Source organism: Heterodontus francisci, chromosome 23 (assembly GCF_036365525.1).
Source record: "Heterodontus francisci isolate sHetFra1 chromosome 23, sHetFra1.hap1, whole genome shotgun sequence".
Lineage (NCBI taxonomy): Eukaryota > Metazoa > Chordata > Chondrichthyes > Heterodontiformes > Heterodontidae > Heterodontus > Heterodontus francisci.
In genome coordinates, this window is record NC_090393.1 from 45,220,340 (window position 1) to 45,292,428 (window position 72,089).

Here is a 72,089-nt window from a genome sequence, read left to right on the forward strand (position 1 = left end):
ACTGTTCAAAAAAAATTGCCAGGAGTCCTCCAGCCCTGAAGATCTTCTTGATCTGCAAAAGTGGGCACTTAACTTTTGGTGGGCTGTAATAGGTGGCTCCCGGGCCATATTCCAACCTCCTCCGGTCAACAACCCTCTGAGATCTCTATGCTCCTCCAATTTTGGCCTTTTGCCACCATTGGTAGCTGTGCTTTCAGCTGCCTTGGCTCTAAGCTCTGGAATTCCCTCCCTAGACCTCTATATCTTTTACCCCTCTCTCTCTCTCTCTCCTCTTTTAAAATGCTCCTTAAATCCTCCCTCTTTGGCTGACCTAGTGGGCTGAGTTTTCAAAGGGCCACGGGGTCAGGAACCGGAGTGGGCGCAATTTGCAGATAATGGTCCCGGAGGTCATCTCCAGAATCCGACGCCTCCCAGACAGTCTGCAATTTTCAATATCAGGGCGACCGGGGGGGGCGGGGGGTGGGCGGCGGGGTGGGTAGGGAATGGGGAAGCCACTCGTCAGCAATTAAGGGCCCAGTAAGCTCTTTTAAGGAGCTTGTTAAGGGGCCAGGGAGGTCAGCACCACAATTTTGGAAGGGGATTCCAGCAAAACCAAACAGTCCAGTGTATGTTAGTGCACAGCTGTTGGGTTCACTGTGGGGCACAGGGAAAGCGTCTTTTAAAAAGTTTAATATTATCGGGAGCCCTGGTATCCTGCGCGGGACGTGCGTGTTACCGTTGTTTTGGCCATTTCGCCTCCACTCCGTTTATTATTTGGTGCTGTTCCTCTGAGGAGCTGCCTTCTTTCCTCAGCAAGGCTGCAGCAGACCCCATCTGACTGCTGCTTGCCTTTGCAACTCCCACCTCTAATTGGGTGCTGAGATTGCCTCCTGCCCAATCAGGATATTAGCATTTAAAAACAGCATTAAGTGAGCGATGCATTTGAGGTGTGGGGTCAGGACACGGAAATTACCCAGGCATCGGGTTCTCGACCCTGGATTGAAAATCAAGCCCAATATCTCCTTATGTGGATCGGTGTCAAATTTTGTTTCAGAACGCTCCTGTGACGCGCCTTGGAATGTTTTACTATATTAAAGGAATATAGGAACATAGGAGCAGGAATAGGCCAATCAGCCCTTTGAGCCTACTCTGCCATTCTAGATCATGGCTGATCATCTACCTCAATGCCATATTCCCGCATGATCCCCATATCCCTTGATGTCTTCAGCAACTAGAAATCTATTGATCGCTGTCTTGAACTTACTCAGTGACTGAGTTTCCATCACCCTCTGGGGCAGAGAATTCCAAAGATTCACTACCCTCTGAGTGAAGAAGTTCCACCTCATCTCAGTCCTAAATGTTCTTTATTCTGAGCTTGTGTCCCCTGGTTCTAGACCCCACAAGTAGTGGAAACATTATTTCACATCTACCCTGTTTACCCCTTTAAGAATTTTGTAAGTTTCTCTGATACCACCTCTCATTCTTCTAAACTCCAGTGAATACAGGCCCAGTCTCCTCAATCTCTCCTCATAGGACAATCCCACCATCCCAGGAATCAGTCTGGTGAACCTCCGCTGCACTCCTTCTATGGCAAGTATGTCTTTCCTCAGGCAAGGGGACCAGAACTGCACACAATATTCCAGATGCAGCCTCACCAATGCTCTATACAACTGAAGCAAGACTTCTTTGCTCCTGTACTCAAATCCTCTTGCGATAAAGGCTAACATACCTTTTGCCTTCCTTATTGCTTGCTGCACCTGCATGCTAGTTTTCAGTGACTTATGAACAAAGACACCTAGGTCCCTTTGGACATCAACACTTTCCAACTTCTCATCATTTACGATATACTCTGCACTTCTGTTCCTCCTTCCAAAGTGGATAACCTCACACTTATCCACACTATATTCCATCTTCCATATTCTCACCCACTCACTCAGCCTGTCCAAATCCTCTTGAAGCCTCTTTGCATCCTCCTCGCAACTCACATTCCCACCAAGTTTTGTGTCATCTGCAAACTTGGAAAAATTACAATTGGTCCCCACATCCAAATGAATGTGAACAACTCGGGTCCCAGCACTGATACTTGTGATACACCACTGGTCACAGCCTGCCAAAGGCACTTTGTTGTTGTTCATTGTTCAGATATTCCAGTCTGAGTCAGCTTGGTGGAAGGTTTAAAGCATGTTTCTTCTGGGGCCCTTCCGATGGGTGTCCGCTTGTTCCTTAGAAGGAAATGGGGAAGGTGGAATATTTTAGGCCCCTCCACCTTCATCTTCACCAGCTTGCCTTAGAGAAGGTACTCATTATTGTTTGTATCTGGGTTAGTACAAAAATATAATTTAAAGTTTCATGCCTACAAAATCCTGAGGTGGCAATGCAGCAGAATGGGTATTTGCCCTTTTCTCCTCTGCTTTGCACCTTGGAACTGAATGTCACCTGGGTACAAAGGAGAGTAAAATCTTCCCATATGTTTTTTGCTTGTTTGTCAAGGAGAGAGATATTATTGTAACAGGGGTCCTTGCAGCCTCTCGCTTCACCTTCTGCCAGGTAACATGCCCATTATACGGCAGTTTGGGATATTGTCCTCTTCTGTGATTTTCCTTAGGACAATCCTGAAGGGTCTGTCCTCAGTGTGGCAACTATTCATGGTCTGGTGTTATTTCCTTCTCACATTGGCTGCAGTATAACTACAGCCAGTGCAATGCCCACAGATTTGATGGCTCAAAGCATTTGAAATAGCTCTTTCAAAGAGCTGGCACAGGCACGATAGACTGAATGACTTCCATTTTGCTATATCATTCTATGATTCTAGGAAACTTCATGCAGCTGCCTGCATTATTGTTCATCGGTTCACTCGTTTTAAAATTCTCATCCTTGTTTTCAAATCCTTCCATGTTTTGCCCCTCCCTATCCCCGTGATCTCCTCCAGCCTTACAGCCTCCCGGGATATATGAACATATGAATAGGAGCAGGAGTAGGCCACTCGGCCCTTCGAGCCTGCTCCGCCATTCAGAAAGTTTATGGCTGAACTGATTAATTTACATTTCCACCTATCCTCGATAACCTTCCACCCCCCTTGCTTATCAAGAATCTATCTACCTCTGTCTTAAAAATATTCAAAAACTCTGCTTCCATCGCCTTTTGAGGAAGAGAATTCCAAACAGTCATGACCCTCTGAGAGAATAAATTTCTCCTCATCTCTGTCTTAAATGGGTGACCCCTTATTTTTGAACAGTGACCCCTAGTCGAGATTCTCCTACAAGGGGAAACATCCTTTCCACATTCACCCTGTCAACACCTCTCAGGATCTTATAAGTTTCAATCAAGTGACCTCTTATCTTTCTAAATTCTAGCGGATTCAAGCCTAGCCTGTTCAATCTTTCCTCGTAAGACAGTCCATCCATTCCAGGTATTAGTCTAGTAAACTTTCTCTGTACTGCTCTGTACTGTACACAGTACTCCAGATGTGGTCTCATCAATGCCCTGTATAGCTGAAGCATAACCTCCCTACTTTTGTATTCAATTCCCCTCGCGATAAACGATAACATTCTATTAGCTTTCCTAATTACGTGCTGTACCTGCTTACTAATATTTTGCTCTTCATGTACTAGGACACCCAGATCCCTCTGCATCTCAGAGCTCTGCAATCTCTCTCATTTAGATAATCTGCTTTTTTATTCTTCTGCCAAAGTGGACAATTTCCCACTTTCCCACATTATACTCCATTTGCCAAGTCTTTGCTTATTCACTTAACCTATCTAAAACCCTTGGTAGTCCCCTTATGTCCTCTTCACAAGTTACTTTCCTACCTATCTTTGTGTCTTCAGCAAATTTAGCAAACATAGCTTCGGTCCCTTCATCGAAGTCATTTATATAAATTGTAAAAAGTTAAGGCCCCAGTATAGATCCATGTGGGACACCACTCATTACATCTTGCCAACCAGAAAATGACCTATTTATGCCTAGTGTCTGTTTCCTTTTAGTTAGCCAATCTTCCATCCATGTCAATATGTTACCCACTACACCATGAGCTTTTATTTTCTGCAATAACCTTTGATATGGCACCTTATTAAATGCCTCTGGAAATCTAAGCACAATACATCCACTGTTTCCCCTTTATCCAAAGCACATGTAACTCCCTCAAAGAACTCCAACAAATTGGTTAAACATGATTTCTGTTTCACAAAACAATGTTGACTCTGCCTGATTACCTTCAATATTTCTAAATGCCCTGCTATAACGTCTTTGTTAATAGCTTCTAACATTTTCACTCAGACAGATGCTAAGATAACTGGCCTGTAGTTTCCTGCTTTCTGTCTCCCTCCCTTTTTGAATAAAGGAATTACATTCACTATTTTCTAATCTGACGGAACCTTCCCCCGAATCTCGGGAATTTTGGAAAATTAGAACTAACGCATCAATTATTTCACTAGCCACTCTTTTAAGATCCTAGGATGAAGTCCATCAGGACACAGAGACTTGTCAGCCCACAGCTCCAACAATTTGTTCAGTACCACTTCCCTGGGGATTGTAATTTTCTTGAGTTCCTCCCTCCCTTCCATTTCCTGACTTACAGCTAATACTGGGATGTTACTTGTATCCTCAATTGTGAAGACTGATGCAAAATATCTGTTCGATTCATCTACCATCTCCTTATTATCCATTATTAATTCCCCAGACTCACTCTCTATAGGACCAATGCTCACTTTGTTAACTCTTTTCATTTTTAAATATCTATAGAAACTTTAGATTTTTCGCTAGCTTTCTCTCATACTCTAATTTTACCTTCCTTATCAACCTTTTAATTATTCTATGCTGTTTTTTATATTCTGTCCAATCTTACGACCTGCCTCCCATCTTTGCACAATTATATGCTTTTTCTTTAAGTTTGATACTATCTTTAACTGTTTTAGTTAACCACAGATGGCGGGTCCCACCCTTGGAATTTTTCTTTCTCTTTGAAATGTATGTTATCTGTGTATTCTGAAATATTCCCTTAAATGTTTGCCACTGCATCTCTATTGACCTATTCCTTAACCTGATTTGCCAATTTACTTTAGCTACCTCTGTTTTCATGCCCTCATAATTGCCCTTATTTAAGTTTAAAATACTGGTCTTGGACCCACTCTTCTCTCCCTCAAACTGAATGTAAAATTCAATCATATTATGATTGCTGCTACCTAGGGGCCCCTATGAGGTCATTAATTAATCTTATCTCATTGCACAATACCAGGTCTAGTATAACCTGTTCTCTGGTTGGCTCTGGAAGAAATTATCCCAAAAACATTCTATGTACTCCTCATCTAGGCTACCTCTGCCCATCTGATTTTTCCAGTCTATATATAGGTTAAAATCCTCCATAATTATCGCTAAACCTTTCTGACAAGCTGCCATAATTTCTTCCTTTGTATCCCGCCCTACAGTGTGGTTCATGTTAGGTGGCCTGGACACCACTCCCACAAGTGACTTCTTGCATTTATGATTTCTCATCTCTATCCAAACTGCTTCTACATCTTGGTCTCCTGAACTTAGGTCATCTCTCTCTATTGTGCTAATACCATCATTAGTTAACAGAGCTACCCCTCCACCTTTTCCTCGCTTCCTGTCCTTCCTAAATGCCATGTACCCTTCAATATTCAGGTCCCAATCTATGTCGTCCTGCAGCCATGTCTCTGTAATGGCTATCCGATCGTACTTATTTATTTCTATTTGCGCTCTCAGTTCATCTGTTTTGTTTCAAATGCTACATACATTCAGATACAAAGCCTTTAGTTTTGTCCTTTTATCATTTTTGTAATCTCTAGCATTATCTGTTGATTTACTCTTAGATGTGTATGCTCTGTCCCTTCCTGTCACAATCTGTTTATCATTTCCTGTATTAATACCTCTCTCTCTTGCCTTGTCTCTACTCCTTGATTTACCATATCTGCCCAAATTTGATCCCTTGCCCCTACTATTCAGTTTAAAACCCTCTCTACTTCCCTAGCTATGCAGCTCGCTAGAAGACCAGCCCCAGCATGATTCAGGTGTAGACTGTCCCAACGGTACAGCCAGCACTTTCCCCAGTACTGGTGCCAGTGCCTCATGAACTGGAACCCACTTCAACCACACCAGTCTTTGAACCATGCATTAATTTCTCTAATCTTATTTGCTCTATGCCAATTTTGCACGTGGCTCAGGTAATAATCCAGAGATTATTACCTTTGAGGTTCTGTTTCTTAATTTGGCACCTAATTCCTCATACTGACTATGCAGAACCTCTTTCCTTGTCCTATCTATGTCATTGGTCACTACATGGACCATGCTGACTGGATCCTTCCCCTCCCACTGTAAGTTCCTCTCCAGATCTGAGCAGATGTCCCGAATACTGGCACCGGGCAGGCAGCACAGCAGTCTGGACTCTCACTCTTTGCTGCAGAGAACAGTGTCAATCCCCCTAACTATACTGTCCCCTACTACCACTACATTCCTTTTTTCTCCCTCCACTTGAATGGCTTCCTGTACTATGCTGCCATGGTCAGATTGCTCATCCACCCTGCAGCCCCACTCGTATCCAAACAAGCTAAAAGAATCTCAAACCTGATGGCAATTGCAAAGGCTGAGGCTCTTGCACCCCTGCCCTCTGGGTCCCCTTACCTGCCTCAGCTGCAGCCACACTCTCCTGTCCCTGACCATTGACCAAATCAGAAGACCCTATCAAAATGTCCAGGTAACTTTCCCCCTCCCTGATGTGTCGCAGAGTCTGCAGCTCGGACTGCAGTTCAATGACTCTGAGCCGAAGCTCTTCGAGCCGCAAACACTTTTGCAGATGTGTTTGCCCTGGATCACACTGGCATTCAGGAGCTCCCACATGCAGCAGCCATGACACATCACTAGTCCTGCCATCCTTAATGTGCTTTAATTAACTACTTAATTTTATTCAATTATTTATTTTATTTTCCTTTTTTTAATATATTTTATTAAGCTCACCACTAGTTCCTTTACTATTTTAAATGTTAGGATTCGAACGACCTTAATCACTTACCTCATCTGCCTGTTCCATTGGTTCGGGTGTATTTAAAAGATCCTACAGCATTAATCAAAGAACTGCAGAGAGCTTTCCTGGTGTCCAGGCCAACAATCCTCCTTTTACCTTCATCACTAAAATAGAGATTAACTAGTCATTCATTCTCAGTTGCTGCTTGTGAGATCTTGCTATGCAAAGATTAATGCATTTTCCCACATAACAATAGTGAATGCGTTTCACTAACTAATTCGTTGGGTATGTAGCACTTTGGGAAACATTGAATGATGTGATAAGGCACCATAAAAAAAGAACGAATTGCATTTATATAGCACTTTTTATGGCTTGAGGTCATCTCAAAGCATCTTACAGCCAATGAAATACTTATGAAATATAGGCACTGTTGTGATGTAGGAAACGCAGCAGCCGATTTGTGCACAGCAAGCTCCCACACACCGCAATGTGATAATCAGATAACCTGTTTTAGTGATGCTAATGTTCTTTCTTTAATACAGTAATTAAGCTGTCTGTTTCACAGCACTTAATCACTGCATTTCTTTTTAATTTTCTGCTCATTGAGATGATTGATGTTAGTCCTGGCGTTTCTCTACACTGTCGCTAACGTGAATATTTCCCTTGTTCATTGACAATCACAGCTGGGTACAGTACTCATGGTACAGTTTGATCGAGCATCACACAATATTATTATGGACTTCCTCTGATGGTAATGGCCCTAACACCAATGCCTGGGGCACTCCCACTCAGTACTCACCAACCCCCAACTCCATCCTCCCCGTGCTGCCCAATTGTGCCATTTAGTCTCTAATTACTGCTTTAGAGATGAGAAAAATAAGTAAAAAATATTTATCCCACTTTTATTAGAGGGTGAAGGTTTATTTTTATATGAGAGGGGAGGGAGGAGCAAACTTGTTTTGAAACTCAGAATTTGCGTCACTTGGTACAAACAGCAGCATTTTCTGTTAGAGATCGGAGCCTGTGAGCCTTCTGTATTAAAATTGGTTGAACGACTTAAAGGAGAAGGTAGATCTGGGGCCAAGTGCTTTGTACGTTTACTTATCCTTAGAAAAGTGTCTTAGTCATTACATTTTTTCTGTTCTTAAAATAATTGTCTGTGTCGGTAGTGTCAGACCCACTGATATCGATTACAGGGATCTCTCCATGGACGGTGTCAGATTTCTCAGCCCATCCAATGCATTTAGTAGGAAAAAATAAGGAAAATGAATCCAGGCAACCTTCATAAACCTCTTGCTACTTTCTTAGTTTTCTCTTGGATTCAGTGCCACTGATCACTCCTTTAAATAAGCTCACACTCCCTACAACCTGGAATAAATCTTCACTTGTCTGGATAATGTGACAAGCACAGGGATCAGAGAACTCTTGTCACTGTCTTTCGACATACTGGATATATGCGTTCTTTAACTTGAGAAGGCAGAAAATATATAGTCTATCAGACTATGCCTTAGGCTATAAACTACTAGATAGATTTATTGAACATTATGGAAAAGAACTTACATTTATATAGTTTCTTTCATGTCCTCAGGGCGTCCCAAAGTGCCTGTCAGCCAATAAATTACTTTTGAAGTTAAGTCATGTTATGTCAGGAAACATGGCAATCAATTTGTGCACAGCAAGGCCGCACAAATTGTAGCTATGATAAGTCACCAGTTAATCTGTGGTCTTATAGAGTGACAAATGGGAGAGCTCCCTCCTCCTCTCCACATAGTGTCCTGGGGTCTGTTACATCCATCTGAACATTGTGCTGAGTTTTAGGCGAATGATTCACCTGAAAGTTGCCATTTCTGACAATGTAACACTCCTCAGTCTATGTCGCTGTCAGATTATGTGTTCAGTTCCCGAGCTGGGGTTTAAACCAATTACCTTCTGAATTAGAGACAACAATGCTATCAACTAAGCTAATTTGACACTTATACGGATAAATAAAGAGTATTAAATAGAAATAGGGTATTTATAGTGACTGTAGACCTTCAGAAAATTCAAAACAAGAGTGCTTTTGTTGCATTAACATTAATAAAAAACTTACTTTAGTCTCTAAATTACCAGATAACATTAAGCAGGTAAACGAGCAATATTAAATACAAACAGTAACTACTGATTTTACTGACACGCATCTTGTGTTCCTTGCCTCTGATGTGGTTGTTTTTCACCACGGATTCTCTGACTAGCCCTAATAGCTTCAGACTGACTGTAGAAATGGCATAAACCAGTTCCAGATATCGCTCTAAAGAAAATATGTATCTTCCAAGCACAAGAGAGAGCTGTCAATCCAAAATATTATAAAGAAGACCCACAAAACGTCATATACATTGGATGTTTACTGGTCAGGTTAAACTTGCCCACTGTCATGGTGATAACTGAGTGTTAGGTGGACTTGCATATTAGATACAATATGGTTATCACATATTAGATACAATAGGTACATGCTGTATGAGTTACGAGGTCATCTGACCTGCAGGTTCAAAGATCAGAACATGTTGAAGGACTGCATCTGTAGAGTGAAGATGACTGAATAAAGTCTGTAAAGCAAGTTCAATCTCAGTCTAGCTAAGTGTTATTTCTGGAAGATCCAACAGTGGTGACGAGAACTAAAATATTGAACTGTTGCAGTTGGATATGGCCTTTGACGGATCGGAATCTGCTGGGATTAAAGGTGTAAATCCATTTGATCCCAACAGTGAAGTCAGTGTAGTGAGTGCACGATGGGTCACGTGGCTGAGTGTGATGCTTACACAGACAGCAGGGGCCTGCTTCTCGTTGGGGTGACGTCAACGCAGAAAGCACAATGAGGGCTTTGTAGCTCTAAAATGTTGGGGCATTGGTGAGAGAGACATTCAAAATACTTAATGACACAGGAGAAAGGGATGATTATGACAAAGCCGTGGATGCACTAAACGATCGTTACGTAGTAAAGGTGAATGTAACACTTGACCGACATGTTTTTTGGCAGATGAGGCAGATGGATGGGGAAACTGTTCCACAATTGGTCACTAGATTATGTTCAGCATCTAAGGGATGTTATTATGGAAATGATTTGGATAATCAGCTCAGGGATCAAGTCATAAAAAGTTGCAGATCAAACTTCTCGAGGTGCAAGTTGCATGAAAAAGATGTGTTTACCTTGGCGGAAACATTGAGGATGGCGGCTTTGGTTCAAGCTGTGGAGGCTCAATTCCAGTTGATGAAATTGGATACAGACACTTCATCTTCAGGGTGTCCTGGATCAAACTCAAGCCAAGTGAACAAGCTTAGATTCTGCAGAGGGCAAGGTAGGAGTAGCCCAAGTAAGACTGAGAAAGAGTGCTTCAAGTGTATATTTGGGATATTTCAGAAAGGATTCTTGCTGCCCCGCTAAAGGCAAGACCTGCAGAAATTGTGAGAGAAAAGATCACTTTGCTAGGAAGTGCAGAAGTAAAACTGAGAAGAAAGGAAAGCCTGGAAAGGAAAACAGAGGACAAACGAATGAACAAGACAGAAATGTATGTCAAGTAGAGGATGACAGCAAGAATAATGGTGAATGTGACGAAGGATACATGTTTGCAGTCAATGATGGCAAATATGGAAAGATTCCAGTGCTGATTGTTGGGGTGAAGGTGGACATCATTATGGATTCTGACAGCAATGTGATTGATAGGACATTGAGGAAAGAATCAAAGAAGAAGAGAATTGAATGCACATCACAGAAATGTGTGAAGAATTTGCACCCATATACATCTAAGATACTGCTTCAAACTGTGGGATGTTTCAAGACTGTAGTGCAAGTAGGTGATGACAAGGTAGATGCAGAGTTTGTGGACATCAAAGAGAAAGGGGAATCATGAGCAGAGAGATGACTCAAGCCTTAGGGATATTGCACATTGGATTGAATGTGACCTTGGTGAAGTCATAGGCTGAACTGAAGGAGGAGCTCATACCTGTTTTCCAAGGAATGAGAAAGCTTTGTGATCATCATCAGGTGAAGCTCACCATTGATGACAACATCAAGACAGTAGCTCAGCCTGGACAAAGAACACCTTTTGGATTGAGGAGCAAGCTTGAAGCCAAAATCCAAGAGCTCATTGATCAAGATGTTGTTGAACCAGTTGAAGGACCAACACCTTGGGTGAGTTCAGTAGTGGTAGCAACCAAGCCAAATGGAGACATAAGTCTGTACATCAACATGAGCCAGATGAATGAGGCAGTGGTTAAAGAATACCCATCCTATGCCAACTGTCGATGAGATACTCCAGGAGGCCGACAGGTAAGGTGTTTTAAGTCGGAGTTAAAGTGGAGGTACCACCAGCTAGATCCTAGCTGGTGGTACCCAAATCCTAGGAAGGTGACAATATTTGTCACACACTGTCGACTGTACCAATACAAAAGGCTATTTTGCAAAAACACAGCACCTGAGATTACCAGCATGAGATCCATAAATTAATTTAAGGAGTTCCAAGAGTGGCCAATATTTCTGATGACATCATTGTTTATGGTGCCTCTCGTGAAGAACACGATGAGAGGTTGAGACTCGTGTTGGCAAGGTTGCAAGCAGCGAGTCTAAAGGTGAATGCAGACAAATGTCTATCCGGAGTGTCAGAGTTGATACTTATGGGTCACAAGTTGACAAACCAAGGCATTAATCCAGCAAGAGAGAAAGTTAAGGCCATGGCAGAGGCAAGAGAACCACAAAATGCCAGTGAGGTGAGGAGTTTTCTTGGTCTTGTAAACTATTGTGCAAAATTCATACCAAACTTTGCTATCATGGCTGATCCATTGAGGAGGTTAACAAGGAAGAATGAACAATTTGTGTTTGGCCAAGAGCAGAAGGTTGCATTCAGAGCACTGAAGGAAAGTTTGTTGAGTGCTCATATTATGATCCCCAAGCACCAACAAAGATTATTGTGGATGCCAGTCTAGTGGGGCTAGGAGCAGTGCTGGTGCACACTCATGCTAGAGGACCAAGAGCCGGTCTTTGATGGATGTGGCGAGGTGATAAAAAGGCCTTGGGACTGTTCTGGGCATGTGAAAGACTTCATGCATTCTTGTTTGCCGTTGAATTTGAGTTGCTGACAGACCATAAACCACTGGAGGCAATATACTCTCTGATGTCAAAACCATGTGCTCGATTTGAGAGGTGGGCACTTAGACATCAGCAATACAAGTACAAGGTTAGTCATGTTGCGGAGAAGACAAACATTTCAGATTCACTATCAAGACCCTTTGTGGGCCAAAGAGTTCTCAGAGAAAGGCTGCCACCTCTGGAGCCCGCTGGGAGGCTGCCAGGGTCTCCCCATGCAGCAGAGCACCCACCACCACCACCCACCCCCCCCCCCACCCCACACCCACTGCTGGTAAGATGCCAGTGGAGGTGGGAAAAGGCCCTCAACTGGCGTCTTTAGTGGTTAATGTAATAAACATAGACAAAGAGGGGTCAATTAACTATAGTATAGAAAGGTTCTTCTTTGGCCTCCTTGTCTCGGGAGACAATGGGTAAGTGCCTGGAGGTGGTCAGTGGTTTGTGAAGCAGCGCCAGGAGTGGCTATAAAGGCCAATTCTAGAGTGACAGGCTCTTCCGCAGGTGCTGCAGAAAAATTGGTTGTCAGGGCTGTTACACAATTGGATCTCTCCTTGCGCTTTTGTCTTTTTTCCTGCCAACTGTTATGTCTCTTCGACCTGCCACGCATTAGCCCCGCCTTTATGGTTGCCCGCCAGCTCTGGCGATCGCTGGCAACTGACTCCCACGACTTGTGATCAATGTCACAGGACTTCATGTCGCGTTTGCAGACGTCTTTAAAGCGGAGACATGGACGGCCGGTGGGTCTGGTACCAGTGACGAGCTCGCTGCACAATGTGTCCTTGGGGAACCGACCATCTTCCATGCGGCTCACATGGCCAAGCCATCTCAGGCGCCGCTGGCTTAGTAGGGTGTATATGCTGGGGATGTTGGCTGCCTCGAGGACTTCTGTGTTGGAGATACGGTCCTGCCACCTGATGCCAAGGATTCTCCGGAGGCAGCGAAGATGGAATGAATTGAGACGTCGCTCTTGGCTGACGTACGTTGTCCAGGCCTCGCTGCCATAGAGCAAGGTACTGAGGCCACAGGCTTGATACACTTGGACTTTTGTGTTCTGTGTCAGTGCGCCATTTTCCCACACTCTCTTGGCCAGTCTGGTCATAGCAGAGGAAGCCTTTCTCATGTGCTTGTTTAATTCTGCATTGAGAGACAGGTTACTGGTGATAGTTGAGCCTAGTTAGGTGAACTCTTGAACCACTTTCAGAGTGTGGTCGCCGATATTGATGGATGGAGCATTTCTGACGTCCTGTCCCATGATTTTCGTTTTCTTCAGGCTGATGGTTAGGCCAAATTCATTGCAGGCAGCCGCAAACCTGTCGATGAGTCTCTGCAGACACTCTTCAGTGTGAGATGTTAATGCAGCATCATCAGAAAAGAGGAGTTCCCTGATGAGGACTTTCCGTACTTTGGTCTTCGCTTTTAGACGGGCAAGGTTGAACAACCTGCCATCTGATCTTGTGTGGAGGAAAATTCCTTCTTCTGAAGACTTGAACACATGTGAGAGCAGCAGGGAGAAGAAGATCCCAAACAGTGTAGGTGCGAGAACACAGCCCTGTTTCACGCTACTCAGGATTGGAAAGAGGGGTAAATTAACTATAGTATAGAAAGGTAAGGGTTAATAAACGACTCCTCAATGCATTCGAGAACAGTTAACTCAGGAAGTTTTGTTTGCAAGAAGTATGTTTGAAATAAACAACTATGACTATTTATGTAAATAAACTCTTCTCAAAGCATTCAGGAACAGATAAATCAGGAATTCTTATATCTACGACATGTACCTTTGGGCAGGCACAATAGGGTTTTGTCATGGACATTGGAAGTGCGATGATACAACAAGCATGGGCTAACTCTGAAGAGTTACAAAAAACAGACTTTGTCTTTAAAAAATGAACCTTTATTTTACAAATGGCCCAAAATAGCCACCGAAGACAAAGAGGATTGACCTTTTGTGTATCAAGCAGTCTGACAAAGACAAAGGACAAATCTTCAAAGCCGAAAGGTGTTAATGAAACCCATCTTACACCTTTCCTAAATATATTCTAGAATTGAATATCTTCTTCTGAAACAAAAGAGGTGTGATGTAGCCACGTCCTGGGCCATTGTGCAATCACCACAGGAAAGGCAGGAGAATGTCTCCTACCAGGAGGTGAGCGGTGACACAATTTTACCTTTAAAAAAGACAGCCAGAGATAGAGAGAGACTCATCCAGAAGGTGAAGCTACTTGTAACAGCTTCAGTTCCGGCCGAGCCAGGAAGCACAGTGCCCTCATAAAAAACCCAGCAGTGAGAGCTAGAAGTAACCCAAAATCTTCAACAGAACCTTCAATCAGGAGAGAAATCTACAATCATCTCAGGCCTGCATCCATCTAGAACTTGATTCTCAAGAGAATTCAACAGGTTTATCGTAACATTTTCCCTCCACTAAAAAACACCTTCCTCTTTCCCTTCTCTATCTCTTTCTTCGTGTGTGTGTGTGTGTACGAGCGAATGCATGAGTGAATGTGGTTGTAACAATTTCTGGATAAAGTGTATTGATAAATGGACAATTGACTTTCTGTTTTTTAAACCTACAAGAAAACCTGTTGCTGTCTGTTTATTTGAAAAATAAAACACCAGCGGGCTAAACTCTAATACAAATACACTCGCTGTGGTCGGCTGGGGAGTTGAACAGTGGGAACCAGCCACATCACACCACGTGGCCGTAACTGTTTATAAAGGATGATGGTTTTTAACTGGAGGGCTCAAAAGATAGAAGCAGAAATTGAAAGCTACTGTTTCTATACAGTTGGATTGATCATCTATGGTGTGTATGAATAAAGCCTTTTCCATATACTCTTCCATCAAATTTCTCGTGCTTACTCAAAGTGTATCATAGTCAATCTCCTTCATCTATGGTTTACAAACAGTTGATTCTTAACAATTCACCCTTCCTGAATGTGACCCTCGTGAGATTCCCCGGAACCTGATCCCACCACTTACATTGACCAGGATTTTATCTGGGGGACGGGGGTCTCGATCTCTGACAAAAGCACTGCCGAGAACCCCGTGGTGCCTATTCTGTGGGAGGCCTGCCGAATCAGATGCCAATTAGACACTTAACTGGACAGCAGTGGCTCTCAATGGGCACTCCCTTCCCAAAGCCGGATCTCTCGTTCAGGCACTAAGTGTATTGAAATTGGGCAGGGCATAAATCTGGCAGTGCACTCAATCCTGTGGGTTTCCCATCCAGCAGATTTTGTTAAAACTACCCCTCAAGAGACTGAAAAAGAAGGAAGTGTTAAACACCCAACCAAAAGAAGCATAGAATCGGGAGCAGAATGAATAATTTTAAAAGTATTTTCTCTTCTTGCACCATTGTTATTCCTCCCACTAGAAGGTGTCAATACCTTTGAAAATCTACGAGCAAGGTGATTTGCCATGGTACATGCCTGAGAATTCATGCCTAGATAAAATGTTTTTATAGGTGTCATGTTGATGATTTGTGGAAACTTGCTCTTTTTTCATGTCTGTCACCTCATCATATAAAATTGACAGAGTGTTATAATAATCTCCTTTTAAAAGGTCTTGCAGGAATTGAGGCAACAACTCCTGCTGATCTCCTTGTTGCCTGGAACCACATCTCCTTAGAAAGAGTCGCTTCCCACACTTTTACTCCTGGGTGCGATGTGTGCTTTAGCACAATTTTAGGCAATTGCATAAAGTGTTTATCAAATAAAATTGGTAGATGAAGATACACAAACTAATGGACCAGTGAGCAAAGCAAAGTCTTGAATTTTGAAAACAGTTCCACAATGCATTGTATTTGCTAATGATTCTAATAATTAATCCTGAAGTGTCTATGTTGAAATAAGGTATCGGATAATAAAAGTATGTGAAAGTATGTTCCCTTTTCCTTGTGTTTTATTGAGCTCTAGGTCTCCTGTTTTATCACAGAGTCTGTTGGATTATTCATTATGGCCTTAATAAAACATGCTTTCTCCTCAGCACCACTTTTTTCTTATTAAAAGGAAGTCTTTCCCCTCCTTCAAACATTCTGTTGCAATAACTTCCATTATACAACAAATTAACTAATAAACCCAAAAATTATTGTTAGTATAGGCAAAAGCTTAACACATTTATCTAACAGTCTTCCCACTATTATTTTAACAAAGTTTTAAATCCATTTAAATATCTTAACGTCCTTTAGGGAAGGAAGCCTGCCCTCCTTACCCAGTCTGCCTATTTCTGACTCCAGATTCACAACAATGTGGTTTATCTTTAACTGCTCTCTGAAATGCCACTCAATTGTATCAAACTGGTACAAAAGAAGTATAATAAGAATAAAACCAGATTGATCACTTTGCATTGACATAGGCATTGGATTTGGATATAGCAAAGGCATAACAAGCCAAGTCGACCCTGCTAAGTTCTCCTCACTAGCATCTGGGGCTTGTGCCAAAGTTGGGAGAGCCTGTCCTACAGACTTGGCAAGCAACAGCCTGACATGATTATATGACAGAATAGTATTTGTCAGCCAACGCAACAGTTTCCTCCATCACCGTCCCTGGGTCTGTCCTGTCCCATCAGCAGGACAGACCCACCAGAGTTGAGGCAGAGTGGTATAAAGTGGAGAGGGAGTAGCCCTGGGAGTCCTCCACATTGACTCTGGAACCCATGAAATCTCAAGGCGTCAGGTGAAACATGGGTAAGGAAACTTCCTGCTGATTACCACCTACTGCCCCCCCTCAGCTGATGAATTCAATGTCCATCACCAAGACTGGCTCAGTAGTACTCCCACTGACTGAGTTGACGGAGTATCTGCCAGACTGGGCTTGAGGCAGGTGGTGAGAAAACAAAAACAAGGAAAAAGCTACCTGCAGCAGAGGCATCTGTCCATGACAGTATTGGTAGGACTGTCCACTGTTCAGTCCTTGTGGAGACAAAGTCCTGTCTTCACACTGAGGACACCCTTCACTGTAGTTGTGTGGCACTTCTTCTTCTTCTTCTTCTTTGGCCTCCTTGTCTCGAGAGACAATGGGAAGCGCCTGGAGGTGGTCAGTGGTTTGTGAAGTAGCGCCTGGAGTGGCTCTAAAGGTCAATTCCAGAGTGACAGACTCTTCCACAGGTGCTGCAGATAAAATTGGTTGACAGGGCTGTTACGCAGTTGGATCTCTCCTTGCGCTTCTGACTTTTTTCCTGCCAACTGCTAAGTCACTTCAACTCGCCACGCATTAGCCCCGCCTTTATGGTTGCCCGCCAGCTCTGGTGATCGCTGGCAACTGACTCCCACGACTTGTGATCAATGTCACAGGACTTCGTGTCGCGTTTGCAGACGTCTTTAAAGCGGAGACATGGACGGCCGGTGGGTCTGATACCAGTGACGAGCTCGCTGTACAATGTGTCCTTGGAGATCCTGCCATCTTCCATGCGGCTCACATGGCCAAGCCATCTCCGGCGCCGCTGGCTTAGTAGGGTGTATATGCTGGGGATGTTGGTCGCCTCGAGGACTTCTGTGTTGGAGATACGGTCCTGCCACCTGATGCCAAGGATTCTCCGGAGGCAGCGAAGATGGAATGAATTGAGACGTCGCTCTTGGCTGACATACATTGTTCAGGCCTCACTGCCGTAAGCAAAGGTACTGAGGACACAGGCTTGATACACTTGGACGTTTGTGTTCTGTGTCAGTGCGCCATTTTCCCACACTCTCTTGGCCAGTCTGGACATAGCAGAGGAAGCCTTTCCCACGCGCTTGTTGATTTCTGCATCGAGAGACAGGTTACTGGTGATAGTTGAGCCTCGTTAGGTGAACTCTTGAACCACTTCCAGAGTGTGGTCACCGATATTTATGGATGGAGCATTTGTGACGTCCTGTCCCATGATGTTCGTTTTCTTGAGGCTGATGGTTAGGCCAAATTCGGTGCAGGCAGCCGCAAACCTGTCGATGAATCTCTGCAGACACTCTTCCGTGTGAGATGTTAATGCAGCATCGTCAGCAAAGAGGAGTTCCCTGATGAGGACTTTCCGTACTTTGGTCTTCGCTTTTAGACGGGCAAGGTTGAACAACCTGCCACCTGATCTTGTGTGGAGGAAAATTCCTTCTTCTGAAGACTTGAACGCATGTGAGAGCAGCAGGGAGAAGAAGATCCCAAACACTGCAGGTGCGAGAACACAGCCCTGTTTCACTCCACTCAGGATTGGAAAGGGGTCTGATGAGGCGCCACTATGCTGAATTGTGATTTTCATATTGTCATGGAATGAGGTGATGATACTTAGTAGCTTTGGTGGGCATCCAATCTTTTCTAGTAGTCTGAAGAGACCATGTTTGCTGACGAGGTCAAAGGCTTTGGTGAGATCAATGAAAGCAACGTAGAGGGGCATCTGTTGTTCACGGCACTACTACCCTGCTAAATAGGATAGATTCAGAATTGATCTAGCAGCTCAAAACTGGGTATCCATGAGGTGCTATGAGCCATCAGCAGCAGCAGAATTGTATTCCAATACAATCTTGTGAAATCATCACCTGGCATATCCACCTGTCCACCATTACCATCCACCATTATCATCAAGCCAGATGATCAACTCTGGTTCAATGAGGAGTATAGAAAGACATGCCAGGAGCAGCACTATGTGTACCTAAAAGAGTGGTCAACCGGGTGAAGCTATAACACAGCACTACATGCATGCTAAACAGCTGAAGGCAGAGCTAGGCAATTCCACAACCAATGGATCACATCAAAGCTCTGCAGTCCTGCCACCTCCAGTTGTGAATGGTGGAGGACAATGAAACAAATAATGGGAGGGGGAGGCTCCATGGACATCCCCATCCTCAACGTGATCCCAGCGTGTGAGTGAAAAAGTCAAGGCTGAAGCAAACGTAACCATCTTCAGCCAGAAGTGCTGAGTGGATGATCCATCTTGGTCTCCTCCTGAGGTTACCACCATCACAGATGACAATCTTCAGCCAATTTGATTCACTCCACATGATATCGAGAAATGGCTGAGTGCACTGGATACAGCAAAGTCTAAGGCCCCGACAACATTCCGACTGTAGTGGTGTAGACCTGTCCTCCAGAGCTATCTGTACTTCTAGCCAAGCTGTTCCAGTACAGCGACAGCACTAACATCCACCTGACAAAATGGAAAATTGCCCAAGTATATCATGTAGACAAGTAGCAGGACTGATCCAATTTGCCAATTGTCACCCCATTGGTCTACTTTCAATCATCAGCAAAGCAATGGAAGGTGTCACTGAGAGTGCTATCAAGTGACACTTACTTACCAATAACCTGTTCAATGATATAAATAAAAACAAACTACTGCAGATGCTGGAAATCTGAAACACAAACAAGAAACGCTGGAAATACTCAGCAGGTCTGGCAGCATCTGTGGAGAGAGAAGCAAAGTTAACGCTTCAGCTTAGTGACCCTTCATCAGAACCTGTTCAATGATGCTCAATTTGTGTTCCACCAGGTCAACTTGGTTCCTGACCTCATTACAGCTTTGGTCCAAGTTTGGACAAAAGAACTGAATTCCAGAGGTGAGGTGAGAATGATTAATCTTGACATCAAGGTAGCATTTGACTGAGTGTGGCATCAAGGGGCCATAGAAAAACTCAAGTCAATGGGGATCAGGAGAAAAACTCTCCACTGGTTGGAGTCATACCTAACACAAAGGAAGAGGATTGTGGTTATTGGATGCCAATCATCTCAGTCCCAAGAGTTACTCAGGGTAATGTCCTAGGCCAAACCATCTTCAGTTGCTTCATCAATGACCTTTCCTCAATTATAATTTCAGAAGTGGGGATGTTTACTGATGATTGTACAGTGTTCAGTACCATTCGCAACTCCTCAGATAAGGAAGCAGGCCATGCTTGCATGCAGCAAGACCTGGACAACATTCAGGCTTGGGCTGATAAGTGGCAAATAACATTTGCACCATACAAGTGCCAGGCAAAGACCATCTCCAACAGGAAAGAGGCTAAGCACCTCCCCTTGACATTCAACAGCATCACCAAATACCCTACCAGCAACATCCTGGGGACGTCACTATTGATCAGAAATTTAACATAAATATTGTGGCTACAGATGCTTGATATTCTGTGACAAGAGACTCACCTCCTGACTCCCCAAAGCCTTTCCACCACCTACAAGGTACAAGTTAGAAGTGTGATGGAATACTCTCCACTTGCCTGGATGAGTCAGCTCCAACAGCACTCTTGAAGCTCAACACCATCCAGGACAAAGCAGCCCACTTGATTGGCATCCCATCCACCACCCTAAATATTTACTCAATCCATCACAGGTACACAGAGGCAGCAGTGTGCACCATCCACAAGATGCACTGCAGCCACTCGCCATGCCATCCTCAACAGCATCTACCAAACCTGCAAACTTTAACACCTAGAAGGACAAGGGCAGCAGATATATGGGAACACGCTATCATGACTTGGAACGATATCAAAATACTTCATCGTCATTGGGTAAAAATCCTGGAATTCCCTTCCGAACAGCACTGTGGGTATACCTTCACCATATGGACTGCAGCAGCTCAAGAAGGCGGCTTGCCGTCACCTTCTCAAGGGTATCTAGACATGGACAATAAGTGTTAGCCTTGCCAGTGATGCCCACATACAATGAATAAGTAAAAAATAAACAAGTTAGCACCTCTGTTGAAGCAACAAAATCTGTTTTCACTGTGTTTCAGCTTACTAGATATGGGAATACATTAAATGTGGGTCAGCTAGTATCACTAATGAAAAACAAAAAGTGCACAGAGAATAGAACTTATTTACCAGTGGCAGCCATAAAATCACTTTTTAGTTTTATTTTGCAGAATCTGACAGGGATATAGAATAGATCCATAGTTTTTATTTCTGAACCATATTTTAATGATGTTAACTCTTTGGGTGCCCTGAAATTATCTCATCAATTCCAGAGCTGGGGCCACAGATGAGGTAACAGATGTAGTGGTGGATCTCACTATTGGCCTGGTCATGTCTCTGGCTTTGATCAGCTGGCATTGGAAGCTGGTTTTCAGCCAATTAGAGCTCATTTTTGGATTAAATTCCAACCTCTGGAATGGATGACAGGTCATTGAATATTGAGCATGAATGATAAGCACAGAATTTTAAAATTGCTTTGGTCTTTATAAAAATGATCAGAACAGATAAAATGGGGCATACTACATAGTGATAAAGTAAGCTTTAAATTGAATAAGAAGAGAGAGAATGGAGAGAAATGAGAATGTGGGTAAGCTGAACTACAATGTTTTTATTAAACTTAAGTACCTACAGTGTGGCTAATATAACAATAAAGCCAATCCTGGCATCTGACTGGCTTTCTTGCTGTAATATTTGTATTTGCTGCAGTGTCGTAGTGTATGAGATGAAAATTAAAAACAAACAGCTAGCTCAGGAAGGCTGAAACATCCCTTTTGACAATCTAAAGGCATTGTGTGTATAATAACAGATGCTGATTGAACAAAAAATGACCCAATTCACTAAACTGGTAACCAATCTGTTTTAATTTTAATTGTCTGTTGTACTTTAATTAAAGAACATACAACATTTATTGTTCCAAAGATCAAAATGGTTCATTTCATTGATTAATTGATGGGGCTTCTTAATGATGATTGAATGCTTACAGACAGAAAGGTACTGTTCTTCTGGAGAATTGACTTATCTGTACATTTGTATGTTGCATTTTAATGTAGCAATTAGTGAAATATTATTAAATTCATATGAAAATTTCACTTTAAAAGAAGCAGGAGGGTGCTGAGGTTAAAACTTTAGAATTTAAAAAGCAGGGGTGACAATGTTGGGAGTGAAGCACCAGGCTCACATTCCCCATGTCGCCTAACATAAAATAACATTGGCCCCTGGCTGGAGAGTCTAGAACTCGGGTCATTGCCTCAAGATATGTAGTTGGCCATTTAGGATTGAGATGGGGAGAAATTTCTTCGCTCAGAGGGTTATGAATCTTTGGAATTCTCTCCCCAGAGGGCTGTGGAAGCTCAGTTGTTGAGTATATTCAGAATTAAAATCGATAGATTCTTTGGCATTAAAGGAATCAAGAGATATGAGGATAGGAAGCTAGAGTTGTTGTAGAAGTTCAGCCATGATCTTATTCAATAGCGGAGTAGGCTCGAGCGGTCATTTGGCCTACTCCTGCTTCTATTTCTTATGCAACATTATTGGAGCCACAAAATAGTAATAATGCACCCAAATCAGGCAATATAGCAACTGAAGAACCAGATAGACCATTTAAGGGCGAATGTCCTCCAATTTCTACACAAACATATTGCTGGTGCGATATGTTGTTCTCACTCATCCAGACCAAATGTTAAAGGAGAAGCAACATAGAGAAAGTTTGTGTGGGTGAAACTGGTCTTTGACAATTGTACAAAATGGGTGATAGCGAATCGGCATCCCATTTTACACAGGGCCTGATTCTTTTTACCAATGATTCGATTTGCTATGGTCTGTTTTATCTTAATGCTGAAGCCAGATTTAACTCCCGGAGGCTTCATGTAAAGACAAGTGTTGGACTGATCCAAGTGTGTCTTGCATCTGGCTTCCCCACACCCCCTCATTAAGATAGGAATGATGGCTGAAAACTCTCAGCATTACAAAGTCCACATTATATGGGATATACGATTGTATGCCTAGCATTTAATCAATGATATTTGGCTTGTTCACGTTGTCCTTCATTAACCCAACCAGAATAATATTAATTAAGAAGATATTGACCCTGAGCTTGCAAAAGCTCTCCTGGTTTCTCACCATAGCTCTGACCCTTTGGTAGGAGAGTTTCAGGGATATTCTGTCAACAGTGTGAGTGAAATACTGCATTCTTCAACCCTTGAATTACCAGAGATCCAGCAATGAACAACCGACAGAGCTGTAGCTCTGATACTATGTTATTGCCCTAACTCTCCTCATCCAAAGATAACGTAATTGCTGGAGCAGTTTTCACAGATAGTACAATTACTTGGTTCTGGAATTACAACTGCACAGAATTATTTCAATTCATCTTAGTTTGAAGTAAGCCAACTTGCATTACAGACTCACAGACCCCCATATTAACTTGGAGTTAATAATGGGGGAGTGGAGGAGGGGGGGGGTGGCTGGGTGTCCAGTATCATGTGAGAAACCAGAAAGTAATTTTAGTGCTTCTGTCTGTGACATTTTAACACAACCACCTCATTAACATTTGATTTCTGAGTTTGGCATTGAATGTTCGACTGCAGGCAAGGTGTAGACTCGCACGACTGGGGCTCAACCCTATTATTGAATGGGCCAATCTCAAGATGGCATTTGGAGGAAATGGGAGGTTTGACACAGAGACAGCAATTTTACAACAGACTCAGGATGCTCAAAAGCTGCATCCCGCTTTAATGACACCTCACTTGATGTACTGCTGGGAGTTATGAGGAGCAGCAGAGAGATACTTTTCCCCAGCAAGACCAAGAACAAATAAAAACAGCAAGTGCTGGAAATACTCAGCAGTTCTGGCAGCATCTATGGGGAGAGAAGCAGAGTTAACCTTTCAGGTCTGTGATCTTTCATCAGAACTGGCAACGGTTAGAAAAGAATTAGGTTTTAAGCCAGTGAGGAATTAGACAGTTATATGAAAGGGAAGAATGTGCAGGGTTATGAGGAGAAGGCAGGGGAATGGAACTGAGGGAGTTGCTCTTTCAGAGAGCTGGTGCGGACACGATGGGCCGAATGGCCTCCTTCTGTGCTGTAACGATTCTGTGATTCTGTGATAGGGTAGAGGGCAGGAGAGATTAAATAACGAAGCTGCCGTGGGACAAAGGTAAAGAGCATGTTAATGCTTGTGGTGAAAGACAAAGCATTAGTCCAGAGAGAGTGTTAATGGCAGACTAATGAGCTGCTCTGTCCACATGAAAAACAGACACCTGGTTAAAAAATAAACTAAAAAAATAGAAAAATATATAAAAAAAGGCCAGTCATGCTCTGAAATTGTTGAACTCAATGCTGAGTCCGCAAGGCTGTAGAGTGCCTAATCAAAAGATGAGGTGCTGCTCCTCGAGCTTGCGTTAATGTTCACTGGAACACTGCAGCAGGCCAAGGACAGAAATGTGGGCATGAGAGCGGGGGGGGGGGGGGGCCGGGGAGGGGTGTTGAAATGGCAAGCAACCGGAAGCTCCGGGTCATGCTTTCGGACCCAGAAGTGTTCTTGCAGTACACCTATCCTCTTTTGTCAAGGCACTTCCTCACATCCCCATCTATCCATCCACCACTGGCACTCACCCTCATTCCTGGGCAATTTAATACCTTTCCCTCCCAGTTTCCTTCACCAAATATAATGCATCCAATGGACGAGCACATGCCATTACAGTCACTCATAGGTCTGTGCTTTCCCCTGTTGCAGAAGAAGAGAGTGAAACATACAAGGAAGAGGGAAAGAAATGGATGTGGTCCTCAACTGATTTCATAGCTGACACCTGCAGAGAGGGAAGCGCTGGAGATCAGTGACAATTCTGTGTCTCTGGCCATCAAGGATGGGGAACCTGGTGACAAAATTAAATACCATCCACCCACATGTCATCCAACATGCAGTCACAGTGACTTGATTTCAGCAGCAAGTGAATGATAATTTTCATAATAATAAGTTGCAACATTCTTACTTGCCAGTATTAATTCGTGTTGTTACTCTCTGCCAGGGCCTTCACGATTACAACAGCAGTTGTAGGACCTCGTGGGCGTGATTGCTCAGAGGAGCTGATTCATTCTGAGGGTGTATCAACACAGGACTCATGCTTGCCATGCACCAGCTCAGATCCTTGCACTGCAGTGTGACCAGTTAGACAGATAATTGGGTTTTTACCTCTTGACTCACATTTCACAAGTGAGCAAAAGAAGATAATGCTGACAGAGACAGCTGTGGAGAGTCTGTGCCAGATACCATGGCCCTTTCCAAGCTCTGCTCAGTTGAGCACAGATGCTGTGCTCCAGGAGCCATCAATGAAAAAGATAATCATTGAGGGGGCAGTAGAAATAGTGCAACCTGCTGACAGGCCTTCCACGCACACTGTCCGCAACTGCAGAGAGAAATCTGCAGTCTTCTCTGCATAAGTAGAGTGATGTTGCAGGGCATTGTGAAGATGCATTCTTCCATAGATTGAGTGGCCAACCCTTTGGAACATCAGTCGCAGGAATCATATGAGTCCACGTAGGCCTTGACCATGGCCGAGTGGATTCCGGATGCCAACATATCTGGAGCCTTAAATAGGATGACTGACACCTTAGCCTTGCCCTTACAATATGTCACTGATCTACACCAAACTGGTCTCCAGCACAGTGAAGTACAGCTCGTCAATGAGAGACATAATGGTGAAAGGGTACATGGAAATGGGAAATCCACTCAAAGCATTCCCACTTCTCATCTATGTTATATGTTTGGTTAGTGTAGCTAGGAGAGATTACTGAGTCTTCGGTAAGTTTTAACAATACTAGTTTATTACTTATTAGAGAACTATATACAGCTTTATACAAGTATGTCTGACTCCACTGATGCCATGCTGCTTCTCCTTCAAGTCTCTCTCTCTCATGTGATCTCTTACATCATCATAGTATTAGTCACACAGTCCCAGATATTAACCCTTTCAAACCCTTGTATTACATCTACCCCCCAACTCTCTGACATCACAGATTTAATCTGTCAAGAGGCTTCACAACTCCCCCTGATCATTTTGTAAGACTTGGAAGATCAGCAGTCTTTCTCTGAACTCTTGTTTCTTGACTTGGATGTCCTTCATTGAGATTTGTAGTATCTGGTGCTTTCTGAATTTCAGGTTCAACATCTGGTTCATCCAAATGTATGACTGATCGACATCTTTGATGAATAGAAATAAGATTTCTCCTGTTTCTTCTTATAGTATCTTCTGAAGTATGTACTAAATAGGATTTCTGTTGATTACCAACTCTCTGGACGATTACTCCTTCTCTGCCTTGGTGTCGCACCCATACCTTCTCTTCTTCCATTAACTTAGGTAGGTATCTGGTATAATATCTCCTGTTAAAATTATAAGCTTGTTGTTTTTGATAAGGCTTTTCACTGTCTTGAACTCTCTGACAATCCTGGACTTCTAGCCCTGGAAGTAATTTTGTGGGTAGGATGGGAAGTTGTGTTCTGAGCTTCCAGCATTTCTGATGGTGCTAATCCACAAAGCAATGGAGTAGATCTGTAATTTAGGAGCGCTGTTTGAAAATCTTCATTCTTCTTTAATATTACTTTGATAATTCTGACTCCTCTTTCAGCTTCACCATCAGATTGTGGATATCTGGGGGAACTTGTAAGATGTACAAATCCACAGTTTTCTGAAAAGTGTGTAAAATAGTCATTTGAAAATTGTAGACCATTATCGGAAACAATCTGGTCAGGAATGCCATGTGTTGCAAAGATTGCTATTAAAACTCGAATGACTGTCTCCGTAGTCATTGTGTACAAACGTTTGACTTTGATCCACCTGGAAAAATAATCAATAATAACAATTAGGTAAGATTTTCCATTCAACATGAATAAGTCTATTCCCAGATGTTCCCACGGTCTGAAACTTGGGTTGAGATAAGGGATTCCCTCTGGTCTGGTCTGTACACTGTGCATACCTGGCAATTGGAAATAATTTCTTCTATATCTCTTGATATTTCTGGCCACCGCATGGACAACTGAACCCGTGCTCTGCATTTCGTGATACCCATGTGGCCCAGGTGTGTTTTTTCCAACATGTCTGCCTGGAGTGAGACCGGAATCACTAGCCTCTTGTCATATACCAGCAAATCATCCACAATAGTAAGTGCTGTTGTACTCATCATCTACCACTGGGATGCTGTTGTGGCCAATCTTGTGGGCATTATTGGTGGATAGGGATCCATTCCTCATCTTGCATCCGAGCATGAAATTCTTGGAGCTTCTTTGAGCTTGTCAGCTATTGTGATGCAGTGAACTGAGAATATGACCCAATCTCATTAATGAAGTTAACATCCTGTTGTGTAGGATGGTCAACAGTAGCTCTGGACAGTGCATCTGTTGTCATTTGCAGCTTGCCCTGCACATATACCGTTTCATACGTGAATCTTATTAGCCTCAAATGGAATCTCTGGATTCTTGGAGTCATTCTAGTGAGTTCCTTTTCATCAAGTAAGGAAACTAGGGGTTTGTGTTCAGTCTCTTCCAGCTGAAGTTGGACTTGTTTCATTAGTGGGTGTGGTATCTTCCTAGGCGTGAAAAGACATGCAGGTTTAGCATCTTTTCACAAAGTCATATGATATTCAACCTTAAGTCTTCCTAGATCAGTAAATAATTTTGGAAAGTCTTTTTGAAAGTGACTCCTGGATTCTTGCTTCTTAACTTCTTCCACTTTCCTGATAAGATGAAGGTCTGTACAACCTCTTCTACTTAAAAGAGAAAATTATTGATTCTCTAGAACATACAGTGTTTCCAATATCTGCTTTCCCTTGTAGTGGAGCATTGCTTGTAGCTTTCCCTTGACTTTCAGTTCAATCTCTCCTGGACTGTGTAACTGAGTTTCTGTTGGTTGCAGGCAATATGTTGATAACTACGGTTCGTTGTCTGACAAAACTGTTATGCTTGCTCCATTGTCTAGTTTAAAGTTGGTGATATGTCAGTCGACATATATATCTGCAGTTCAGAATGCATGATTAGGGTCATTGATCTCACCAAGAAAGCTTTCAGGTTTCTCTTCTGATGGAGATTGTTCTACTTCATTAAAAGCTCTATGTGTGAAGACTTCTCCTTTACAATTTGTGAAAGTAGAGATTTTACTTTGGCACATCTTCCCAAAATGGCCAACTTCCTCGCAGTGAAGGTATTCTGCTTTGTTTGCAGGACATTGTTCGCGCCTTTGGGTCTTTTTGGTGCCATTGCGCTGGCAGGGTTTCATGGCATCTTGCACATTCCCTTCTAAGTGTACCTTCTTTTCTGGTGCTTCTTTTACAGTCCTGTGCTTAAGGAACTGCATGATCACTGGAGGTTTCCTGAACCAAGGTTTTTCTTCACCTATCAGGATTGCTCTGTTCTGCTTACAGACCTCTGCTTGTCTCACCTGTTCTATTGCTTTGTCTAGGTGAGGTTTTCCTTAAACTGCAATAAATATGATAGGGATTCATCAGCAATACTTACTACAATGTGGTCTCATATTAATTCTGCTTTTAATTCTCCATATTCACATCCTTCAGCTAGCTTGTAAAGGTCTTTAATAAAAGCATCTATCACTTCACCTAGTTTCTGGACCCTTCTGTTGAATTTGGCCCTTTCTAGAGTCATGTTGATCCTCAGGTTGAAATAATTATCAAAGGCTTTTAAGACTTCTTGAAATTTATCTGATGTCTCATTAATGCCTTGGCTTGCAATAGCATCATCTGCTATTGTTGCTATAGAATAAAATAATTAATTGACTTGCTCTGCTTCAGACTTGCTGTCTAATTTTGAAGCACTTCTGTACCTCAAAAATCTTTTCCTCCAATGTGACCAGTTTGGAGATTTATTTGGTCCTTCCATGTGTTCAAACCTCTCTGTTAGCGTAAATTTAAGTTCCATGGCTTTTCTATACTTTTTAGATACTTTTCTTTCTACTTTAAATTTTCCTTTCCTTACTGGAAGTTTTTCCGTGCTTTTTAGACTCATAGTCACCTCGTGTAATGGCGCTGACCTTGGATCAGCCCTTGTTAAGGATTTCTGTTTTTTCCCACTGTTGCTTGCTAGTGTGCTGATAGAAACAATTTTGTACCCTTTTTAAGGTTTGCTTCCCAGTGCCCAACTGTTGCTTGGTTCTCCAACTTGAAGCCTGCGATCACTGGACTGGGTTTTATTTTTCACAGACCACCACACTTTTGTGGTGCAGCCTGAATGCCTCTGTAAACCGACTTCCCGACCCTCCATGCCTCACTCATCCACGATCAGATCTGGAGCTTTCCACAGCCACTTCTCCAGTTTTGTAGTCTTCGTGAAGTTTTGGTGCCACTTTTTCAGGTCAGCCTTCTTCAAAGTATTTTTTCAGAATTTTCTGGGTGTTGTATGGTAAAAACCACTGCTGGTCACCATATTGTATGTCTGGTTAGTCTAGCTAGGAGAGATTACTGTGTCTTCAGTAAGTTTTAATAATACTAATTTATTACATATTAGGGAACTATATACAGCTTTCTACAAGTATGTCTGACTCCACTGATGCCATGCTGCTTCTCCTTCAAGTCTCTCTCATGATTTCTTACATCATCAAAGTGGGAGATATTACTCACACTACCCCAAACATTAACCCTTTCAAACCTTTATACCACAATTGCCTCCCTGATCCCACCTTTCAGTCACTAACTGACATGCTTCCACCTTGCCTGACGGCTGAGAATTCCCCTGCACAGCTGCAGGTGGAACAGTCTTTGGCGGGGCTCTCATAGGCTCCAAAACACAGATATCTGTTGGCCAAGTGCAATTCAGCAGCCAGAGCAGAGATGTGGGCAGCCTGTATCTATCTCTGTTCAACCCACATGGGGTGCATCTTATAGGAGCGATAGAAAAAGGAAGAGTGAAGCTTTGCAGTTGCCCAGGGGCGTGTGACAAAATATTATGGTATTAAGTTTCCGTTCTTTAGTACAATTGTGTAAAATCTATTACTTTGCCCCATTTTCTCATGTTGGCCAGTCTTGATTGACAGTTGGCAACTTACCTTTTCAGTTGTTTCTTGATGGAATGGGGAGGCAGCAATTGCCAAGGACCAACAGAAGGATATGCAATGGGTGGTTGTTTGGTTGGTTAATTTCAGGACAGCTTTGTAACAGTGGGATTGGTGGGGTGGAGGGGACGAGAGTGCCCATTGGATGTGGTTGTTACGTGAGTCCAATTGGCAGTAACTAAATGAATCTTGCAGCTATAAGGGAATCCTTGGCATCCCAGGCAGTAATCTGAACGGCTGGTGTTGCGATGGGGTTGCCATCTTCCTTGTCCGCCTCGTTCTCAGATTCCCCTGCAGAAACAGGGTGTTCAGCACCTTGTTCCTCCTGCAGTTCCAATTTTCACTGCTGTGCAATGTTGTACTGAGCGCAGCACACCATGATCATTCTGGAGACCCTGGCTGGTGAGTACTGAAAGGCTTCTCCACATCTGTCTGGGCACCTGATATGCATCTCGAACATGCCAATTTGTTGCTCAGTGACACAACTGGTTGTCATATGGCTTTTGTTGTAGCACCCCTGAGCTTCATTGGTTGGGTTCCTCATGGATGTCATCAGCCAAGTTTGGATATCCTTTGTTTCCTAGTAGACACCCCTTAAGTCTTCTTGCAGGTCTAAATAGGCTGGGAGAGCTTGGCTTGCCACAGGATGAAAGCAGCTCCTGGAAATTTGGCGCACACCTGCAAAAACTTTTCATATGGTTGCACATCAGCGGCACATTGATACAATAAAAACCCGCTTGTTTTACGAATGCTCCTGGATGATCTGGGGGTTTGTGGAGTGTCATGTGTGTGTAGTTAATGATACCCTGCACCTATGCAAAGCCAGCCAGACATGCAAACTCAAGTGCCAGGTCATTCGCGCATCATAGAAGGTGAATTTCATAAAATTGCCAGTCTTAGCAAACATCCCAGATGTGATCTGTTTTATGAATTTGTGGGTCACCAACTGGGAGATTCTAGATATGTCTACGGCATATCCTGGAAGGATTTGGGGACAAAATTGTTGAGAGTGGTGGTCACTTTCACAGCCACTGGTAACCTGTGCCCAGTTGGTCCAGCAGATCTTCTAGGAGGCTGCAGATGTCTGCACCATCTAATGTGACAACCTCAGCCTCCAGAGGCACTGCTCTTCTGAGAGGTCTAGGAAGATGAGCTTCTGCCTCTACACTCTATTATATGGATAGTTACTCCTGCAAATTGGACCCCTCTGCTGCTCCCCTCTTTGCATGCGCTTTTCCCTCCTGATTTTCCTTCCATGGTTGGGAAACAGTAGTAGGGACTGTTTCCAGGACCTGAAACCACCCCCGGGGAGGGATACATTGACTTTTTGGGACCCCGTTAATTGGCAAGGTGACAGATTTCTTGTCCAATGCAGAGTGGCAGGCAGGCTTCCAACTTGAGAGGAGCAGCAGGCTGCTGTAGAGGGTAAGTAACAGAGAGGTGGCCTCTCATCAACCTTTTTAAAACTTGAAATAAAAAATAGATTCAGCAGCCAGACCACCAGTGTTGGGGTTGGTGAGGGAATCCCTCTACAGGGCAGCCTGTGGCTGCACCTGCATCAGGCAGGCAGGGAAGGCCCATGGACCTGCTGCTGGGTGTTCACCTCCAGGCAGTTTAGCTGCTCCCGTTGTGTCGGAAAACTGGAGGCTGACTGGAAAATCCAAGTCAGGTTCCTTTAAGTGCCCTTAACAAGGCTCTTAATGACCCTATCTGCACACCTCATGGGGGCAAAATGGCCGGTGGTGATACTTTCGAGCCCTGTCCACCTTTGTTCCCTCCCTTGGTGGGGCCTGAGAATTCAGCCACAGGTCTCTCCCCAGCAGGCTGTTTCTGCTGCTCATTTCATCCAAGGTCCAATCTAAGAAAGCCAAGGTGCCACCCATCCTGATCTGAGTATCAAAATGTCCAAATTATAGAAATTAACCTCTCATCACAAATAGTGTGAACAAACCCTTTCCCAGTGGCAGGTAACAAAGCAGTTGTGAATGCAGTTTATATTGCACTGTTTGTCTAATGTTTAATTAACCCCACGAATTTACTTTATGCTCTCACCTTGGTTTCAATGCGGAGCTTCAGGAAACCCAGGAAACTCCCGGGTACACCATTAAATCAACACACACTTTGAAATGTCGCTGCATTTCAGTGATTTGCATATTTAAATTGCCAACCTGCTCCTTTCGAAGTCGTTTCGTGCAAACAGCTGAACACACCCAATTAAACGCTGAAATCAACAGGTTAGGGATGGCTTCTAAATGCACTCACATTTTCCACAAACTTAACCTTACACTCCAACCTCGACCCATGCAGTGCTCCACATTAAAATTCCCCCCACAGCCTTTGTTTTAACATGAAACATAGCAAAGTATTAACATACCATTAATATAACATAGCATAACATAACTTAGAGCTTGGTTTTGAGAATCAGCCATAGTGTCAGTTTTATGAATGGATGGAAAACCCTTGGCAACACACCTGATATTGTCAGGACAGTTCATTTGTAAATCGATAGTTGTTTCACAGCTTAATTAATAGCAATCATATGCTGTCTATTCAAGTCTGTTGTCACAAAAACATGCTATGTCAACCGATGAATTTTTGAATCCACTGGCTGGAAACCTGAATATTAAATTGGTGGAGACAAACCACTCAAACCTTGCAAGCTTTGACTTGGCCAGCTGACCATGAGCACTGAGGCATATTCCGTTCTGCAGACTGTAGTGTTCAGTGGTTTAATTGATCTGTGTTTGATTGTGTTAGTCAGTCCACTGATTGATGTTCACTGTGCTTAATTACTTAAGACTGAGGGGGGAGCTACTGAGAGTCGAGAACTTTCCAAAAAGTACAGACAGAGACCCCCTGAAGAAAAATCAGCTACATTGCTGTCTCCTGGAGAACCACCGAATCAACATTCACATCTTCAAACTGGAAGCCTCAGGACCACCAAAGGAAAGTTGCGTGACCACCGAATTCAGCCTGAAGTCAGCTTAGTCACCAACCTCCACAGACTGTATACCCCTTTTATTTCTCTGGATTCTAATTCGACCAATCTATCCTTCCCCACTCTGTAACCTATTTGTGTGTGTGTGTGTGTGTGTGTGTGTGTGTGTATATATGTGAAAAAGTTGGAGCGTGTTTTATTTTTAGTTAGATTTGTTTAAGTACAATAAAGTTAATCTATTTCTTTGTTAAACTCAAGAAAACCTGTTCAATTGGCTCTTGTTAAAATCACGGTGCGTAAACAGTTAAACACTCACTGAATTGGCAAGTATATCCACTTCAAAAAGAAATAAATCTGATGTGGTCAAACAAGGAGAGGGAAAAGAGGGGAGCCCTCTGACCCCTCCTTACCTGATTGTAACACTGGCCAGGATTTTACGAAGCTCACAACTTCGGGCTCCTGGCAGGGGTCCGGAAGGTTGTTCCGGCACAGGCCTACCATGGAGCCTGGCGCCATGAGGGCTGGGCCCAATCTTCCTGGCGGCGAGGCTCCGTGGCGATCCCCTCCCCCACCCCCACGCTTTTGGGTGATGGGACCCTGCTTACCATATGTAAGTTAATTCAATGAATACATTTCAATAAACGTACCTGCAATTTTACAGTCGGTTTGCGATTTTCTGTGCGGCGGCCGGCACTCCTGCACCGTCACTTTCCCGTCTTGGGAAAGCAGGTGTGGCCATGGTGGGGAAGGGGGGAGCTAGATTCTTTGTGCGGGGAGGGAAACGGGTTCAAATTTACATCATTAATGTAGGGGATGGTGGGAAGGGGTGACCTGTGCACTTTGTTCAGTTTGTGGTGGGGGAGGGAATGTCATGTTTGAAAGGTAAGTGTTTTGTGGGGGGGGGGGGGGGAGGGCAAATACTTAATTTTATTGCGGGGGTGGGAAAGGGGCAGTAGATTTATGATCAGTACAGTGGGGGGGGGCTATAACTTTAAGAATTTAAATTAGCTGTCTGCCTTTAAAAATGGCGCCAGTGCATGCGCACAGGCAGCTGACGCCATTGCCAACATCGGAGAGCCCACCCCCTCCATGTGATTGGAGGGGGTGGGCTGACTGAGTTACTAACATGGGCAGCTGCGAGGAAGATCCCAGTGGCATGGTGTCACGCGGCCTGTGTGTGCAGGCTTCCATTTTTCTTGCCCGCCATTGGAAGCGGCAGTGGGCGCTTAAATTCCAGCTCGCTCATTCCTTCAGAAATGCTGTTGAGTTAAAGTTGACACCTCTCTTTCATTGATCTGGTTTTGTTTGGCTTTGAAATAATGTCACTCTTGGCTCAGTGATAACACTCTAGCCTCTGTGTCAGAAGATGGTAGGTCAAATACCCATTCCAGAGACTTGAGCACATAATCTAGGCTGCAGTACTGAGGGTGGTCTGCACTGTTCCAAGACATCCTATGACAATATTCAAAGAAAAACAGGGAATTTTCCATGTGTCCTGGCCACCATTTATCCCTCAACCAAAAATAAATCATTTGTTCATTTATCTCTGCTGATGTGGGACCTTGCTGTGCGCAAATTGACTACAAAGTTTGCCTAAATTACAACAGTGCCTATACTTCAAAACTACTTCATTGGCTGTGACATTCTGCATTTACTTTCTACTTTATCCTGTGTATTTGCTTCTAAATTCACATTATATTTTATATACTTCACAAATGTATGTAGCTGAATTAATTGATTATAATGCTGCAAGGCTTTGCTCTGAATTGAACTGAATCCTTTTTCTTTTCCTTTCAGCAATCACCCAAGTTGGCCTTCAGCTCTCTTTGTCTTCTTTAGGCCAAATCGCTCCTCGTCTTCCTTAGTGTTGCTCTGTCCTTCTTAATGTGCAAGATGAAATAAAATTGTTTCTTTCTTAAATAAAAGTACAAAATGCTCGAAATGCTCACCTGGTTTGACAGCATCTGTGGAGAGAGAAATAGAGTTAACATTTCAGGTCCTGACGTTTCATTGAGTTCTAATGAAAGGTCGTCAACCTAAAATGTTGGCTGGAATTTTACGGTGGGTGGGGGGGTTTGGCCCAGCTCACCGGCTGAAAAGTCAGTGGCGATCCCACCTCCGCCGGGCCTGGGGATCCAGACCGGATTTTACGATCCACAGGCCCTGAATTGTTCTTGGGCGGGACTTCAAGTCATTGAGGGTATTACATCCCGCCCAATGGAGCTGCCGGCCAATCAGCGGGCCGACAGCTGTTAGTCCCAGCAGCGCCACCGGGAGCAGTGGCCACTGCTGGGACTGCACCCAGATTAAGGAGGACGATGACAGATGGCCCCAGGGACAATTGGTCAGGGGCTTCAGGGGCTGCCCCCTGTGGGGCACAAGGTGCCCGATCAGGAGGGCACCCTCACCCCACAGCCTGCCAGAAGGCTGCTTAGTTTCATCAGGCGGGCTTTCTGAGGTCACTTCATAGACGGTGGGTGGAGGCCCTTAAGTGGCAGTTAATTGGCCATATAAGGGCCTTGATTAGCCTGGGACAAGCGAGCTGTTTCTCACCGCCGCCACCCCGCGTAAATTGGCAGTGGAGGTGGGAGTGGGTTGGGAAGGGACTCCCAGCCTCCTGCTCCATTTAGCACCCCCAACCTCCCCCCTTCCCCCGCACCGCCACCAGCCCGCATTTTTGGGGGGCGTAAAATTCAGGCCGTTAACTGTTCCTCTCTCTCTCTGCAGATGCTGTCTGACTTGCTGAGTGTTTCCAGCATTTGTTGTTTTTATTTCAGATTTCCAGCATCTGCAGTATTTTGCTTTTATTATTTGCTTGGGTCTTTTTCTTAATCTACCTTTTTGCTAAACTTGAAAAGCTGCTGGCAAATCTCTCCCTCTGCTACCTGAATATCACAGTGTGCCAAAAGGGTAGTGCTTCATCTCACATCCCTGTTACAGTATTTGGACTTTGTTAAATCTTAGTCATAAAGCATTTTTAAGCCTTTGATAAGCCTGATATTTACCTCAAACAGCCTTTGATCTTCATCAAGATACTTCCGAAGTCAGTCTGATTTATGTTGTCAGCAATTTAACAGCTCTGATATGCATCATTGTTCTTCTAAAGTTGGAAACCATCCTTTTTTTACCTTTTGAATGGCTTCCTTTGCTATTTCTTTCTTTTTTATGCTGACTCACGCTGGATTTCTCCAAACTGTGGATCACCTATACCAGGCTACCTGCTGCAGCTGACTGGAAATGTCAGATGAGATGCCGAAGGAGGCTGAGGTCCATCAGCAATACCTAAGAGAGGGCTGTCCCTTCCTATCAATCTGTTGCCGTTAGTGGCCATTAAAGTCAGTGTAGCTTTAAATTCTTACATGTTGTGCTCCTTCTAGGTAAGCTCTGGGGACGATTCATTGTGTCAGTTTGCAGGCCGCAGATGTATCAAGAAAATCACCGATGCATTACTGAGTTGGAGCTCAACACCTGAGAATTTAGAGCAATCTGTATTACTGGAGTCTTGAAGCCTGAAGCCTGCTGTGTACCTGTTGCAGTGGACAAGCACCTGTGGAACTAAGGGCCTGCGCATCAGGCATCGTCTCAATAAGGTCTTGAAAAGTGTTAATGGCTCATAATGCAGTCTCAGAGCCTGAACATTGCTGTTATTAAATCAATGCCTCGATAAAATGGGTGCTGCGTGGGTGACCTGTTCAGTCATGTTGGTTCCTGTTGTCTAAAAGGAAGTCCACTTGGGAATTGCATCAGGTAGCTGTAAGTTGAACCACTGAACTTGTTGTTCTTTTCTTGGTATTGAAGCCATTCAAATCCTCTTAATGCATGCCATCTGTCATCTTCAAGTGTAGGCTGAGAGAACTGCAATTCAGCCCATTCTAAACAGGACTTATGTGTGCTTCACCTGCTATCTCGGTCTATTTGCTGGTGATATTGGACAGGGTTAGAAGAGCCATGTAATACAGGCTGACTGCCAAACTCAGTATTAAGAGCCATCATACTGCAAAATCGTAAAATTATGAGCATGTTTACCTTGGAAACCCTCTGAAACCAGAACATTACTTCTTAACTTCTTTCCGGATTTGGTCAAAAGTAAGATTACATTCTCTCTTCCTGCTACTCCTTCCAGGTTGCTCTAATGGCACACTTCAGAGAGGATGTCCCTATGTCCTTTCACTCCAAAAAAAAGTATGCTTCTCTCCAGGACCTTCTATAGCAAGACCTCGAAAGTTCCATCCTGAAAGAATGTTCTTTGTCATCCAGCTCTTGCTTCAGCCATTTCTACCCCTCAGTTGCAGTACAGTTTTAAGGTAACCAGCAGTTACCTCTGTGTGTGTGTGTGTGTGTATTGGGCTAAGGTAGAAGGGAACTTGCATCTTTCAATCTGTGTGTTAATGCTTTGCTTCTTTACTGGATACGTCTTGTTTTAAGGTAACCAGTCTTTCTCTAGTTCCACTTCTTCACAAGTCACAACATATATTTAAATGTTTACTCAGTTACCAATACAGTCAATCATATACTCTATTTTTATTTCAGAATAAATTCCACCAACCAGATTTCTTTAATAAAGAACAAAATTATCAATTTATTATAAAACAAGACTTATCCAGTAAAGATGCAAAGCACACACATGCACACACACTGGTTAAGGAAAAAATAAAGAAGTTTTCTCAGCAGAGATCACTTTACAAACACCTCCGCCCCCCAAAACAAAACTTTGGCCAAATACTTGTTAATTCTTGAAGAAAAGGATAAGATATGGAATGATATCACTCGTCCCTTTTCTGGCATCCCAAATACACATAGACGGCTGTCATTGGGATATTTTTTGGAGCAGTTCTCTTCAGGGAATGTCAAGGATTAGTCTGGTAGGCTTTCCAGGACAAATGCAGCATTGGGGTTTCAGCTATCATGCGCTGGATTCTCAGAGAGGTGGAGAAAGGATGAACTGGTGCTTCTCTGGGTAGGCTGACCCCCAACTGACTCAAAACAGTATTCAAAATGAAACCAACTCTTGACCACTGTAAATCTTGACATGTCACTTCTCTGTAAACAGCTCTCCTAGTCACCAAGGCTCCTGTTGTTTATTTAGCTTAAGACATGTGACACCCAGTAAGGGTTGTTTTTAAACAGAATGCTCAAGTCCCAAAGTCCTTCCAGTGACTTTTTTTTCCCGAAAAAAACAAAGTTCAGCATCTATATAATCTCTTCAGTCCTCCAAAGGAATCCATTTCCACAATCTTAAAACATGAGTCCTCACAAAAAATTTAAAAAATAGAAGTACTTTCATAACACAGTGCATCAATGAACAGATAATCCATAAGGTACACCTTTCAGATCTTAAGGGATAAGTTCCACTTACCTGAATCACTGGTGTTGAACTAGGAGAGAGAAAATGGTTCCATAAAAAATACAAAATCATAAAAGACAGCCATGAAATGATGAAAGACAGAGGAAAGTGTTTATAATCACAAGAGCTGTCAAATATGCATTATGGAACATAAGTTCAAGATGGTGACAGTTAGAAAACAAATATTTCTCATTTAATTTTGTTCAGTAGCAGAAATCTATCAAATACAGAGGAAAGTATTTTCTGAATGCCTGTGCACTAAAACAGTTTAATTGCAAAACCACATTTGTAGGTGGTACTCTCACTCTGGAATTGTTTCAATAACATCTCTTTACATAAGCATTTTGGTAATACAATCTTGCTTCCTTTGTAGACTCATCTCTCACTATTAACTCCTGTTTAAAATTCCAAAACTTTGGGAGAACAATACTGTTTTACTTATGGCCACTTCTCCATTGCTATTTGTTTGAGAATCCTAAAGTTTTCATCCCTTTCTGATGAAGTTAATCTTCTGGTAAGATACTGGCATTTTAAAAATACCTGTGCCAATGCATACCTGAATGTTTCATGCCTCCATGTTCATTGGCCTTTGCATCCCAGATCGTTGCTGTTCACAGTGCATGAGTGGTGTAGAACAAACTGCTCAATGCATAAGATACTTCTGTATCTTGATTATTGTCCTTTATTTTGACAAACTGCAATTATTCAAAATCGAGCAATTAGTGGCTTTTGGTCTATTTCAGCTTTAGGCTGTAGACAAGTGGATTAAAGCTTTCTTCAATGGATGGAATGCTTAACATTCATTGCACACACCATCCTGACTTGGAACTATATTGCTGCTCCTTCACTGTCACAGGATCAAAATCCTGGATCTCCCTTCCTAAACCACAAGGACTGCAGCGGTTCAAGAAGGCGGCTCACCACCACCTTCTCAAAGGCAATTAGGGATGGGCAACAAATGATGGCCTCACCCACAACGCTCACATCCCATGAAAGAATAATTTTAAAAAAGCTCCTTCGTGTTCTGTATGTTGTATCTCGGTGTCAGACAGCATATGTGAGGCTGGATGATGGATTACTACAAGACATACATTTGCAGGACCTGAATCCTGTCCGTGATCCATCAGCTGAAATTTGCTTTGCCTCCGAGTATCATTTAGATACATTCTCTTTAAGTTTCTTTGCCTATTTTTTATTCCAATTCAACTCCATTCAATGGTCCTTACTTGCATTGTCTAAGAGATTTAGTTAAAGGGAGCCAGTTAAGTTATCATACCTAGATATTTCTGCATTTTTTTCTTGCACTGTGGATGTAGCATGTGCTGAATAGCTGAGGCTTTCATATTAGTGATGATATTATCAACACTAACTCTAGATACACATTTGTTTTTATTAATTTTCAATTTGACACTTGTAGTACTTCTGAATTCTTTTTATTAGTTCATGGGAGCGTTGCCTATTCCTAATTTCCCTTTGTGAACGTGGTGGTGAGCAGCTTTCATGAAGCGCTGTAGTCCACGTGGTATAGGTGCACTCACAGTGCTGTTAGGTAGGGAATTCCAGGGGCAGGATTTTGTGCTGCCCTTGAATACGGGCACGAAGGCGGGGGGAATGGGGCAAACAAAATGGCAGGGGGCACCGTTCCCGACATCGCCTGGGCCCCCTGCCATTTTATCCAGGGTGGGGAAGGGCGAGGACGGTCAATTGCGGCCCGTAAGTGGCTAATTAATGGCTACTTAAGGGCCGCTTCCTGCCTCCACTTCAATGTTATTGAAGGTGGAGGGGTCTGCTGCCATGGAGAGACACCACCAGGTAATGCCTGGCTACCTCCTAGTGGGGTCTGGGGCCGTCCCTCATTTCCCCTGTAAACCCCAGGGGAAGAACCATTCCCCCCCCACCACCCTCAAAAAATCCCCCTACTCCACACTGTCACCAGGGGCTGCCTGAATGGCCCCAGCGATCCCGACCCCACTTACCTCTCCCAGAGTTTCCTCCGTCTTCTCCTCTGCAGGGCCTCCTGCAGTACCAGTAATGGTCACGGCTCCTGGTGGTGCTGCCAGAACTGCAGAGCTGCTGGCCCTCCAATTGGTCAGCAGCGCTGGAGGTGGGAGCTCATCTCTTAAAGGGACAGCATTCCCAATGGCAGGAAGTTGATTGGCTGCCTGCTGTGTGATAGCAACAGGGGTGCGACTGAGGGCCGAGGCCGTGTCTCTCCCTGCCCTCCAGCCTGCCGCCAGGCCCCCTGTTGCCATAATAAAATCCGGCGCCAGGTTTTTGACCCAGTGACAGTGAAGGAGTGGCAGTATATTTCCAAGTCAGGATGGTGTGTGGCTTGGATGGGAACTTGCAGTTTTTCTCATGCATCTGCTGCCCTAGTTCTTCTAGGTGGTAGAGATTGAGGATTTAGAAGGTGCTGTTGAAGGAGCCTTGGCAAATTGCACCAGTGCATCTTGTAGATGGTACACACTGCTGCCACTGTGTACCAGTGGTGAATGTTGAAGGTGGTGGATGGGGTGTCAATCAAGTGGGCTGCTTTGTCCTGGATGGTGTCAAGCTTCTTGAATGTTGTTGGAGCTGCACCCATCCAAGCAAGTGGGGAGTATTCCATCACACTCCTGACTCGTGCCTTGTGGATGGTGGACAGACTTTGGGGAGTCAGGAGGTGAGTTACTCGCTACAGAATTCCCAGCCTCTGATCTGCTCTTGTAGCTACAGTCTTTCTATGGCTGATCCAGTTCAGTTTCTGGTCAATGCTAACTCCAGGATGTTGATGGTGGGAGATTCAGTAATGGTAATACCATTGAGTGTCAATGGGAGATGGTTAGATTTTCTCTTGTTGGGATGGTCATTGCCTGGCACTTGTGTGGCATGAATGTTACTTACCACTTATCAGCCCAAGCCTGAATGTTGTCCAGGTCTTGCTGCATGCAGGCACAGACTGCTTCCGATTCTGAGAAGTCGCAAATGGTACCGAACACTATGCGATCATCAGCAAACATCCCCATTTCAGAACTTATGATGGAGGCAAAGTCATTGATGAAGCAGCTGAAGATGATCTGACAATGAGTGTCATTTTGATTTTTATACTATTATCATCCATCAATGAGTAAACACTTTCAGAATAGTCCCAAATAATTGTTTTGTAATATACTACTGGATCAAAACCAACACCAAAGATTTCACGGGGCGTATTAACTGCATAGCTTGAAATTTGCTTCATTCAGTTTCAGTTGCCAGAAAGAATGGACAAGTTTAACTTGTTAAAACATTTTCCATCAGTAAATTCTGCTGTAAATTACTCATGACTTACAAACTTGAACAATTGGGGTAGATTTACAATTTTCTGCCCGGCAGTTAATCTGGCCTTGCAGATAAGCTATCTCTTACGGAAAACTTTCCACTTTCATTTTCATTGGAAAGAGGCAAATTCATAATTTACACTTTTTCTTGCCAACAATTCCTCATGTGTTCACCTTTTCTTTGTTTCATCTATTTTTCTTTATGCCTTCTAAGCCCTCAGAGAAATGTGAGGTTTTACATTTCAGAAGGATAATCAAAGAATGATTATCACTCAACAGAAAATGTTGAAAGGTTGAAAGGAACAGAGAGACCTAGAGGTGCAATACCTTTGAAAGCATGAGTTCAGATAGATAACATCATAAAGCAGCCAATAGCATTTTGGACTTTATAAATAGAGTGAAAGAGTAAAGAGATAGTAATACATTTATATAAAACAAAGCTTAGACTACAGTTAGAGTGCTCTGCAGAGTTATGGATGCTCCATTAGAGAAAAGATTCTAAAGTCTTAGAGAGCACGGAGTGTAGATTCATCATGCTGACGCCAGTGACTATTTCCATAGGAATGGACAAGGCTGAGAGAAGACTACACCGGAACCATGCTGAGGCCGGTGTTCACATGAGCCGCATAACTAGGGAAGTGGAGAGGGTTTTAAACTGAATAGTGGAGGCAAGGGATCAAATTTGGGAAGATATGGTAAATCAAGGAATAGAGACAAGGTGAGAGACGAAGGTATTAATATGGGAAATTATAAACAGACTATGACAGGAAGGAACAGGGCATACAAATCTAAGGGGAAATCAACAGATAAGGCTAGAAGTTACAAAAATAATAAAAAGACAAAACTAAAGGCTCTGTATCTGAATGCACATAGCATTCAAAACGAAACAGAGGAACTGAGAGCACAAATAGAAATAAATAAGTACGATCTGATAACCATTACAGAGGCATGGCTGCAGGATGACATGGATTGGGACCTGAATATTGAAGGGTACATGGCATTTAGGAAGGACAGGAAGCTAGGAAAAGGTGGACGGGTTTAATGATGGTAGTGGCACAATAGAGAGGGATGACCTAAGTTCAGGAAACCAGGATGTAGAAGCAGTTTGGGTAGAGATGAGAAATCATAAAGGCAAGAAGTCACTTGTGGGAGTGGTGTCCAGGCCACCTAATGTTAACCACACTGTAGGATGGGGTATAAAGGAAGAAATAATGGCAGCCTGTCAGAAAGGGATAGTGATAATCATGGGGGATTTTAACCTACATATAGACGGGAAAAATCAGATGGGCAGAGGTAGCCTAGATGAGGAGTACATAGGATGTATTTGGGATAACTTCTTGGAACAATACGTTCTGGAGCCAACCAGAGAGCAGGCTATACTAGACCTGGTATTTTGCAATGAGATAGGATTAATTAATGACCTCATAGTTAAGGCAGCGATCATCATAAGATTGAATTTTACATTCAGTTTGAGGGATAGAAGAGTGGGTCCAAGACCATTATTATAAACTTAAATAAGGGCAATTATGAGGGCATGAAAACAGAGCTAGCTAATGTAAACTGGAAAATTAGGTTAAGGGATAGGCCAGTGGAGATGCAGTGGCATACATTTAATGGGATAATTCAGAATACGCAGAATAGGTGCATTCCAATGAGAAAGAAACATTCCAAGGCAAGGGGGACCCGCCATCTGTGGTTAACTAAAACAGTTAAAGATAGTATCAAACCTAAAGAAAAAGCATATAATTGCACAAAGATGGGTGGCAGGTAAGAAGATTGGACAGAATATAAAAAACAGGAAAGATTGACTAAAAGATTGGAAGGTAAAATTATGAAAGCTAGCTAGAAATATAAAGACAGATAGTAAGAGTTTCTATAGATATTTAAAAATGAAAAGAGTTAACAAAGTGAATGTTGGTCCAATAGCAAGTGAGTCTGGGGAATTAATAATGGACAATAAGGAGATAGTGGATGAATTGAACAGGTATTTTGCATTGGTCTTCACTATAGAGGATACAAGAAATATCCCAGAATTAGCTGTAAGTCAGGAAATGGAAGGGAGGGAGGAACTCAAGAAAATTACAATCCCCAGGGAAGTGGTACTGAACAAATTGTTGGAGCTGCGGGCCGACGACTCCCCGGGTCCTGATGGACTTCATCCTAGGGTCTTAAAAGAAGTGGCTAGTGAAATAATTGATGCGTTAGTTCTAATTTTCCAAAATTCCCTAGATTTGGGGAAGGTTCCTTTAGATTGGAAAATAATGAATGTAACTCATTTATTCAAAAAGGGAGACAGAAAGCAGGAAACTATAGGCCAGTTAGCTTAATATCTGTCTTAGGGAAAATGTTAGAAGCTCTTATTAAGACGTTATAGCAGGGCACTGAGAAAAAAAATGAAGGTAATGAGGCAGAGTCAACATGGTTTTGTTAAAGGGAAATCATGTTTAACCAATTTATTGGAGTTCTTTGAGGGAGTTACATGTGCTGTGGATGAAGGGGAACTGGTGGATCCATTGTCCTTAGATTTTCAGAAGGCATTTAATAAGGTGCCACATCAAAGGTTATTGCAAAAAATAAAAGCTCATGGTGTAGGGGGTAGCATATTGGCAAGGATAGAACATTGGCTAGCTAACAGGAAACAGAGAGTAGGCATAAATGGATCATTTTCTGGTTGGCAAGATGTAATGAGTGGTGACTTAGATGAAGGGACCGAAGGTATGGTTGCTAAATTTGCTGATGACACAAAGATAGGTAAGAAAGTAGGTTCTGAAGAGGACATAAGGAGGCTATAAAGGGATATAGATAAGTTAAGTGAATGGGCAAAAATCTGGCAGATGGGAAATTGCGAAGTCGTCCATTTTGACATGAAGAATGACAAAGAAGCATATTATCTAAATGGTGAGAGATTGCAGAGCTCTGAGATGCAGAGGGATCTGTGTGTCCTAGTGCATGAATCACAAAAAGTTAGTATGCAGGTACAGCACGTAATTAGGAAAGCTAATAGAATGTTATCATTTATTGCGAGGGGAATTGAATACAAAAGTAGGGAGGTTATGCTTCAGCTATACAGGGCATTGATGAGACCACATCTGGAGTACTGTGTACAGTATTTGATTTGTGATTTAGAGATACAGCACTGAAACAGACCCTTCGGCCCACCGAGTCTGTGCTGACCATTAACCACCCATTTATGCTAATCCTACACTAATCCCATATTCCTACCACATCCTCACCTGTCCCTATGTTCCCCTACCACCTACCTATACTAGGGGCAATTTATAATGGCCAATTTACCTATCAACCTGCAAGTCTTTTGGCTGCGAGAGGAAACCGGAGCACCCGGAGGAAACCCACACAGACACAGGGAGAACTTGCAAACTCCACACAGGCAGTACCCAGAATTGAACCCGGGTCGCTGGAGCTATGAGGCTGCGGTGCTAACCACTGCACCACTGTGCCGCCCTTATTTAAGGTCTCCTTATTTAAGGAAGGATATAAATGCATTGGAAGCAGTTCAAAGAAGGTTTACTAGGCTGATACCTGGAATGGGCAGGCTATCTAAGAGGAAAGATTGGACAGGCTAGGCTTGTATCTGCTGGAATTTAGAAGAGTAAGAGGTGACTTGATTGAAACATATAAGATCCTGAGGGGTCTTGACAGGGTTGATGTGGAAAGGATGTTTCCCCTTGTGGGAGAATCTAGAACTGGGATCACTGTTTAAAAATGATGGGTTGCCCATTTAAGACAGAGATGAGGAGAAATTTATTCTGTCACAGGGCCGTGAGTCTTTGGAACTCTCTTCCTCTAAAGGCGGTGGAAACAGAGTCTTTAAATATGTTTAAGACAGAGGTAGATAGATTCTTGATAAGCAAGGAGGTGAAAGGTTATTGGGGGTATTTGGTAATGTGGAGAAATCAGTTCATCCATGAACGTATTGAATTGTGGAGAAGGCTGAAGGGGCCGAGTGGCCTACTCCTGTACCTAATTCGTATGTTTATAGAAGTTTTAAAATCACGAAAGATTTTAATAGGATGAAAAAGTAAAAACCATTTCCTTTGATTGGGAAGCCAGTAAGAAGGGTTAATCGATTTAAAAATTGCCCATAAGAAAGTGAGAAGAGAGATTGCAACAAATTTCTTACATGGACAGAACTGTTTGAGCACGGAATGTTTTGCCGCAGAGAGTAGTTGAAACAAAGAATCTTTTAAGGGAAGAATAAATAAATATTTAAGCTGTGGAAGGTAATGGCTATGTGGACAGAATAGATCAGTGGCATTTATTTTAGATTGCTCTGATGAAAAACTGCAAAGACATGATAGGATAATTGTTACTCCCTCTGTGCTATAAACTTCTCTTGCTCTATTTTTAGTTTTACTCACAATGCAAACGATATTTTTTTGAATGTTAGATCATAGACTATAACATTTATTTAGTGTCCTGATATACAATGTAGGCCACACACTTCCATTTCGTGGTGTGGAATATTTGCTCTTGAGTTTCCTATCACTTTTACCTTAGCCTCCTGGAATGTAGGTCTACATTGTAATCTCGTTCAGATAAGACATTCACTTGTGTTTCACTAACCAATTTATATACTAATACTGCTTCATCTGACAACTAAAGGCGGTAGACAATCTCTCTGATTTGCTTCCATGCATCTACTGCATGCATCCTCCTCAAGTAAATTTTCTTTTTTAAAGCACGTTTATGATTTTATCTACTCTGTGATTTGCAACATCTTGCATGGTGATGATTTTTTCCACATTTTGTTCATAGTTCACCAGTTCACAGAATCACAGAATTGTTACAGTGCAGAAGGAGGCCATGTGGGCCATTGTGTCTGCACTGTATCATGCAGACCCCAACTTGCCAAGAATGAGGCATATTAATTTTGTCATATGAACATTGATTTTAAACTGTTGCTGGAGTGAAGAAAGGACTCGCTAAAAGAATCATCAGACACTTGGCGGCACAGTGGTGCAGTAGTTAGCACTGCAGCCTCACAGCTCCAGCGACCCGGGTTCAATTCTGGGTACTGCCTGTGTGGAGTTTGCAAGTTCTCCCTGTGTCTGCGTGGGTTTTCTCCGGGTGCTCTGGTTTCCTCCCACAAGCCAAAAGACTTGCAGGTTGGTAGGTAAATTGGTCATTATAAATTGCCCCTAGTATAGGTAGGTGGTAGGGAAATATAGGGACAGGTGGGGATATGGTATGAATATGGGATTAGTGTAGGATTAGTATAAATGGGTGGTTGATGGTCGGCACAGACTCGGTGGGCCGAAGGGCCTGTTTCAGTGCTGTATCTCTAAAAAAACATTTGCATACTAACAGACAGTACTTGGAGAGACAAAGGGCTATTCCCTGGTCCACCTAACCCAAAATGGGCTGTGATCACCAGACATTGATGGTGAGGACACTCACATTCCAGGATGACTGCTAACAAACATAAGTGGTCAAATGCTGGTCACATGACTAACCTGCTAGGCAACCTGGGGATTTTTGAATTGAGGCAGAAGGCTGTTTGAACTGGAACTTGGAGCAAGGAAGCCTCTTTCTCTCTCTATCTCGCTTTCTCCCAAGCCACCGGACCCACGGAAGACACATAAACCTCAAGAGAGAAAAGACTCCGACCTCGAAACAAGTTGAAGCATGCACTGGGCCCCAACGAATTGCAAGTCTGACCAGCAACCAAAGACTTAACAGCAAACTCAAAGGACAGTAAAATGGAAACCCATCTATTGCCTCAAACTTTTCCCCTTTATTCTTTTCTACTTTTCTGTCTCTATCTGCGTGTGTGTTTATTGCGTATGCATGCTAGTGTGGTTGCATCGCATATTCATAATTGTTTAGAGTTTAAGATTAATAAACTTCTACCTTTCTTGTTTAAACCTAAGAAAACCTGTCTGGTTGGCTCATTTGAAATCACAATTAGAGAGCAGTGAGCAAGGACTCACTGAGGGGTGAAGCTAAAATCATGGTGTTTCTAAAATTAAACCCTGCTATGGTTAAACCAGGCAAAGGCTGAGAGGGAACCCCTAGACCCCTCCTCACTTGGTCGTAACAACTCATTCTCCGAATGAGCAATTCACTTAGGGCCATTCCCCCCCCACCTCTCCCCATAACCTGCACATTCTTCCTTTCCAGATAACAGCCCCTTTTCAATGCTTCAATTGAACCTACCTCCATCATACTCTCAGGTGGTGCATTCCAGACCTTAACCACTTGCTGCGTAAAAAGGTTTTCCTCATGTTCTTTTTTCTTCTTTTTCCAATTACCTTTCTTACGTCTCATCCGACGCATTAACAAAAAACTTTTTTTCTTCCTTTCAGGTGTTAAGGAACGCAAGCTCCAGCAGCTGATGGGGACTAATGCCCCTCCAGATCCTCCTTCCGCTTCACTTCCCTCTGACCCCACCCCTTCTGATCTGACCCCTTGCCGTGTATTCACTATACCCTCTGACCTCCCCCTCTCTGATGCTGAGCGTTCTGTACTCAGCAAAGGACTCAGTTTTATCCCCTTACGCCCCCACCTCAATGAATTTCGCGCTCGGCATGACGTTGAGCTCTTCTTCCGTCGCCTCCGCCTCCGGGCTCACTTCTTTGACCAGGAGTCCTCCCCCCGACCAGCAGACCCATTCACCCGCCTCCAGCATTCTCCCTCTACCTGGACCCCTCACCCTGGCCTCTTACCCGCTCTTGATCTCTTCATTGAAAACTGTCGGCGAGACATTGGTCGTCTCAATTTCTCTGCCCCCCTCACTCACTCTAACCTGTCCCCCTCTGAACTTGAGGCACTCCGTTCTCTCAGGTCTAACCCCGACATGGTCATCAAACCTGCAGACAAGGGTGGTGCTGTTGTTGTATGGCGTACCGACCTCTACCTTGCAGAAGCTCAACGCCAACTCACAGACACCTCTTCCTACCTCCCTCTGGACCATGACCCCACCACCGAACATCAAGCCACCGTCCAAAGGACTGTCACTGACCTCATCTCCTCTGGAGATCTTCCCTCTACAGCTTCCAACCTCATAGTCCCGCAACCCCGGACAGCCCGCTTCTATCTCCTTCCCAAAATCCACAAACGGGACTGTCCCGGCAGACCCATTGTGTCAGCCTGCTCCTGCCCAACTGAACTTATTTCTTCCTATCTAGACTCTATCTTTTCTCCGCTGGTCCAGTCTCTTCCCACCTACATCCGTGACTCTTCTGACGCCCTACGTCATTTTGACAATTTCCAGTTTCCTGGTCCCAACCGCCTCCTCTTCACTATGGACGTCCAATCGCTCTACACCTCCATCCCCCACCAGGATGGTTTGAGGGCTCTCCGCTTCTTCCTGGAACAGAGGCCCAACCAGTCCCCATCCACCACCACCCTCCTCCGCCTGGCTGAACTTGTTCTCACATTGAACAACTTCTCCTTCAACTCCACGCACTTCCTTCAAGTAAAAGGTGTCGCTATGGGTACCCGCATGGGTCCTAGTTATGCCTGTCTTTTTGTGGGATATGTCGAGCATTCTTTGTTCCAGTCCTACTCAGGCCCCCTCCCCCAACTCTTTTTCCGGTACATTGATGACTGTATCGGTGCCGTTTCCTGCTCCCGCCCCGAACTCGAAAACTTTATCAACTTTGCTTCCAATTTCCACCCTTCTCTCACCTTTACATGGTCCATCTCTGACACTTCCCTTCCCTTCCTCGACTTCTCTGTCTCCATCTCTGGGGATAGGTTGTCTACCAATATCCATTATAAGCCCACTGACTCCCACAGCTACCTCGACTACACTTCTTCACACCCTACCTCCTGTAAGGACTCCATTCCATTCTCCCAGTTTCTCCGTCTCCGACGCATCTGCTCTGATGATGCTACCTTCCATGACGGTGCTTCTGATATGACCTCCTTTTTCCTCAACCGAGGATTTCCCCCCACTGTGGTTGACAGGGCCCTCAACCGTGTCCGACCCATTCCCCGCACCTCTACCCTCACCCCTTCCCCTCCCTCCCAGAACCGTGACAGGGTTCCCCTTGTCCTCACTTTTCATCCCACCAGCCTCCATATCCAAAGGATCATCCTCCGCCATTTTCGCCACCTCCAGCGTGATGCCACTACCAGTCGCATCTTCCCCTCCCTTCCCCTGTCAGCATTCCGAAGGGATCGTTCCCTCCGCGACACCCTGGTCCACTCCTCCATTACCCCCACCACCTCGTTCCCGTCCCAGGGCACCTTCCCTTGCAATCGCAGGAGGTGTAACACCTGCCCATTTACCTCCTCTCTCCTCACTATCCCAGGCCCCAAACACTCCTTTCAGGTGAAGCAGCGATTTACTTGTACTTCTTTCAATGTAGTATACTGTATTCGCTGCTCACAGTGTGGTCTCCTCTACATTGGGGAGACCAAGCGCAGACTGGGTGACCGCTTTGCGGAACATCTCCGCTCAGTCCGCAAGCAGGACCCTGAGCTTCCGGTTGCTTGCCATTTCAACACTCCCCCCTGCTCTCATGCTCACATCTCTGTCCTGGGATTGCTGCAGTGTTCCAGTGAACATCAACGCAAGCTCGAGGAACAGCATCTCATCTACCGATTAGGCACACTACAGCCTGCCGGACTGAACATTGAGTTCAATAATTTCAGAGCATGACAGCCCCCCACTTTACTTTCATTTTTAGTCATTTTTAGTTAATTTTTCTTCCTTTTTTTTGCATTCCTTTTTACATTTTTTGCATTTATTTCATTTCATGTTAGTTTGTTCAGTTTGCTTACCCACTGTTTTTTTCAGGTTGTTTTTCTTCAGGTTTGCACTTGCTGATGTTCTATATTCAGTATATTCACACCTAATCTGTACTAATGCTTTGTCTTTCAAAACACCATTAACATATTGTTTGCCTTTGCTCCGTGACCTTTTGGTCAGCTATGTGGCCTGGTCCAATCTGCACCTTCTCCTTTGTTATCTCTTGCCCAACCCCCACCTCACTTGTTTATAATCTGTGACTTTTCTAATATTTGTCAGTTCCGAAGAAGGGTCACTGACCCGAAACGTTAACTCTGCTTCTCTTTCCACAGATGCTGCCAGACCTGCTGAGTGAATCCAGCATTTCTTGTTTTTGTTTCAGATTTCCAGCATCCGCAGTATTTTGCTTTTATTTTAGTGTTTAATTCACTGCCACTTCTCTTCCAGGAATGCCTACCTTGAAGAAGTTCTGCTCTTCTCTCCGACGGGATTTTCGTTTGTCTCTTTTACCTTGTTCACCTTCATTGCTTTCTATTTCCCTCCTGGTGTTTGATAAGGTATCTACCAAAACTCGTTTTCACAGCCACATCTCCTTCCTCAGTGACTGTCTCCGGCTCCGACTGATTCCACGTGGATTCCAACTGCAGTTTCACCCATCATGCTTTGAAACCACCCAGGATCACAGGTATCTCCGAGAAATACAACGTTCCTCGGACTGCTACTCTCGCCGCATCCTGAGATCTACACTCAGTGCTATGCGCCGCCATATGCACACACTGGACCTCTCTCTCCAGCAGCACCGTCTCACCTTATCTCAAATCTGTTCTACTCCGCAGTTTCATCTCATCTTACGTCTCATCCGACGCATTAACAAAAAACTTTTTTTCTTCCTTTCAGGTGTTAAGGAACGCAAGCTCCAGCAGCTGATGGGGACTAATGCCCCTCCAGATCCTCCTTCCGCTTCACTTCCCTCTGACCCCACCCCTTCTGATCTGACCCCTTGCCGTGTATTCACTATACCCTCTGACCTCCCCCTCTCTGATGCTGAGCGTTCTGTACTCAGCAAAGGACTCAGTTTTATCCCCTTACGCCCCCACCTCAATGAATTTCGCGCTCGGCATGACGTTGAGCTCTTCTTCCGTCGCCTCCGCCTCCGGGCTCACTTCTTTGACCAGGAGTCCTCCCCCCGACCAGCAGACCCATTCACCCGCCTCCAGCATTCTCCCTCTACCTGGACCCCTCACCCTGGCCTCTTACCCGCTCTTGATCTCTTCATTGAAAACTGTCGGCGAGACATTGGTCGTCTCAATTTCTCTGCCCCCCTCACTCACTCTAACCTGTCCCCCTCTGAACTTGAGGCACTCCGTTCTCTCAGGTCTAACCCCGACATGGTCATCAAACCTGCAGACAAGGGTGGTGCTGTTGTTGTATGGCGTACCGACCTCTACCTTGCAGAAGCTCAACGCCAACTCACAGACACCTCTTCCTACCTCCCTCTGGACCATGACCCCACCACCGAACATCAAGCCACCGTCCAAAGGACTGTCACTGACCTCATCTCCTCTGGAGATCTTCCCTCTACAGCTTCCAACCTCATAGTCCCGCAACCCCGGACAGCCCGCTTCTATCTCCTTCCCAAAATCCACAAACGGGACTGTCCCGGCAGACCCATTGTGTCAGCCTGCTCCTGCCCAACTGAACTTATTTCTTCCTATCTAGACTCTATCTTTTCTCCGCTGGTCCAGTCTCTTCCCACCTACATCCGTGACTCTTCTGACGCCCTACGTCATTTTGACAATTTCCAGTTTCCTGGTCCCAACCGCCTCCTCTTCACTATGGACGTCCAATCGCTCTACACCTCCATCCCCCACCAGGATGGTTTGAGGGCTCTCCGCTTCTTCCTGGAACAGAGGCCCAACCAGTCCCCATCCACCACCACCCTCCTCCGCCTGGCTGAACTTGTTCTCACATTGAACAACTTCTCCTTCAACTCCACGCACTTCCTTCAAGTAAAAGGTGTCGCTATGGGTACCCGCATGGGTCCTAGTTATGCCTGTCTTTTTGTGGGATATGTCGAGCATTCTTTGTTCCAGTCCTACTCAGGCCCCCTCCCCCAACTCTTTTTCCGGTACATTGATGACTGTATCGGTGCCGTTTCCTGCTCCCGCCCCGAACTCGAAAACTTTATCAACTTTGCTTCCAATTTCCACCCTTCTCTCACCTTTACATGGTCCATCTCTGACACTTCCCTTCCCTTCCTCGACTTCTCTGTCTCCATCTCTGGGGATAGGTTGTCTACCAATATCCATTATAAGCCCACTGACTCCCACAGCTACCTCGACTACACTTCTTCACACCCTACCTCCTGTAAGGACTCCATTCCATTCTCCCAGTTTCTCCGTCTCCGACGCATCTGCTCTGATGATGCTACCTTCCATGACGGTGCTTCTGATATGACCTCCTTTTTCCTCAACCGAGGATTTCCCCCCACTGTGGTTGACAGGGCCCTCAACCGTGTCCGACCCATTCCCCGCACCTCTACCCTCACCCCTTCCCCTCCCTCCCAGAACCGTGACAGGGTTCCCCTTGTCCTCACTTTTCATCCCACCAGCCTCCATATCCAAAGGATCATCCTCCGCCATTTTCGCCACCTCCAGCGTGATGCCACTACCAGTCGCATCTTCCCCTCCCTTCCCCTGTCAGCATTCCGAAGGGATCGTTCCCTCCGCGACACCCTGGTCCACTCCTCCATTACCCCCACCACCTCGTCCCCGTCCCAGGGCACCTTCCCTTGCAATCGCAGGAGGTGTAACACCTGCCCATTTACCTCCTCTCTCCTCACTATCCCAGGCCCCAAACACTCCTTTCAGGTGAAGCAGCGATTTACTTGTACTTCTTTCAATGTAGTATACTGTATTCGCTGCTCACAGTGTGGTCTCCTCTACATTGGGGAGACCAAGCGCAGACTGGGTGACCGCTTTGCGGAACATCTCCGCTCAGTCCGCAAGCAGGACCCTGAGCTTCCGGTTGCTTGCCATTTCAACACTCCCCCCTGCTCTCATGCTCACATCTCTGTCCTGGGATTGCTGCAGTGTTCCAGTGAACATCAACGCAAGCTCGAGGAACAGCATCTCATCTACCGATTAGGCACACTACAGCCTGCCGGACTGAACATTGAGTTCAATAATTTCAGAGCATGACAGCCCCCCACTTTACTTTCATTTTTAGTCATTTTTAGTTAATTTTTCTTCCTTTTTTTTGCATTCCTTTTTACATTTTTTGCATTTATTTCATTTCATGTTAGTTTGTTCAGTTTGCTTACCCACTGTTTTTTTCAGGTTGTTTTTCTTCAGGTTTGCACTTGCTGATGTTCTATATTCAGTATATTCACACCTAATCTGTACTAATGCTTTGTCTTTCAAAACACCATTAACATATTGTTTGCCTTTGCTCCGTGACCTTTTGGTCAGCTATGTGGCCTGGTCCAATCTGCACCTTCTCCTTTGTTATCTCTTGCCCAACCCCCACCTCACTTGTTTATAATCTGTGACTTTTCTAATATTTGTCAGTTCCGAAGAAGGGTCACTGACCCGAAACGTTAACTCTGCTTCTCTTTCCACAGATGCTGCCAGACCTGCTGAGTGAATCCAGCATTTCTTGTTTTTGTTTCAGATTTCCAGCATCCGCAGTATTTTGCTTTTATATTACCTTTAATCTATGCCCTCTCGTCTGATCCTTTCATGAGTAGGAACAGTTTCTCCCTATCTACTCTGTCCAGACCTCTCATGATTTTGAATACTGCTATCAAATCTCATCTCAGCCTTCTTTTCTCCAAGGAAAACAGTCCTAACTTCTCTAATCTATCTTCATAACTTAAGTTCCTCATCCCCGGAACTATTCTCGTGAATCTACTCTGCACTCTCTCCAATTCCTTTACATCCTTCCTAAAGTGCGGTGCCCAGAACTGGATGCAATACTCCAGCTGAGGCTGAAGTAGTGTCTTGTACAAGTTCAACATAACCTTCTTGCTATTGTACTCTGTGCCTCTATCGATAAAGCCCAGGATACTGTATGCTTTATTAATCAACCTGTCTTGCCACCTTCAATGACTTATGCACATATACACCCAGGTCCCTCTGCTCCTGCACCCCATTTAGAATTGTGCCCTTTATTTTATATTGTCTCACTGTATTGTTCCTACCAAAATGAATCACTTCACATTTCTCTGCATTGAACTTCATCTGCCACTTGTCTGCCAATTCCACCAACTTGTCTATGTCTTTTTGAAGTTCTACACTATTCTCCTCACAGTTTGCAATGCTTCCAAGTTTCATATCATCAGCAAACTTTGAAATTGTGAAAGGTCGAGGCCATTGATATATATCAGGAAAAGCAAGGGTCCCAAAACTGACACCTGGGAAACATCCACTACAGACTTTCTTTCAGCCAATTCCGTATCCATGTTGCTACCATCCCTTTTATTCCATGAGCTACAAGTTTGGTCACAAGTTTGTTGTGTGACACTGTATCAAACACCTTTTGAAAGTCTGTGTACACTACATCAACAGCATTTCCCTCATCAACCCTCTTTGTTACCTCTTCAAAAAACTCCAGAAAGTTAGTTAAACATAATTTTCCCTTAAGGAATTCATGCTGGCTTTCCTTAATTAACCTGCATTTGTCCATGCGACTATTCATTTTGTCCTGAATTATCATTTCTAGAAGTTTCCCCACCACGGAAGTTAAACTGACTGGTTTGTAGTTGCTGGGCTTATCTTTACACCCTTTTTTGAACAAGGGTGTAACATTTGCAATTCTCCAGTCCTCTGGCATCAACCCTGAGTCTAAGGAAGACTGGAAAACTATGGCCAGTACCTTTGTAATTTCCACTCTAACTTCCCTCAGTATTCTTGGATGCATCTGATCCGGTCCTGGTTCCTTATCCACTTTAAGTACAGACAGCCTATCCAATACCTCCTCCTTATCAATTTTAAACCCTTATGGTGTCTGAATTACCTTCATTTTCAACATTGCCTGGGTTGCATCTTTTTCCTTGGTAAAGACCGATGCAAAGTATTCATTTAATACCCCAACTATGCCCTCTGCCTTCATATATAAATCCCCTTTCTGGTCCATAATTGGCCCCACTCCACCTTTTACCACCCTTTTACTATTTATATGCCTTTAGAAAATTTTGGAATTCCCTTTTATGTTAGCTGCCAGTCTCTTTTTATACCCTCTCTTTGCTTGTCTTATTTGCTTTTTCATTTCCCCTCTGAACCTTCTTTATTCAGCCTGGTTTTCAATAGTATTTTCTACTTGACATCTGTCATAAGCACACTTTTTCTCGTTATCTTAATTTCTATCTCTTTTGTCAACCAGGGAGCGCTGGCTTTGTTTACCCTTGACTGTGCCTGAAATACCTCTTCTTTGAAGGTATACTGTTTTTCCTGCCATCCTTTAGCTCCAATTTATTTGTCCCAGATCCATTCTTACCCCATTGAAGTTGGCTTTCCCCCAGTCAATTATTCTTACTCTGGATTGTTCTTTCACCTTTTCCATAGTCAACCTAAACCTTATGATAGAATGATCACTGCCACCTAAATGCTCTACGACTGACACTTGATCCACTTGGCTCACCTCATTCCCAACAATCAGGTCTAGCAGTGCCTCCTTTCTCATTGGACTGGAAACATACTGCTGTAGAAAATTTTCCTAAATACACTCTCGGAACTCTTGCTCCTCACTGCTTTTAACACTACGATTATCCCAGTCTATGTTTGGATAATTTAAGTCCCCCATTATAATTACCCTATACTTTTTGCACCTCCCTGTAATTTCCTTGCAAATTTGATGCTCTACATTTTTCCCACTAGTTGGTGGCCTATAGACGACAGCAAGCAATGTAACTGCACCTTTTTTGTTCCTTAGCTCTAGCCAATTAGATTCCGTCCTTGACCCCTCTGGGATATCTTCTTTCTCCAGCACTGTAATGCTCTCCTTAATCAATACTGCCACTCCCTCCCCAACCAACAACCTTTTTTCCCTTTCCTATCTTTCCTGAACACCTTGTATCCAGGAATATTTAACACCCAATCCTGCCCTTCTTTGAGCCAGGTATATAGTTATAGCCAAAACATCGTATTTCCACATGGCAATCTGCGCCTGTACCGTACCAATTTTATTTACCACACTCCGTCCACTCACATATATGCACAGGAACCCTGATTTAGACTTTATTTCTTTCTCCCTTACTCTGACCCCACATATCAAATTACTATTCCTTATTCTAGTACTATCTATCTCTTCCAGTATTCTCTGCACCTTGGTATTTCTCTCTGATATTATCTCTTAGCTCCCACACACCTGCCAAATTAGTTTAAACCCTTCCCAATAGCACTAGCTTAAAGCCCCACAAGGAACTCAGTTCTGGCTCTACTTAGGTGTAACCCGTTTGGCCTATACAGGTCCTATCTTTCCCCAGAGCAGGTCCCAATGTCCCAAGAATCTAATGCCCTCCCGCCTGTACCATCTTTCCAGCCACACATTCATCTGCTTTATCCTTCTGTTTCTGTACTCACTTGTGTGTGGTACTGGGAGTAATCTGGATTACTACTTTTGAAGTCCTGCTTGCTAATTTCCTATCTAGCTCCCTGAATTCTGACTGCAGGACCACATCCCGCTTTCTACCTATGTTATTCGTACCAATGTAAATCACAACTGCTGGCTGTTCACCCATTTCCCTCAGAGTGCTCTGCAGCCATTCAGTGACATCCTTGACGCTGGCACCAGGCAGGCAACACACCATCCTGGATTCACATCACAGAAACGCCTATCCCCCTAACTATCGAATCACCTATCACTATTGCTCTTCCAGACTTACTTGTGCCCCCACTGTACAGCTGAGCCATCTGTGGTGCCATGGCCTTGGCTCTGGCTGAACTCTCCAGATGACCATCACTTTCCTGAGCATTCAGAACTGAATACCAGTTGGAGAGTGAAATGCACTCAGGGGACTCCTGCACTACCTGCCTGTTTCCCTTTGCCTGCTTGGTGGTCACCCTTTTGGTCTCTTCCCGTGTACTGTTAAGCTGTGGGGTGACCACATCTATAAATGTGCTATCCACGAAGCTCTCGACCTCACAGATGCACTGCAGTGATGCCAGTTACTGCTCAAGTTCCAAAACCTAGTGCTCAGATTGCTCTTGCAGTTACAGTTACTGGACAACTTTTAGGCCCACAACTGTATAACAAATAAATAACAGCTCAGCCTTGTTTTGGCCTGTTAGCTGTTTTTTAAATCTGGCGCAAACAACACACGAGGTTTTAAAAGGTCACCTGCAATCCAAGCCTATTTTGTGACATATGTTGCAAAATTTATTGTTATGGATTCCCTGGTAACAAGCTGAGAGACAGTCTGCCACCCAATTTTCAAATATATACAAACTTTGTGATTCATTCTGTTACAAACGTGATAGATTGGTATTTTTAAATGACAGTTATAAATTTGTAATGAAGTTTGGCAACATGTTGACAGTTATAAAAAGGAACGAGTCGTAAATAGTCCTGAGTGTCGTTGAATTGGATAAACTGAGTACTTTGTGTGGTGAAGTGCATAGGCTATAGCTAGCTCCCAAAGTTGGTAAGGGGACAAGAAGGAAGGAGCTCTCGATGTAACAATTTATAGAGATTGAAGTTAGCTTTTAAATTTGTGACCCTTAGTTATATTCCCATTTGAGGAAACAGACAGAATTTCTGCTGTAAATAAGTTGTACCATTGTTACACATTGGCTTGCTCATTGTTCAGCTAATACATTTGCTGAATAGGTCTGATGCGATGGGCTATCACTCATTGAGAATTGAAAATAAATCTTGTGGAGGCAGAAGAATAATTTCACTGTCTTAAAATATAATTGTCAGACCATGATTTTCTATTGGTTATCCTGGGCACATTACCCAACATTTCACCTTGGTACTGAGAGCCGTGAAAGCACTCTAGGAGGGCTACATAGTTGGGAGCAACTAGGAGATCTGAGTCCTGAAGGCCTGGATTTTCCTGAACAAACCCACCCAAATCTGGTAGTCTTCTGCTCAAAAAATGATTGTCATTATTTTCCTGTGTCAACCCTGCCATATTCAGGGACCATGGTATTTCTCGCTCTGTTCCTCCAGTTCTGTTCCCAAACACTCCTACTCCTTCTGCTACCACAATAATATAAGTTTTTTTAAAAAAAAGGCAGACCTACCAGTTACTTTGGCCTCCAATGATTCCTATAAGGCCACTGCAGAGCCTAAAAGAAGGTCCTGATGAATTTGCAGCAACCCAAACATTTGTGAAGATTGGGCGTGAGCCCAAGCTCTACTAAATCTGTTACTCAAATAGTCGTTTAGTAGTACAGAACTTGAGTATTGCTGAAAATTGAGACATGCTGTCGAAGCTTTTCATCTTGCACTCATCAGGACAATCGCAAGAATATCCAAATGTAAGGGAAAACGACAACTTATACTGCATGAGAAGAGTGCCGAATGGTTGGCAAGTGAACTCTGATTGGTAGAGGCGTTGCCATGGTGAATGCATCAGTTTACAGTGACTGACAGTTAACAAAGTCAAGCTTTGTTTGAAGTTTTAAACAAGGCAGCTTGACTCTGATTGGTCACGGCATTGCCCTGAGGAATGAACCAGCGAATGGCTGTCAATTATTTTGTTCAGCTGAAACAGGTGCAATGTTTGTACATATTCTTTCTGTCTGCAAAGAACAGGGCCCAGTGTATTAGTATATGTAGCTTCCAGCACGTGCAAATGCGTCACACTGTAAGCCCTCCTGACAATCTAAAATTGGTTGGCAGCATACTTCTTAGCACACTGTGGATTATTTAGCAAATATTGTCCAATTGCGGAATCACATCTAATGTTGGACACTATGTTTTGAGTTTTGCAAGCATGGGTTGGTTGGATATAGCCCGTACCTTGCTCCATTTCAAAGGTGAATTTGAGCGCAGGATGGAGCCCATTAAGATCTATCAAATGAGCTCCCTTTCCTTGACGTACTAGTTGAGAAATCTGCTAAAGGGTTCTCTACCATGGTCTACCACAAACCTACCTTCACTGGTCAATGTATGCTTTGATTCTTACAGTTCTATGCGCTATAAGATTGGCCTTGTTAGCAACCTCGTAAATAGGGCCCAAGCCATTTGCTTACCATGCAAGCTTGATGCTGAAATAGGGTGAATCAAAGACATCCTGCGTGACAATGGCTACCCTGATAGATCATTTCTCACTGAATATCACACAAACCTATGAACAGGCCTATGGCCGTCTTTCCCGGCCCTGAAAAGTGCCCAGACTACCTCAAATTACCCTGGAAGGCTAATGTATCCCAAAACTTTGAGCAACAGTTGAAGCTAGCTGTTTCACGCTGCTACTATGCAGTAGCAACACGTATGTTGTTTGCCACTAACAGGATGCTGCCGTCAAGCCAAAAAGATGTTCTGCCTATCGCACAAATGAGTAATGTGATGTATGAATTTCAAAGCCAGTGTGATGCTAGGTACATAGGCCGTATGTCCCAAAGACTGGTGGATTGTATCAAACAAAATGTCCCTTCTGCTGTTCACAATGGGCAAGGTACAGACTGTACCCAACCAGCCCATGCTTGCAAAACTCAAAACACAGTGTCCAATATTAGATGTGATTTTGTGATTGGACAACGTTTGCTAAGTATTCCACAGTGTGCTAAGAATTACGCTGACAACCAATTTAAGATTGTCAGTAGGGCTTGCAATGTGGCACATTTGCGCGGACTGGAAGCTACATATATTAATACACATGGCCGTGTTCTTTGCAGACTGAAAGAATATGTGCAACATTGCACCTGTTTCAGCTGAACAAAATAATTGACAGCCATTCGCTGGTTCATGCCTCAGGGCAATGCCTTGACCAATCAGAGTCAAGCTTCCTGGTTTAAAATTTCAAACAAAGCTTGTCAGTAAACTGATGCATTCGCCGTGGCAACACTTCCACAAATCAAAGTTCACTTGCCAAACAATCAGCACTCTCTTCTCATGCAGTATAAGTTGTTGTTTTCCCTTACATTGGTTATTCTTGTGATTGTCCTGATGAGTGCAAGACGAAAAGCTTCGACAACATGTCTCTATTTTCAGCAAAAATCTGTTATTATTGTGCTTGTGCTATGCCAGTAAATTGGGTCTTTAATTACTCCATGAGGTTCTCTTTTATTTCAGTTACCTACAGTGATTTTTCACTTCCACATCCATGTTCACATTTCCTCTTCTTTGTTCAGCACCGTTTACTGTCCTGCTGTCATTGTCTTCATGAAAATCCAGAATCAAATGATAAAACAATATTTATCATGGCTCAAAACAGCATTACAATTAGACAACATTCAGCAACTCAATATCTGCTTACAAACCTGCACCTTGCAGACACGTATCTCTAGTTTGGTTCTAGCCAGTTGCTTCATTGAAACATCAAGGGAGCATTTATAAATTCTAATACTTCAGCTGATATATCATCACAATATTCATCTCCTAGTCTCTTCATGTAGACTTCCTGATATCACCTGCTTCTCATGATAAAGGAACAGGGACTTGGTTATGTGACACCCTATAGAATATCCCCACTGTCAAATGACCATGTACTTCCATTGCTTCCACCCTTACCTCAGCACATCTGTAGCTGGAACTATTATTCATGCCTTCGCTACCTCCAGACTCAACTGTTCTAATTCTCTCCGTCCACCCTCCGTAAACTTCAACTCATCCAAAACTCTGATGCCTGCATCCCATCATCCACAGAAAGACTGATTTTAACTCGGGACTGGAATCGGGGGTGTGAAGGCCGAAATGGACAGTGGGTGGTTTTCATTCTTGTGTCTCCCAAGTACTCCCACATGCTTTCCCAAATCTTTCGAAGGCAGACTGAGAAACAGTTGGTGTATTGAGGCCAGATAGGAATAATTAAGCTCCTTTATTTAACAGACAACAAGTGAATGTACAGGGTAACATTTAAAGCAAATTCTACTTGGCTAAATTTTACCTCTCTCTTCAGGGAATAAAATAAACAATGTGCCCTGTCCCTTTCGTGGAATGGCTGGCTTGTTTTTAGCATTATCTTTACTTCGAACTGCAAAAACTGCAGGTTTCATCTGGACAGAAAAAATGAAACCACGCAGCGCTAGAGAGCAGAGGAGAGCCAGGGGGGTGGATGATATGGCCAATGGTCATCTAGAACAGTGGTTCTCAAACCTTTTTATCTGTGGGCCACTTAGACAGGGCAAAAGACACCATGGACCACCTACTGGTCCTCGTCCACCTGCTTTCATTTGCCACCGCAAAAAAATCATCAGAATTAATGGGAAGAATGGAGCTACTTTTGATGAGAAATGCGGTGATGTCTGTTTCCAAGCTGAATATCTCAGACTCATGTCGGGCTCCACATTTAGCTGGTTCCTCTTTGTTTTCAGTCCCAGAAGTGTTGAAAATCCAATCTTGCTGTTGCATGTTGTAACAGTAACATAAACTTAGCTGATAAAACTACGTTGGTTTTGCTCGTGCTTATGACGACTTGTGCTGTGCATGCGGGAGCTGGTTTGCTTATGTGGCGTTATGCGAGTGGTGGGGATGAGGGTTCTGGCCTGTTCTCTCGTATGGCCTTGCTGTGGCTTTGTGCATTACTGACTTGCATTTTGGACCAGCTGTGGACTACACTTTGAGAATCACTGGACTAGAAGATGAACATTACCGGGTCTCCCGAACATGATCATGCAAGGAAGAAGAGGAGTTGAAAAAAAGGCAAATACAACAGAACAATGCAACAGTGTTAAAAAGAAACATTCAAATCTTTGAGCATTTCTCATCCTGTCACACCCAGGACTGTTCTCCAGATCACCTCCCTGTCCTTCAAAGTTGTAATTACTATGCACAATGCTCCTTCAGCTTGTTTACTCTTCTTTTAAAAGCCATGACTGCACGTAACTTCATTTACAGCCTTGGTGGCAAAGAGTTCAACACTTTTTCCATTCCGCAATACAACCAACAAAGATTAAAGTACTTTTTATTTAAAATTACATGTCATCTATTTGATATAAGCCATGTTCAAATAACACTTAGGATAATTGGCTTGCAACTGTGTCCCTAGTAATGATGAGTAGAAAATGCATTGACAAGCCAATACAAAACACGATGCAACATCTTAGTATTCAGTGAATTGTAATCTTCACGTTCTGTGCATTTCAAAGATTTTCTCTCGGCATGGTAGTTTGGGGAAAGTAATGGACTACATTAGCAGATCTGATAGTAAAATGTAGATTTTAATATTAATCAACATATTTTGCTTGTGGCTTGTTTAGTGAAAATGTCACAGTTAGCAGAATAAATAACTTATAGAGAGCTGGGGGACAATTTTGCCTGGTGCATCAATTAGGCCACTCGTAGTGTGTTCGCATCCATACTAACAAGCTTAAAGATACGTTTCGACAACATGTCAATCCAGGCTGTCTGTGGTTGTGGAATCAAGTTGCCTCAGGTTTACACCAATAAGGTGATGTTGGGGGTCTGGAATAAGAGGAATAAAATGTTTGCAAAAACTACAATGATTAAAGCTAGTAGACAGCATGCTGGTCTTTTCTGTGTGGAGTTATCTTGCATTGTCTTAATATTCTTGGCATAATAAGCATGTTTTGAGTGCAAGCTGCAACCTTGACTGTCTGAAATGTGCTTTCAATGTATTGTTAGTCTTCACACTTACAGCATACAGAAACCATCATTCAAATAGGAAAGGGAGATTACAGCACTTGTCACTGTTTGCATCCATGGGGTACTTTCCATTGTGCGTGCTCTGAAAATTTAATGAAGAAAATTCTATTGAAATTACTTTCAGCAAGCAGCAACCAATTTCAAATAATGCACAAAGTAACTTGTCACTTGTTGTATTTCTTACCTTAAGGAAAAGCAATCAATTTGGATTTGACTCGCGCCTTCAAGGAGCTTCAGCTTTGATGTGATGTCTTTGATATTTTCTTCCAACTTTTAATAAAAATGCATTTTGCAGTATCTTCTATTTTTCTCAATATATAATTTTTGCCTCCCCCATTAGATCTATGATACAGCCACACATTGCTACTACATTTCTCTTAACATGGAACAGCAGAGCTGCCATTCCCTGTAAGGAACTGTACTTTTATAGAACGATACTGGCTCCACCACTTTTTTTGGTCCATCTTCCGTAATGGCGTGCTCTCCTACTGTGCTGCAGCATTATCTCATCAAGTGTCCCAAATTGAGCAGGTCAAACTTACTCATTATGTGAGATAGATCTTGAATTAAAATCATGAATCAGCTCAACCGGGGCTCTCCTGGTTCAGTCATTGTTACAACAGGCGATTGGAAGAATTCCTACAGAGTTTCAGGGCCTACAACTTTTGGTAGTATAATAAATGGGGACTCGAGGTTTTTTTTTTGTCTTTGTGGGCTGCATATCACGTAACCTCAGTTTAAATCTATGTTCCATTTAATTTGCACCGACCTCAGAGCTGGAACAAACAGATCATGAAATTCTGATTCAGGATCTATCCAACAGAAGGAAAAGCCCTTTCCAAGTGTCCAGGGCATTGAAATTGAAACAAGATAAACTGGTGAATGGGAAACATAACCTCAAATAGGATTGAATTGCTGGGTGTTCAAGGGCTGGATTGCCAGGGTTTTGGGGGCTGCATCTTTGGTCACCAGTGGTATAATAGGCATGATAATGAATGGAGCACATAACTGCACATAATGATCGTAGGGGAATGTGTTCCTGAGGACTATGTGTGACTGGGTTTATCACAATGATAATGATGCTAAGCTTTCTGAGAATTAATTTTCATGTATTTTATTCCCCTATAATTGGAAAAGAGTGTATTGTGGAGAATATCTATATTTGTCCCCATTCTGGGAATTTCAACAGTGGTTGAATGAAGAGGATTTGAAATTGTTCCACCTAAGCTGCTTCAAGTTATAACAAGCACGTTTTAGAGCTTTCAATATTAATGTTTCTCATTTTTACTGTACATTAAAATGCAACCCCTAAGTCATTGCTACAGATATGAATGTGCAGAACTGCCTTTGTACTTTGGAATAAAGAAACCATTTGAATTACAATTTATTTAGTACATAGTCATTTTTACCACTTTTTCATTAAAGTCAGTTAATGCTGGAAAATAATGGTTAATAATTAAAAATGGTGACAAGAACTTTGTGAGATGGTCACGTATCCTGAACTTCCACATTCTGGAACATTCAATGACATATCCTTTACAGGCTATCTATAGGAGATGTTTGTCAATGATAGATAGCACAAGGTTTGGCATGTTTCCGGCAGTTCCTGCAGCCATACTGGTGCCAAACGTCGTGTCCTGCACTCCTTTGGACCCCACCAGAAAGGCCGAGAGGGGGGTTGTGACGACTGGGCAACTCTCAACCTCCATAAATTTGCCCAGGCATGCGCCATGGAGAGGTCACTCCATAGTTGCCTCACAGCGACTGAAACAACACGGAAGGCAGCAGTTATTGGCCTTTATAGCCACTCCAGGCGCTGCTTCACAAACCACTGACCACCTCCAGGCGCGTATCCATTGTCTCTCGAGATAAGGAGGCCCAAAGAAGAGAAGAAGAGACTATGCAATGTAATCATTTTAGATAATTTAGTCAAGCATTTCTAAAAATAGTACAGCTCCTCCAAGATTTGCGGTGTGGCAAAGGATAACCATTCCCACAGTTAGGAAGATCAAGGCATATAGCATATGATTTCTGGTTAGACGTATGATAGAGTGAGAGATATTAAATCTGAATTTCCGTATATCTATGGTATGCATATTGGGCAGAAAAATTGCACATCTAGTGGGCTCAGGTTCATCTACTAATAACAGGCTAACCTAGTGTTCTTAGTCATTGTCTGGTAATGCACTATGACTGTTAAGTTAACCATTGATGATGTAAAGTTGCAGTAATTTTGCCAAATAATAATGCCAAATAACCATGCTCCTTTTAGCAGTAACCAGATGGTAACATTACTAAGACTAGTCTGTTTCAGCACGTATTGCACAAGGTACAATAACATTGGGACCTGTCTCTCAAAACAAACAAATTAGTGATTTTATTCAAAATTTAAATGTTTTGTGTATTTCATTGTAGGCTAAGAGTATTTCCAGGTTTTTGTGGTTTGAGATGTCCTCTGAAGCTTTTACTGTGCTATTATCTTGCAACACACTCTTAGCTACATTTTATCATTTTCGTACATCATATAGATTGTAAGGACTTTATTTTGAGTTCTGCATTGAAGGAAATTTGCAACCCAAGGTCCAGCTGTTAACTGCCCCTTTCTTTACCTTGGTCCAAATTTTTCTCCCCTCCTCCCAAGAAGGCTTTGATGCACTCTGGAGTTGAGTTCCATGGGTGCAATTCTTTTTTAAACATAGGAAACAAAGGACAAATTTAACCCCTTGCCGCCTAGCAAGAACAGGGCTAGAACTCCATTATAATGGCTGTTGGAAGACTTACTGCCTCACTCCTGCTCAATTCCTGCCCACTGCCATATGATCCAGGCATACTTTTTAGGTGCCAGAGGCGCCCACTAGAAGGAGGTGGGAGCCTCATGAGCACCTGCAAATCAGAGTCCTATGATATCATTAGGTCCTCAAAATTATTTTAACATGTCAAAATGGAAGTCCCATTTAGTGCCGAATCGTCTCAGTAAAATCTAGTGGGATTGGATTCAGAGGGTCATTAGAACCATTATTGAAAGCACTCAGATTATAGGATATATTTGCCATTGAATTGCTCTGTAATTCCACAGCCTTGGAGATTGTTTTTCTTTGTGCTTTGACTCTGCCCATACCCTCAGTAAGCACTACGTTTATGAAAGATGTCCTTCTTGTGACTTGAATCTGGTTGTATGAAGAGGAGGAGGGAAAGGAGCAAAAAGCAACAGCAGGCTGCCCAGCCACTTGGAACAGCAGTCGAGCCTCTCAGAAGACACCAGGAAAGGAGGGCTGCTCGAAGAAGGCCTGATGCAGTCCAGAGAATCCACAGGCCCAGTGTAACTTTCCTGGATCTGGCTGAGGAACAGTACATTAGGACAGTGGTTCTCAAACTTTTTTGGCTGAAGGACCCCTTTTAAAATTGATTAGTAATTTGGACACCCCCATCTAAGTTATAATACTATGTAATACTCATAATAGGAAAGTCATACAGGTTATCAATGAGATGGGTGCCTGCCTCTCACTGCACAGTAGGTCGCTCCCCTCCGAGTTTAGACAGCCAGCCCACTCTGCACTGCACATGTAGCGGCCACACTTCACTCCCACCTCCCAGCTCGCACCAAGCTTGCCTTCGGCCACTGCTTATTCGCTTTACTTGGTAGGCTCTTTCAAATAGTTTCGCAGACCCCCTGGAAAGTCTCTACGGACCCCTAGGGGTCCGAGTATCCCAGTTTGAGAGCCATTACATTAGGAGACTGTGTTTTTCCAGGCAGGCTGTCATAGACCTCTGCAGGTTCCAGCAATAAGAACCTGTTGGCCCAGGTTACCATTCTTTGCCTGTGGCCCACACCAGAGCCCTTAACTTCTTTGCCTCAGGATCTTTCCTGGTTGCTGCAGGGAAAACTTCCCCCTAGTCACTGTCTGCAGTTCATAAGTGCCACTGGCAGATCTCCAATGCCCTCTTTGCCAGGACTAATGGCTACATCATCTTCCCAGCCTTCACACATGGCATCCTTCTGCAGTCCCACCATGCTTGGACAATTGAGGTACAACCAGAGCCATGGGACCACCAGGATGATCAGTGAACACACTAAACCTGAAACAATGGTTCAGATGCTTGGATATGTCTGGGGAGAGTCCTTGCAGTATAGCCCACAGAGAGTCGCAAGCATCAAGATCGTCCACTGCATGTTGTACAACTTTGCAATACAAAAAAAGAGGAACAGCAAGAGGGACATTCATCATCTGAGAAGAAAGAATTGTGCAAATATGAGAAAGGTGTAGACGAGGGAGGGCCAGGAAGCAGACATGCTGACATCCTGAGGGAGGGCAACAGGTGACACCACTGCCAATCCCGTGGAGCGACGCCTCATCACTCCAACTAATCTGGAGGTAAAGCAGACCTGAGGAGATCAGTGATGCCTTTAGCAGTGTGGTTCACCTGTCTCTCCAAGCTGGAGCATATGTTGGGGCCCTGAGTCTAGATGGCAGCAGTTTGAGCTTCCATTGGAGCTGCAAATGCTGGTGACACAGACTTCTGTTGTGAGTGGTGGCTGCAGTACCCACGAAGGTTGATACACAATTGTCCTGCATCCCTGCCCACCTGAAACCTGCTTCCAGCTAAAATTCCTGTTTGATGTCAGCAGATTATTGATCTGTTGGGGCAGCAGAGCAGAGCCTGATCCTGTCCTTAACTGATATGTGTACATCTGCCCGTTCCAGCAGGAGCTTTTTAAAAAATTCATTCATGGGATGTGGGCGACGTTGGCCAGGCCAGCGTTTATTGCCCATCCCTAATTGCCCTTGAGAAGGTGATGGTGAGCTGCCTTCTTGAACCCCTGCAGTCCATGTGAGGTAGGTACACCCACAGTGCTGTTAGGAAGGGAGTTCCAGGATTTTGACCCAGCGACAGTGAAGGAACGGCGATATAGTTCCAAGTCAGGATGGTGTGTGACTTGGAGGGGAACTTGCAGGTGGTGGTGTTCCCAAGTATTTGCTGCTCTTGTCCTTTGAGGTGGTAGAGGTCGTGGGTTTGGAAGGTGTTATCGAAGAAGCCTTGGTGCATTGCTGCATTGCATCTTGTAGATGGTACACACTGCTGCCACTGTGCGTCGGTGGTGGAGGGAGTGAATGTTTGTAGATGGGGTGCCAATCAAGTGGGCTGCTTTGTCCTGGATGGTGTCGAGCTTCTTGAGTGTTGTTGGAGCTGCACCCATCCAGGCAAGTGGACAGTATTCCATCACACTCCTGACTTGTGCCTTGTGGTCGGGCTTTGGGGAGTCAGGAGGTGAGTTACTTGCCTCAGAATTCCTAGCCTCTGACCTGCTCTTGTAGCCACGGTATTTATATGGCTCCTCCAGTTCAGTTTCTGGTCAATGGTAGCCCCTAGGATGTTGATAGTGGGGGATTCAGCGATGGTAATGCCGTTGAATGTCAAGGGGAGATGATTAGATTCTCTCTTGTTGGAGATGGTCATTGCCTGGCACCTGTGTGGCGCGAATGTTACTTGCCACTTATCAGCCCAAGCCTGGATATTGTCCAGGTCTTGCTGCATTTCTACACGGACTGCTTCAGTATCTGAGGAGTCACAAATGGTGCTGAACATTGTGCAATCATCAGCGAGCATCCCCACTTCTGACCTTATGATTGAAGGAAGGTCTTTGATGAAGCAGCTGAAGATGGTTGGGCCTAGGACACTACCCTGAGGAACTCCTGCAGCGATGTCCTGGAGTTCAGATGATTGACCTCCAACCACAACCAAATTCTTTTGCGCTAGGTATGACTCCAGCCAGCGGAGGGTTTTCCCCCTGATTCCCATTGACCTCAGTTTTGCTAGGGCTCCTTGATGCCATACTCAGTCAAATACTGCCTTGATGTCAAGGGCAGTCACTCTTACCTTAGCTATTGGATGGTGATCAGAAGTGGGGTCTCTGGCTAATTATTTCCTCTTCCTTGTCTGGGGCAAATTGTAGTAACCTTACCATTGTCCAGACTGAGATCAGGTAGCACAACTGTATAATGTTGGAAAGAAGTCTCTTTTGGACTTAGCAACTAATAAAAAGTTACATTGCCTCCATCCTTGTCTCTGCCCAGTAAAGCTCACCAACAAATTCACATAAAGGTTAGAATATTCTACTTTATGAAATAATTGGTAACCAGTTCCATGCTGATAAATTGACATTGTAGCAAAGTTGCTGGAGAAAGCATTAAACAATAGGAAATCTTTGATTTCCCTAATGAGATCCCAACACAATTTACTTCAAATCTTTCTGTGCACTCCAGAGTCAAACTTGTGCAATGTCTATCCTTGTTACAGTTGCTTTCTGCTGTGCCCTGTTGTTCTGTTATCTGATACACTCACAGTTAAAAACATTTACTTGGATTTGAATTAGCATATCACCGCCCACACAACATTTCATTAGATTGACTCTATCAAAAGAATGATAATCAGAACTACTTAAAAAGTGAATAGTACCTGGTGTCCCTAATGGTGGAGGAAATGGAAGTCGTGCTGGTCAGTTGATGTAGATGAATAATAACAGTAATAAGAGAAATTTATGGCAATTTAAAGCATTGTTGGATTTTTACACAAAATCCTGTGATGGTAGAGCTTCCAATTTGGCAAAGTTCAGAAATCAATGCTTCACGTACACCTAAAGATTCCCTTCTGTGCTATTTTTACACAAATTATTGTAAATGGATTACTACCAATCTGAAAAGCACACCGAAGACTGCATTACTGTGTTAAGTGCTTATATGTAAACTTTGTCGATTGGAAGTTCTACACCTTAGCCCCAAATTGTGGTAGAATTTCATCTTGCCACCTGCTGTAATACTGAAATCAAAAGCCACGTTAATTGGACAGCTTCTAGAATGGACAGGGGAAAATTCAGTTCTTGGAATCATCCTTGTTGTCATTTGACTATTTTTAGCTCCTCTGTTTTCACCATTGAGGGAATGAAATAAAATGACCATTGATCACTTATCACTTTTGGCTTTCATACCTTGTCAGCCAATCACAGAATAGCACTATGGGGTATCATAAAGAAATCTGTGACCCAGACTGCTCTGGCCTCACTGCTGGAGAACAATTCAAATATGGTAAAATGGGATTAAACCTTTATTCAAGATCATTGATCAATACATGCTGATGCACAACACACATCAAAGTAGCTCTCAATCATCTAAAAAGCCAGAGGAGAACAAAGGATTTTCAATGATTCTGTGTTGTAAGTATTGCGTATTCTAGTGAGCCAAATGTCTTTGTAATTTCCTGATTAAATTGAACTGGCTCCATCCCCATACCCAGGGCAAAAAAAATGTTCAACAGTGCCTGCAAATCTTCCATCCTTTCAAAATGTATGATTCAGTCAGTACAGAGAAAATCTGAAGCAAACAAGGTAGATTTTCAACTTGCCACCTAAGTATAAAACTGGTATAGTGAATCCACTGCCCAAGTATCATTGCCATTGATTTCAGGATCACAGTATGTTCCAGCCTTCTGGCCCTTCTCAAATCCTATTTCACCCTCATCCAGCTATCTGGCATGATGTACAAGCTGCCGATCGTGTGATCTTGGACCTCTTTCTTCCCACCCCATCCCTTTTTCTCCCCCTTTGATTTTCTGCTTCCAGATACCTAAGAACTGCCGCTTGACCAGACAGTGCAGCCTTGTGAGGAAGAGCAAGAGTGGCACCACACCTCTGATGAAGAAGCACGGTCACTTGATCTCAGACAATCGCAGACAACACCACCACTGCACAAATCTAAGACGGGAGTACACAGTCAGGATCTGCATATGATGGGCTGAATTTTGTCAGCCCTTCATGGCTTCCGGCAGCGGAACCTGAAGTGGGTGCCGCCACCACACATCATGTGTGTGGCTGGCTGGCTGACTGCGATCACACGGCGGCCAGCCATTTTACATAATTGATTCACGGGGCCCATCAAATTGCATGATGGGGTAGGCCCCGAGGCACAGATTGTGGCGTCAACGACTCCAGCACAGGTTAAAGCGCTGCCAGCCCTGCTTGTATTGCTGCTTTTCTGTAAGGTAGTGAATCTGGAGTGCTGCTGGACCCCTTTGATGGTAGTTTGAACTGCTGGACCCCCCTGCACCAGGACTGCCGAACAGAGCCTGATTGAACTGGGACCATGTCCAAGGCAAGACACTGGCTGGCCCCCTCCTCCAGGCTGCAAGGGAAAGGCGGGATCTCCTCTTTCTAATAGATGGCAAGAAGAGACCCTCCTGCCTGACCAAGCAAGCCTGGATGGAGATCGTAGAGGAGATCAGCAGCCACAGGGGTCACCCGAAACCTGCCCCACCCATCCCCCTGCCCCCGGAACTGGGTCCAGTGTCGCAAGAGGGTCATTGACCTTCTTCACTCTGCTAAGGTGAGTCCTCCACACCTCTTTCTTCTTTGGGGCTAGCATGTGGCTATGTGGGAGGGAATGTGACATGGGAAGGGAGTGACCACAAAGGCAGTGACAAGGGGATGAGGCAGCACCACATCCTGGCAGATGCATGGCTGCGTCTTGGTGATGGGCTGCCTTCTTTCACAGCTCAGCCCCTTTATGTCCCCTGAGAGCAGACATGGGGAGGAGCTATGTAGGAAATCTCATCAGGTGACGAGCGGCTTCCATTAGTATAACTGTTCTGTTGCACTTTGTGTGAAGTCTTACTATGTCCATAACTCCAGGGAGACCTCGTGGACTGGCAGAGGGATCCCTGATCTGTGACCTTTGACATAGGCTGAGGGAGAGGCTCTGGAACTAGCAGGGGGCCCAGGGCAGCTGTTCAATTGCAGACAGTCAGATTGTAGTGTCCGCACAAGAGAGTGAGGAGACATTGTGTTTATGTGTCCTCCACAACACTTCTGCAGATCCACATCACACATGGTTGGCATGAGGCGATTTGCACAACCTAACCCACGAATGTTTGTGTTCTCTCAAGCAGGTCATCAAATGCCTGAGGCAAGCGCAGGGGCCTGCCGTCAACCTCTGGGTGGGGGTGTGGGGGGGGTGGGTGGGAGGAGCAGTCAGAGGATGCAAGCTCACATCATTCTCCTGCACCTTCCACAAGAGCATATACGTTCACCTTGGTGGATTTACCCTCGGGATTAGATTTAGGGTCACAAGCTGGTGACAGCACCACACATGCACCTGAGCAGCTGATGGAGTCTGTAACAGGTGAGGCAACTGACAGTCAGAGGACGATGGGGGTCCAAGCCCATACTGAGCCCCAGGCTGATGACGACAACACAGGGCATGCTGGA